Genomic DNA, 72,089 nt, shown 5'->3' on the forward strand with positions numbered 1-72,089 from the left:
CCAAAGGCTAAACATCAGTCCCACGCACTCCTTTCCCACAAAGCAACATTTCCTAATGCAACATGGTGGTGGGCCATCGACCAGCAGAGGCTCGGAAGTCAGGCACCTCTTTGTTGGATTCCTGCCTTCCATTTCCCAGCTTTTTGAATCTCTGAGCCACGCTTCTTCATCTGAAAAATGGTACAATGGTGATGATGATTATAGCTAGCAACCATAAAATAGGCCTTGTGCTAAGTGCTTTATTTATTTTTTTTTTTTTAAAGGATTTTCTTATTTATTTATTTATTTATTTATTTATTTTTGGCTGTGTTGGGTCTTCGGTTCGTGCGAGGGCTTTCTCCAGTTGCGGCAAGCGGGGGCCACTCTTCATCGCGGTGCGGGGACCGCTCTTCATCGCGGTGCGCGGGCCTCTCTCTATCGCGGCCCCTCCCGTCGCGGGGCACAGGCTCCAGACGCGCAGGCTCAGCAATTGTGGCTCACGGGCCCAGCTGCTCCGTGGCATGTGGGATCTTCCCAGACCAGGGCTCGAACCCGTGTCCCCTGCATTAGCAGGCAGATTCTCAACCACTGCGCCACCAGGGAAGCCCATGCTAAGTGCTTTACATGCGTTATTCATTTAATCTTCAGAAAAAAATCAGGGCAGTATTAATTATTATTAGAAGTAATAATAATACTTCCTCCTTTACAGATGAAGAATTGCAATTCTGAGAGGAGTTAGTTAACTTACCCAAGGTCTAACCGCCCTGACTGTGGTTATAAGACCTGTCTAAATAGGGTATTGGGGACTTCCCTGGTGGCGCAGTGGTTGAGAATCTGCCTGCCAATGCAGGGAACATGGGTTCAAGCCCTGGTCCGGGAAGATCCCACATGCCGCAGAGCAGCTAAGCCCGCGAGCCACAACTACTGAGCCTGCGTGCCACAGCTACTGAAACCCATGCGCCTAGAGCCCATGCTCCGCAACAAGAGAAGCCACCGCAATGAGAAGCCCGCGCACCGCAATGAAGAGTAGCCCCCGCTCACCGCAACTAGAGAAAGCCCGCGTGCAGCAACAAAGACCCAACACAGCCAAAAATTAATTAATTAATTAATTAACAAGGTATTGATTTGTATGCCCACCAGTGAACGCTACGGTCATTCTTTCTGATGCTGTTGCTTTTGATGGTGATACTGTTTTTGTTGCTTTTCTCTCTCCCCAGATGCTGGGAGTTCTGAGGTCTATCAAGCACAAATCATTAGCACAAATCACTGGCAAGTCTAAACCAAGGCCTTGGGGACATTTTTTGAGCACCAGATAACAAAATGAATATACCTTTTAGATGTTTCATGGTTAAAATATACCTGTTGAGTATGAATGAGAGATCAAGAGGCAAGGAATGGGATTCAGTACTAGTATTTCGACTTCTTACCAACAAGGGTCCCTCAACGCCTCTGCTTTTTAAGAGTTCAGAATGACAAAATGTAAGGTACATTGCCCTTACGTGTTTCACTTAGATTTCCCAAGTTAAAATTATGTATCATATGCCAACTTTCGACTATCCAAACTGTACTTTTGCTCCATTCTTACCTTTTAATTCACCATGTATTGTCATGAAATAACTATGATAAATGTTTAAACCTCTGTCACGCCAAGATGCCCATCAGATAAAACACAGCAAGCATTTAGCACACACCTGGAGAATTCCCTAAGTAAAATAGAATTGTTACTGCATGTCATCACTTCCTTCCTAGAGTCAACGAATATCCCCACATCTGAAAGGGTCATCTTCAAGCTACACATGTATTTATAATAGTGTGTTCACTCTCTTCCTTCCTCTGGTGCATTGTCTGTGACCTTGACCATTTCAAGACTGATAAAATAGGGCCATCAACATATGTTTATGAAGCTCTAGACATCTTGTGAGAGATTTCGTAGTTATTGAAAGCAATAAATAGTGATAAGGACAGTTCTATACTATAATATTGCCTGTCAAGAGAAAAATGTCACCCTTCCCGTAAAGGACCCAGAGGCATAATTAGGAGGTAGAAAATGGAATGATTTTGTAGGCACAGTAATGAGAAGCTGGGGTAAAACACAGCAGCAATGGAAAGTGCCTTCTCTCCAACATGCCAGACTGGCATCCATCAGTCCACATCCAAAGGGTCCAGGTAACAGTGATGATTCCATGTCCAAAATGTGGAGCACCAAAGAATGCCCTCCTGAAGAGGGGTCAGCAGGACTTCCTGCAAGGAAATCTGACTTTTCCTAATAGCATCAATATGAAAACTAAAATAATGAATCCTCCAGTGCACCTACTAAGAACATTAAAAGAATTTAAGCTTCATAGTTCCTGAATACTCATACCCATAAACAAAAATCCATATACTCCACAGAGCTATAAATAAGTCTCGCCTGAAGGTCTCCTTCCCATTCACATGTTTCTTCATAAAATCTGGTAAAATCTCCTCCCCTTTATCCTAAACTTTATCCTTCTCATTCCTGTCTGTCAGGAACAGGACGTAAAGAAAGACACAAAAAACTGGGCTCCAGATGCCTGCTCAGTTAACTGGTCCCTGAAAGTTGGCTTTCCTAGGACCAAAGAAAAGGTGTGCCTGTAACTCAACATTAAGTCAGCTTGGCAACTCAGGGCCCTGTCTGTAAAATGAGGGAGTTTAGTGCAACCCCAGCCATCCTTCCATCTTAAACATTTTATGATTCTGGGATGCATGGTGGTGCACGAGAAGAAGGGTCTCAGCAGCAGCCTCCCATGGCCTCTATCCTGGTCCTTCTCAGGGTGGTGTGGAGCCTGGCCCGCAAAGGCGGGGGGGCAGGGATCTGGACACCACTCCCTCCTCTCAGGGTTAGCAATGGCTCCAAAGATGGAGCAGCTTTTTCCCAAGTGACTTTCTTCACCTCACAGAAAGATTATATCTTCTTCACTTTTATTATCAGTATCACTCACCTGCCAGTACCAACACCCGTCCCCACTCCCCCACTTCTCAGATTCGTGACCTCTCCGGGCCTCAGTTTCCTCATCTATAAAAGGAGGGTAGTAATGGTATCTATCGCTATTGTAAGGATTAAATTCGTTAACGTAGGGACGCACTTAGAACAGTCCCTAGAACATAGTAAGTACCAGGTAATTGCTATCGTTTGTACTGTTATTACTGGTGGTGGTAGTAGTAGTAGTAGTAGTATTCTCTGTCACCAACCCAAAGGATTCCAACACTGTTATCTTTCCCTCACTTATATTGAGTTTAGGGTGAGTAGTTCAGACCCCCACTTTAAGAGTGTGTAGACGTAGGACAAAGCCAGTGCCCTGGGGACTTTACCAGAAGGTTTCCATTTTCTGTTGACAGGAGGCACTGTGTATTGAAAGTGTCCTTGCCACCTCTACAGTACGAATAACTACCAAACGGGACTAGGGACTCATAAGCATGTCAGTGATTTGATTCCATGGGTTTACATCATGATTCAAAGAGTCAAGGTCACAAACAAATGAGGTAAAGGAAGACGGCAGCTCCAAGCTTTTTAGCATTTTAGAGTCCTATATAGTGCCTGTGTTTGATGGAGTAATTCTTCCCTAAGAATATTTTGTATTTTGAGTAACATCCCGGTTTATGGGTTGAATCAGGGCAATAACAGCAAATGGCAGAAAAATAATGGGCTAAAATTATTCCCAAACACAAACATCTTCTCTCAGAATGAGGTCTAGAGGTATGGCGAGTAGGAACTGGACCACTACTGCCTCTTCTACCCCCAGTAGCTAGTAACACTCAAAGGCTGTGGTGGTTTTTTTTGTTGTTTTTTTTTTTTTTTTAGCTACTTTATTTATTTATTTATTTATTTATTTATTTATTTATTTGGCTGTGTTGGGTCTTCGGTTCGTGCGAGGGCTTTCTCTGGTTACGGCAAGTGGGGGCCACTCTTCATCGCGGTGCGCGGGCCTTTCACTATCGCGGCCCCTCCCGTTGCGGGGCACAGGCTCCAGACGCGCAGGCTCAGTAGTTGTGGCTCACGGGCCCAGCTGCTCCGTGGCATGTGGGATCTTCCCAGACCAGGGCTCGAACCCGTGTCCCCTGCATTAGCAGGCAGATTCTCAACCACTGCGCCACCAGGGAAGCCCAAGGCTGTGGTTTTTAAATTATATTTTAACTAAGGTTTGAAAAAAAAAAAAAAAAGATAATAGAGCCAATCATTTAAATTCTTTTTTGCCAATCCAATATTTGAAATCTTTATAAGCTCTAAAATAATATGTTCCCATCACTGAAGGTTTTATTCTACGGGATCCTATAATTTCAACACATATCATGAACTAATTTATCCTTGTTCGTCTTAAATCTAGAGGGACATCCTGGCACTAGCCAAAGTAGATGTGGTCAGAATCACTGACATAGACTGATTTACTTAACTTAATTGTACACATTCTTCATGGGGTGGGGGAAGATGTGTTCAGAAATGAGTGACTAAAAAATATAATTTTCTCAAAAAGTGAATATAATTTGGTGTGGATGGTGTAGAGTGATCAGAAGACTAAGTCTTTCTGGTAGAATTGCCTCTGGAGATCCAGAGGCAATTCTCTTCTCAACCCGTCATCCCCATTGGAAGGGTCCAGACAACTGCCTGTGGGTGGTGAGGGAGGATCGGGTCCTACCACTGCCTCAAATCGGCACCCACAAAACCCAGAAGACTGTACAATCGGGTCTTCACTCGAGTCCAGGTGATGTAATGCATCTCATACGGTGATGTTAGCCACGCTGTACAACATTCAAAGTGTGGTGAGGAGTTGAGGTTGGCATCCCTAGACTAGGTAACTCCTTCCTGGGTACTGACTATGGGAGCAGGTCTCAATCCCTTTTTTGGGAGCCCCAGATGGCCACCCCATCAGTGGTTGATGAGTAACTCCCTCTTGCCAATCTTCCATACATCCTCTCCCTCTCTCCTGTAGTTCTCCTCTCTCTGGAGGTTCCAATCCTCTGGTCTCCTGGCATCTGAGTGGGTTTTCAGTTATTCTCATTATCTACTCCACATGGTTCTACCGTGAGATGGGGAAGATTCAGATGTCTATGGGTGGAGGCAGTCCCTGACTTCCCCTCTTGCAGTCCCCTCTTCCCCTCTTGGGGGAAGAGTCCCTGACAATGATCTGGTCTCTGGGTGAGACCTCAGGTTAATCTCCTGCTAGTATAATTTTCCTACCTTATTCAGTTAAAAAAGCATAGCTCTCCTTCCTAGATTTCAGTTGTATTTCCTAAAGCTGCCTTCCACTACCATACTACCCTAGATAAAGTAGGTGCCCCAACCATCTCCATCACATTAAGTCAATTTATTTTATTCTTGGCACTCAATATTAGGTAAAAACTTATTTGAACTCTCTTACATACGAATTGCCTCTCTCCCCATCTTCCCCCTGCCCCCAACCCCACTAGAATGTAAGCTCCATGGGAACAAGGGCATCGCCTCTCTCAGGATATTTACTACTTTATACTCAATTCCTATCAAGGTGCGTGGCACAAGGTAGTAAGTTTAGGGTCTGCATTTCCAGTTGTTGGTTAGTTTTATCACATGGGCACTTCAATTACAACTTGGAAAAAACTGAATTCAGGAAAGATGTTCCCAGAAAACCTCCTCTTCCTCCTTTCTACCATTTGCCCCAGCTGGAGAGTGCAGTCATCCTGAAATTAACCTTCTTCTCCTTTCCCCAACGTCCACATTCCTTTCTTCTTGCACCATTTTCCTCCTTCTTACCCTCCACCCATCTCACCTGCTCCACTCCCTTGCCACATCTACTTGGCTCCCAACTTGGGCCAATTCTTCAGCCTCAATCATCCCTCCTTCCCATGTGTAAGTGTTACCACTGCTGTGAAGCTCTTTCCTTCCCACCACAGTTATTGGCTGCCATCTCTGAGCATCACATCACTGTGTCCCTTGATTCACTCAGTGCTTTTTAGGTCCTTTTAGGGTCTCACACTTTCTCAAGAATCTGATCAAAGTCATGGGTCCAAGAAAATCCATATACACTCAAAACTTGACATAAAATGTCAGGACCCTGTATTTTAAACGTTTTACTGCAATATACATCGTGATTATTTTGTTATAAGTATTTATTTACAGGGGACACACCTGTCTCCCTCACTAGAATGTAAGCAGTTCTAGGGCAAGTTTGTATGTTTTATTTTTATCCTTTAATCTCTTTGTGTGTAGCACTGTGCTTCGTATGTACTAGATACTGAAAAATGTTAATGAGCAGACTATCTAGGGTGATATTTAGGTTATTTTATTTAGATATTTAGATATTTAGGTTAATACAATGTCTTCTAAATATCAGTCACATGAGTAGCACCTTCACAGTGCTTGTCATATCAGCTACAACTTGTCCTATTGTTTACTTACTTACCATTTAGGGTAGATTGTTTGCAAAATTATTGCCAAAGATCCCTTCCACCTCTGAACACAAGTGCCACTAACCTCCCCCAAAAGATGCAAAGTCTATTTCTCTTCCCCTGAATCCAGACTTGTCCTTGCTTTGACCAATAAAATGGGGCAGGAGGGATGCTTTGTGACTTCCAGATCTAGGCCTTAAAAGACTCTTCAGCTTTTTTTTTTTTTTTTTTCACTGTCCTGGGATCCATGCACAATATAAAAAAGCCCAGGGCAGACTACAGAATGATGAGAGACCACACAGAAAGAGAGGGGCTCAGCCAGCTGCAGCCATTCTGGTCATTCCAGCTGGGCTGCCAGAAACATGAGTGGAGCCATCTTGGACCTTCCAGTCCCAGCCGAGCTCTCAAGCCACAAGAAAGATCCCAGCAGACATCATGTGGAAAAGAATTGCACAGCTGAGCCCAGCCAATCTATAGAATCCTAATAAGTCATTGTTTCTTTAAGCCACTATGTTTTGGGATAGTTTGTTAACACAGCAATAGATAACCGATATCTGCTTTTCTTTAAATCATCTCTTTTTGTTTTACCTCTTTTGTTAAAATAAAATTTTTGTTACTTCTATAAATAGAAAATTAGTGTCACTTTTCATAAGACTAAACATGATGAAAGAAAAACAAAGCAATATTATTCACTTCTATCCAGATACTGCTGCCTACAGAAGCCTCTATATTAGTTCCAAAATAAGACCTCCAAATGTCAGAGAGGTATTAAAGATACACCAGAAGTAAACTGGAACTCTCTCCTTGGTGTAAGCTAGACTGAGAGAAGATATAGTGAAAGTAACATGGTCATTCAGAAATGTGATATTATGTAGTGCTCTATCACCAAAACTCATTGTCATGCTGCTATAGATAATAAGTAATAATGCAGGGAGTAAACGTCTACAGCAAACATTGTGAGGAAGTTACTCGAATGGCTGACATTTGGAAGATGCTGTATTAACCTAACACCTAAACATTGAGATAAGCCACAGACAGTCCATATTTTTAGCACCTTCTATACAACAGCACAATGCTAAACAGAGAGGGATTTGAATAAAAGATAAAACTTAAAGCAATCATGTCCTAGAAATGCTTATATTCTACTAGAGAAGACAGGTATGTAAATAAATAGTTATAACACACTAACCATGGTAAACGTAACTGGATTCAATTTAAAATCGAAAGCCCAAGGACTCAAACTCCAAATCCCTGACATTTTGTGTAAGAGCTTGAGGGTAGATGGCTATTTCCAGGCCCATAACTTTCACCAGCTTCTCAAAGGAGTCCAGTGGGACACATTCCATAATTTAGGACACACTGGATTAGATAGTGGTTCGATTGTTGCTACCTCAAGACTTTTCCAGATTGCCTGGACACTGATTTTTAGTCGGTAATTCTAAAATCCAAACTCTTACCTTCTCTTTCCTCCTCGTGGTTTTATACCTTTCTCACATAGATGTACAAAAGCGCTCTAAAATTCTCTGATCACCAGACTTCCCTCAAGATCTCTACTACAATGTAAGCTCTTTGAAGCTAGAGACATGTCATATAACTTCCTGCCTTCCATTATCAATAAATATCTGTTAAATGAAGAACACACCTCCTAGAGCTCCTGCAGGGAGTTTCTCCTGCTGTCTAGGACTGATTTTGAAACGTGTTTTCTATTGCTCAGACGCTGAATACTGAATGGGTATTTAATCTGAAATGTGTGCCAAATAAAATATTGGGGTGGAAAAAAAGCACCAAGTTCTTCCTGCAATGTGTTCTATGTGTGTATTCATCAATGTCTGCTGGGACGGGCATTTTCTGTCTGTGCCTGCTTAGGTCAATGTTGAATATTTTAAATGGTTTGGGGACCGAGTTTATTGACATACTGCATAAAGCAGCATTGCAATGTCCTTCACACACGGGGCCTCAGGGCCTCTCCCAGGCATGAAAGTGCTGCTGTTAATACTTATGCTTTCCTCACTGTTTCTTCTTTTATCCTATTCCTCCGACATAGCGATTTTGTTTCTCTCTGGAACTTAAATTCAGTGAAAAATAGAGACCTCTAAAATATTAGTACTTTCATCAGAATTTTAAGAAAAATTTTCTTTAGCCGTGTTGTGAAGCGAGGGAGTTGAAGTCTTCTCTGTTCAAAGTTCTTAAAGGTTTGACCTTTAAATTTCTTCTAAAATAGTTTTTGCATGAAAACCCAAGAAAGGGAGGATTGTGGTTTGTACCTTGGCATGGAATTTTATACGAGCGGGACGGAAACACAGAGGTGGTGTTGAAGCCGTCTGCAGGATTTGCTGGCACTGATTGGTGCAGGAGTGGCCCAGTGTCCAAACAAGCACATAATTCATATGACTAATTCTAGCTTTTGCCTAATCCTCCCCCCCACCCCCATAAAATGACCAACATATATGGAAATCTTAGCAAAGCCATCATTTCATTCCCTCGAAATGATAGATTCTCCTCATACCCGTGCCTGAGCTTTTCCACAAAAGAAGGGGACCTTCGGGGCAAGAGGTTGCAAAGGGCAACAAATCAAAGTGAGCACCCCTGCAAAACCTTCTTTGAGGGGAGAGAACTAAACATCTTTCATTCCAAGACATTTTCTGCGGGTGTGCTTCTGAGCCATAGGAGCGTTGGTGTATGGCTCTGAAAATATTCTATTTATGTATATAATTATATAGGCATATGCATATATACACATATACACAAAACCTCTAAACTTTACCATTTTTTCTAAATACTTTTTAACCTAAACTTTAATTTTTAAGGACTAAGTATTGTTTAAATACACTCCTTAGTTACATGTGTCTTATTCCAGTACCTGAAACTCCCTTTTCATTCCTCTATAGCTCTGAACCTTTTTAATTACACCTCATTATAATTAGGAGTTTGAACAGACTAGCCATGACCTGACACAATCACTTACAGAGATTAACAAATGTGTGTATTAATATGTGTACTAGAAAACACCTGCCGCTTGTAATGTACAGTTCACCTGATAGAAAATAGCAGATTTTGAGGAGAATGCATCATAAATAGAGTAAGTGCCAGAGGCAAGCTGAAGCCCTACCTCCGGGGACCCGCAAAATGATTGCCAACGACAGCCCTTGGAAGAGCAGAAGAGTTGTTTTCAAGCTCAACCCTCACACCTTTTCTCTTAGAGCTTCTTCCAGAAGGGAACAAAACAGACGTGTGTGCGTGTGTGTGTTTTTCTGAGTTGAGGTAGAAAGTTCTAGAAGTAGATGTTAGGTGCCTGAGATGCCAGCAAAGCAGCTGAATAAAGCAGGGTCCATAAGGAGAGGGTCAAACCAGAGGTCCTGGAATGTTTCCCTCCAACTTCAAAAGTCTACTCTTCTCTGATTAGGGGCAATTGAATGAGCATAAAAACCTGCTTCTCCCCAGATCTAAAGAGCAAAAGGAAAAAGTGGAGTGTTTACTGAAAGGTGGAGGGAGGGTGAACAGGCAGGGAGGTGCCGTCCAAGCCCAGTCCCTCAGAAGCTGTGGACAGAGGGGGAGGCTCCGGGGTGCTTTGAGCCTCCGCTCAGTGGATGGGACAGCGAGGCCATCCATCCCCTGAGCACACCTGGAGCCCCCCTCCACCTGGTGAAGACACCCCATGCGCCTGGATGGATTGTGTGAACTCACACAATCACCCCTGGCGGGGGCGGGGGGGGCGGTCCAGTGCAGACAAGTGCAGGAGAAAGACATGGAATCTGAGTCTTTGGGAGTAAAACCTCCATTCCCTGTCTCCTCCATCCACGCTGATAATGGTGTGGAAGAACCCAGAAACAGTCAAAATGTCTGGGTCGGTTCTCTGCCCTACCGTTTACTTGCATACGACCTTATGTCAGTGACTAAACTGGTCCCAGCCCAAGTCTTTTTTTTTTTTATTCTTTTCCATTATGGTTTATTACAGGATATTGAATATAGTTTCCTGTGCTATACAGTAGGACCTTGTTGTGTATGCATTCTATATATAATAGTTTGCATCTGCTAACCACAAACTCCCAATTCAACCCTCCCCCACCCTCACTTCCCCTTGGCAACCACGTCTGCTCTCTATGTCTGTAAGTCTGTTTCTGTTTCATAGATACGTTCATTTGTGTCATATTTTAGATTCCACATATAAGTGATATCATATGGTATTTGTCTTTTCTCTTTCCTCAGAAAGAAGATGCGGTACGTATATACAATGGAATATGTCAACACTTCGTTTAGTATATAATCTCTAGGTCCATCCATGTTGCTGCAAGTGCCATTATTTCATTCTTTTTTACGGCCGAGTAAAATTCCATTGTATATATGTACCACATATTCTCTATCTATTCATTTGTTGATGGGCACTTGGGTTGCTTCCACGTCTTGGCTATTGTAAATAGTGCTGCTACGAACATAGGGGTGCACGTATCTTTTCAAATTATAGTTTTGTCTGGATATATGCCCAGGAGTGGGATTGCTGGATGCTATGTGAGCCCACGTCTTTTAAAACTGCAAAATGGACGTAAGTGTAGTGTTTACCAAAACAAAGTGGTGAGGATGAGCCCAGGCCAGGGAACAGCTCCTGTACTTGTGTGCCTGAGAGGGAGGGGCAAAGAGGTGGCCTTTCATGGATCGCACTAGTGCACAGGGGACAGAGAACAGCCAATGGCACCTCAGTCTGCCAAATATCTCATCTGTCGGCCAGAGTCCAGCTGAGCCACACCGAGTGGACATCTGGGCCTCCAGCCGCACAGGGCCCTCTGCCCCACAGCCCTGCCTCCCTCCTGCAGCTATGACTGACCGCTCCCTGTCTCCGCCGCTTGTGCACCAGAGCCCAGCCCCTCTCACCTCCTCCAAGATAGTGCTCCCAACTGCCCGCTGCCTCTTGCATCACTGAGCCGTTATCCTCTACTGGATCATTTCCAGCACACAAACGTGCTGCCATAATTTCTCCCACTTAAAAAACTTTAAAAACTTTCCTGGTCCGACATCCTCCTCCAGCTACCACCCTCTTTCTCTTCCTTTTAAGAGTAAAACTCCTCCAAAGAGGAGCCTAGAGCCTGCCTCCTGTCCAGCTCCTCCCATGCCTTCTGGAATCCATTCCAAACAGCTCTGAGCCTCATTACTTCATCAAAATAGTTGCTGTCGAAGTCACCAATGACTTCCAAGTTGCTATCCCCAAGGTCAGCTCCCAGCCCTCCTCTCACCCACTCTGTCAGCCATACCTGACACGCTGGATCCTCCCTCTTTCTGAACACTCTTGATTCACTCAGTTTCTGGGACCTCATTCTGCTCAGAATGCTAGAATGGTATTCCAACCCACTTGGAATAAAAGCCAGAAGCCTTCGAATGGCTTTAAAGGCTGTTTTTGAGTCCTGGGAATGCTCTTCTTCTAGATAACCACAGAACTTCTTCCCTCAATTCCATCAGTTCAAACGTTAGCTTATCAGCCTGGGGGTCTCTCCCTGACATCCTAGGTAAAATAACTGCCTCCTTAACCCCCTCATTCCCTTACCAGAAGATTAATATTACAATTGCCCTTGTAAGATATAGTGTATAAATTATACAATTACAGGTTTACCTATTTTATATAAACTGGTTTTGCCCACCGCCCTATCCCCAGCACCTACAACACTGTCTGCCCATAGTAGGGATCTGGGTGTTTATAAGATGATTGTGTGAAGGAATTCTAAGCCCTGGAAACTAGACAGAGGCTGTGCACATAGTCAGCCTTCAGTATTTAGTGAGAGAGGGAAAGTTGTCAGAATAGAAGTGGACAGAACTAGGGACGTTCTGTGCACCCTACTTATATTGGGCTGGATGGAGCTCTCCCTGTGCAAGGGTGAGGCAGGACAAAAGCAACCTGATGCCTTTGAAAAGATTCTACCGTACCAGGGAAAATGTTGATGTCCTGTTTGGTGTCCTAAATAGAGGTGTATGAAAACATGATCTCCATGAAATCAGAGGATGGACATTCAAGAATGAATAGGCTATGATGAAAGGAGAAAAGAGAATGAAGCCACTGGAATAAGAAAAAAAACATGCAAGGAAATTCAAAATGCCGTATCAGAATGAAAGTCTTCCTTTGAAGCAATAATAATTCTAATTGGTCCTGCAGAAAACCACCTGTAGCGTGGATGGATAGCTTGAGTAGGTCTTCTGAAATGCAACACAAAGGTGGGGAAAAAAATGCATAAACAAGAATAAAAGACATTTTCCAATATATTAACAATGTTAGGATCTTCAATGATTTTTTTCTCACTTCTATATACTTTTTCCTATTTCTAAATTTTCCATAACTTATGTGTAGAATTATAATAATATGGAAAAAAGGGAAAGGGAAAAAATTAAATACATATATCTTAAATTATTTGTTCACAGTCTTTGGGTTTTTTGAGAGAGCAGGAAATTATTCCCTAGCTGACTGTGCCCATGCAGCCTAGTAATGCAATTCTTTCCCCCTGGCACTCAACTACCTAATTCAGAAGAGACCATGAAATTCATTCTAGTAGTAATTACTGTAGGATTTGGCTTTTTTAATATGACTAATCTCAGGAACATTCCAATACTTTGGGTAAGATTAGGAGCACTGAGAAATCATGAAACTGGGAACACTTTATTTCATAATCCTCTGTCTGTCACGGTGATGGGTACACAACCATTTTGTTTAAATGCCTGTTAGGATGGAGAGTGCCAATTCCACTAAAACGTACACATTCTGAGTAAGGGGTGAAAAAATGTTCTTGGGCTGCTGGGCCTAAGTGAATGTTAGAGCTTTGATGGAAACTCTGCCTTGCTATCCTACAGCCCTAATGTGGTGGTCTTGTCTGCTTCGGGCATGCTTCCAAGACTGCAGTTAGGCCTTTAAAACATCCATTGGTTCTGCCACTATGTAGTGGCAGTATTTCTTTCCCTCCTTCCCCAAACTTGCAAGCTCATTTCTTCTTAAATGCACCATGAGATGATGCATGAACACATTTTATTTCCTCAATGGAAATGTAGATGCTGTACAGCTGTTAGACTTGAAATCACCAGGTGGTACTTGGAAGCAGGAACTAAGATGCTGTTGCCAGGGTAACCACACATTCTTCCCGCGATGGGAGGAGCTGCCATGTTTTCTATGCTCTTAGGAATATATGTTATAAAAGGATTGGCTTAGTGCATATGAATATTTACTATTTTAAAAGAACACGCATTTCTTCATAAACCAGCAGAATATTTTTTCATATGCCTGAAAAAGAGATTTTATCTTTTCAGGGCATTAGGTCTCATCTTTCTTTGCCAATAGAATTGTAAGGATCCAGTAATAACTCGTATTTTATGTTACCCATAAGGTACTTGTGCATCTCTTTTTATACATTAGATGGATTCATTTTAAATATGCAATTAGAGCTTAGTATTCATACCACTGTGAATTCTATAAGAAAATATATTTACAGAACGTATTCAATTCATCAGTTATGAAAATCATTATTCCCTTTCACAGTAGAATCTCGGAGATGTAGAGGCTAATCTTCTGAGCTCCTCAAAGTTGCACTGGAGTTGACAGACCTGTAGGGCAGTTTGGGACCACCCTGGCAAGGAAGAAGCAGTCCCACAACACACAGAACAAACCAAAAAGAAGCCAATAACACAAATTTCCCTCCTTCCTTCCTTCCTCCCTCCCTCCCTTCCTTCCCTCCTTTGAGTTCTATGTACTGAGCTCCTACTTTATACTAAGACTGTGGCAGGTGCTGTGAGACTTTCTCTAGGGATTAAACCCAGCAATGGAGGTACAGGTAGTATCTTAGGCTCATCTTCAACTGTACTAGATTTTGTCAAATTGTTTTCTAAAGTGGTAGTGCCAGTGAAATTCTCCCACGAGCAATGCATAAGATTTCTCTTTGTTCTACGTCCTCACAAACACTTGGTCTCTGGTGGATGTAAAATCCTACCTTCTGACAGTTTTCATATTGCATTGCCCTGATCACTATGCTCTCATGATTACTGGCTGTGTGAGATTTCTTTTCCGTGCACTGCCTGGTCGTATCATTTCCCGATTTTTCTATTGGGTTGTCTTCTTATCGATCTATAGAGATTATTTATATATTCTGGGCATGAATTTTTTTATATGTTTAAATCTCTTTCGTACTTGCACACTTGTCTTTCACTTGTTTGTGTCTTTTCATCACAGAAGTATCTAATTTTAACATAGTCAAGTTTATTTATCCGTATTTTTCTTTGTATATTGTTTAAGAAATCCCTACCTATCCCAAGTTCATAAAATATTTTCTTTTACATGTTTAAAAATATGATTTTCATATTTAAGCCTTTAATCTATAATTGATTTTCTTGTATAGTATGCTATAGGAATCTAATGTTACTTTTTTTCCCGTTATAATAAAATTCATTACTAAGCCATCAAACTTTTCCCCAGAATGACCTCTCATATATATCAAGTTTTCATATATGTGTAGATCAGATTCTAAACTTTCCATTCTGTGTCATCAGCATATATATCTAAGCCTTTGCTATTACTATTCTGCCTTGATTATTACAGCTTCATGATAAGTTTTCATATCTATTAAAGTAAAATTCTGCACTTCTTTGAAAGTAAAATTCTATTCTTCTTCAAAATTATCTGAACTATTTTTTGGCTCTTTGCTCTCGTATGTAAAATTTAGAATAATTTGTTGACCTGCTACTGTCATCATGAGTACTTTATGCTATGGATTGCACAGCTGATTTTTACATACAAAGGTTAAATAGATATATACACTCTGGTAAGTGGGAGCTCCACTACTAAGTAAGTTATATGCACAAATTTGAATAGTGCCATATCTCCAAATCATATCAAAAAATGATTGCTGTGTGACTTTGGTTGATTATGAATATTGACAGACATTGGGTCTTTCATCGGTAAGAGCCTTGGCCATCTCACTCCGCTTTGTATAATGCTGCCATCAGCAATCAGTGGCCAATAATTCTTTCTCCTCCTGATGTGTCAGTAGCTGGTAGCAGTTTCTACAGTTCGTGATGACACAGGAGGAGGTCCCAGCACTGGCTCACTGGCCGGTGTGCGAGGTGAGATTGGAAAATGTCCCACCTCATCTACACTGCTCCCCGGCACCTCCAAGCTGCTTGCCCCTCAGAGTCCTCAACATTAATCACACTTCTGGGATAGGATTTAAATTAGTCTGTACATCTTTGGAAACTTCAGGCTTGTCACTGGCTCCATAGCAAATGTAGGAATCTTGCAGAGCTAGGAGACTGTTATGTGTATCTTCACATTCCTATCACATGTTTAATGCCTAGTGGCACTCAGAAATACCTTTATTAAATTGCAATAACCTAGAGCCACAATAGCTATCTCTGTCTTCATCAAATGCTGGCCATCAACTCTGAGCACATTTTATGCATCAAGCCTAGTGCTGGATACTTTGTACATACTGTTTCAGATGATCCTTACAGCAATCTTGCGAAGTAGGTAATATTATCCCAAATTTGCAGGTGAGGAGGCTGCAGATCAGAGAAGTTATTGCCTAAGGAAAGTGTAATAACTAGCAGTGAAGATTCAAACTCAGATCTTTTCAGATTCCAAAGTCCTCGCTCCTTCCTACACCACTTCAGACCACGTCAAAACCTTCAAGTTTAAAACAATAAACATAATGTGACTATTTACGTTTAGGGATACTTATTTACAAATTGCCATTTGCCCATATGATAAACAATTCAATCATTTACTTAAAATGCATTAAATGCCTATAATTTGCTAGGCACTGGCAGTCCTTAAAAGCAGCTGAGAATTGACCTGAGTGTCAACACACCCTGAAAATAGTTAGAAAAAGTGAAAATGTCAAATTAGCTGGGGCATATAATATGCAAAACAAAACAGAAATTCAAGGTTCTCTGACTGACTACTTGGAAAGGCTACAGATATACTAACTACTATAAATTTTGCTCAGAGTTGTTTATTGTCCTTTTGTCTAGTCTGAGTTGAAAACCCCAAGAATTTTAAATCATTCCAAAAGATTCTCTAAATAAATTGGGACAAATTCACAGGCCAGATACCAAGGTAGATATTTCCCACCACATGAACTATGCTAGACATAATTAAGCAAGCAAAAGATGTTTTTAAATTGTAGTTCTGGTTAATGGAAAATATGGGGACAAATCTCTTTTTTTAATCAATAAAAGGTAAAGAGCCTGGTTCTCTTCCTATATCCTTTGGGTAGCATAGTACAGTTTGTAAAAATGGAGAAAATCATAATAGCCATCTTGAAAGCTCAGGTTGATTAAATGTGATAATGCATTGAAAAGTACTTTTGAAACTCTACTGTGTTGAGTGCATGTTACTTATTATTAGATAGAAGTTTGATAATAGAAACAATTGTTTCTAGAGTTATGTTTATACTACAAGTGAGCAAAAAAGCAGAGTTCTGACTCATTTCAGAATGGAAAAAAACATAGGGCAAGAGATGGGAATGGAAATGAAATGTTTCTAAATGAAAAAGGGATAAGAATAGAACCAATAGAAGTTATTTCAAGTTTCCCTAAGAATGAGAGTAAATATATTTGGAACAATAAAACTTTGAAGTGCCTTTTTACAGGTGGCACTCTCTTTGACAGGATAGTAAAGATATTACCTGATTCCAAAGTTCAGAACCACTGAAACTGTAATAGAAGAATCTGTGGAGGTAATGTCAAAGAGTCAAGACTTTCTGCTATGTTTGGTTGAAGTCCAAACGTTAATGTGATTTTAATCTATTGCATGTCCAATGAGGAATTTAACTGAGGATAATACTGAAAAGAAATACTGGCTGAGAAACAAGAGAGGCCAAAACCCACAAATCTTGTGAGGCCACTCCTGACATGATTTTATGTCAATAGACTGACTGGTTTTTAGCCAGGGACTTTTCCAAGTACTCAGTCTTTCAGCTTGTAAATCATTGGAAATAGAATAAAATGCATCATCTTAAACTGTAAGTGCATGTAGATTAAAAAAAGACCAATGACATTGCAGAAATATGATTTCTGGCTAAAAGGGTCTAATATTCTGGTGCCTTTCTCCTCATGTTTAGATGTGTATAAGGTCCGGCAGGACCTTAACCCTAAATTAAGTGCCTTAATAAAACCTCTGATAGAAAACAGTCTTGGACTGTCAGCAAGATGCTTGTGGATTATCTTAAGTAGTAATTAGCAACTGCCCAATGGATTCAATGACAAAAACCACTCAACCATCTCTTTCCCAACTCCAACTGTTTAAGTAGACTAAGACTGAACAAAATGAACAGCACTTCTGAGCTGAAGCATAGGAGGTAATACTCAAACACCTGCTTTCAAGGCTACCACATTCAGTGTGCAGTTTGGGTACCACACCAAATCCTGGGTGGAGGAGGGGCGGGGGCTGAAATCCAGCCTGTATTACACTTTTCAAGCCCTGCACCCTGGGACGGGACTGCGTCAGCCAGGAAGAAGAGGAGCCTTCTTCAAATCAAAAGCCCGTGAGTCTGAAGGGCTGCAAGGCTCGTTGTCACAAAACTGTCATAAAGACTAGTGGACCCTACCTGGCTGACTCAGTAGTGAGTCCCTAAATGACTTAGGGAAAACCGTGACTTTTCCATTTCCTCCAGAGTAAGCCTTTCACATTATCAAACTACAACTGCTTGACAATCCACACACTGACTACAGCCCATCTCCCACTGAAGGGTACCACCGAGGGTCTTTATCTCCAATTGGAAATAATATAAACAAATCAGTATGCAGCAAGGCCCCTGCCTGGGGCTTTAAGCAATGGCATTCATACTCTGTTATACTTTCCTCACCGTCTTGTTCTCCAACTTTAGCCCCAGTCGGATAGAAGCACCTAGAAGATGTTTCACAAGAGGGGTAAATCCCAAGGATCATTTTTCTTTTAACTTGAACTAGTGATGTATTGCTTAAACTGCCGTTTGATATTAGCATCTCTGACATGGCAAAGACAAAATTCAAGATCTTTTATTTGTTTAAACTAACACTAGCGTAATGCTTAATAGGCACTAGGCATGGTTCTAAGTGCTTTCTTTACGAGTACAAACTCATTAAATCCTCACCAGTGATTATTCACACTTTACATTTGTGAAAACTGAAGTCCACAGCTAGTAAAAAGCAGAACTAGAAATCAAGGTAGGCCATCTGGACCCAGAGTCCATGCTCCCTAGATTGCCTTGCTGTAGTTGCCACTGTATTTGCAACAAAACAGTCACCTCTGAAGAATGTATTTTGCAATCCTTCCATGCTGTGAATAATGCCCTAGGTTAAAGTCTTTGGCAAATAAATGCTGTGGTCCTTGAAGCCAGATATAACACCTAAATTTTTAAAAAATATTTAAAATATCTTATCAAAAGAGTGTATTAGGATGCAATGTTCTCAACTAAAGTAAGCAAAGACCAGCCAAGAAGATTTGCTTCATATTCAACAGAAAACGTAATTTCTGCAGAATATCTGAAATATTTTAAAGCAAGATGAAATGCTTGCCCTCAGATCCCCTCTTTCCAGGACCAAGGGATGCAAAAATCCCATATTCTTAATAATCATCTGACTTGTCACAGAAGGCATTCAGCACCTTTTCTCTTCAATTCTTTGTAAGTTTAGATTACAAAGTTTATGAAGAGAAAAATTTCAAATTGTGTTAAAAAAACATAAGGGGTTGGGGGCAGGGGTGTCTCTAACCAGGACTTCTCATGAAATTTCAGAATCATAAGCAGCTTGAAGAAGGAAACTAGAATACTACTTCTCAGATACATGTTCTCTTAACTTTTCTAAATGAAATTTCCAGGACAAAGGAACTTAGTAATCATAAACCAGTACTCAAAATGAACTTTGGGCTTCCCTGGTGGTCCAGTGGTTAAGACTCTGTGCTTTCACTGCAGGGGATGTGGGTTCCATCCCTGGTCAGGGAACTAAGATCCTGCATGCCGCACGGCACAGCCAAAAAAAAAAAAGAACTTCTAATTGTGATCAAAGATATACGTATGCATGAATACATGCATGTATGTGTAAATAGATATGTTTTATCCAGTTATAATCAGCTAACTTGAAGCATAATGCAAATTAAAGCCAATTTAGAATCAACTTTACAAAGTAACTAGAAATTACTAGTTAGTTAACTAACTTCTGGTTTTCCAAAATTGAGAAAGTGGATTTTAGCCTGATGGGTTAAAAACATAAGTGCTAGGTACTTGCTGAGAGCACATCTGGAATCACTTTATCTGGAACTGTTGTATAATGAGGTGCTAACATAGCAAACTATGGCTCGCCCCCCACCGAAACAAGTGTGTGTGTCCTGGACTTAACCCCTTTTCAGTAGCAAGTTCAAATTCCAGAACAGCTTGTCCAGGGATCATGTTGGCAGGAATGTGCTTGTCTTGGAAACCTGTGGACCAAAATATGCTCATCCTCAAGAAAAGCAGGTCCTGCAGATAACAGGGGCTGGTCAGTCAGTGTTCTCAGGTGTCTCAGAACTGCTGGTTCTCACAGATTCTTACCCTCTTCCCAATACCAAGCCCATGTTCTCTTCAGCACGACTTGTAAAACAAAAGGCAATAAGCAAGAAGTGATAAAGAGTCCTACCAAAATGTCAACCAGACCAAGATATTTGGGGAGAGGCAATTTTGGGAGGAGAAGGGCAATTTTTCACAATGGCAATGATGAAGCCTGTGAATGTACCATAGATCTAGATCCACGTACCATAGGTTGTCAATTCACAAGTGTTCTGGTAGAAAGAGATTTATCTAATGGCTGAATGGTACGATTTATTAATTCCCATGACATGACACTCTGAAGTGCATGAGGACGCGGAAGACCTGGGTTCTGCCACCCGTCTTGCTGCTATCCTGCAGTTCAACCAGCAGTAAGTCATCTTCCTGCCTGGCCTCAGCTGTTTCCCTCCATAAAATAAGACTACGCAGATAATCTCTAAAATCCCTCCCAATTCAGAAGCTATCCTAGATTCAAAGTTTTTTAATGAACCTCAAATACATTTGTGCATGTGTGTGTGTGGAAATATATGTGTATAGAAATGTGTGTGTGCATGTATGTATACGTATGTGTGTACACACACACACACACACACATACACACACACACACATACACACACACACACGGGGAGAGAGAGAGAAGGAATCCAAACAACCTATTGAGAATTCAAGTAGGCATGAAAATCCAGAGGATCCTCTATACAGCCCAGGAACAATTATTTGGTTGTCATCTCCTCCTCGTGCAGGCCATATGGGTGTTCACCCAGACAAGCATTGAGTTCTCACCATTTATACCTTTCAGCCCCTCTGAGAGCCTCTCAGCCTCTCATTTCCTTCTCTCTTCTTAACCACCCTGACTCTAAAAGATGTATAGTATAGGGCAGAAATTTGCAAAACTGTGAAACGATGCCATGCTTCTCCCTAAATTTTTTTATTCTGAGAAATATAGCTATTTTCACTTTAAAACATGCTATTTATGTTAGCATTTTATGGGTTCATTTTTTTTAATGAATTAAAATGTTTTAATTTCTAAGATGGTAAGTATCAATAGAATAACCCACCTGAACAAAACTCTTCGTGGTCCTCAATAATTTTTGAAAGTGTGTGTGTTTGGGCAGGCGGGAGCAGTTCTAAGACCAGAAAGTTTGAGAAGTCCTAGTGTAGTGGTTAAGATCACAAACTCCAGAGCCAGACTGTCTGAGGTCAAGTCCCACTTCTACCACTTAGGATTTGTGTGACATTGGGAACAGTTGCTCAACATCTCTGTGCCTCAATTTCCTCATCTGTCAAATGGGGGTAATAATAATAGTGCTTACTTCATTACCTTGTCATGAAGCTTAAATGAGTTGATACACGCTGTATGTTATCCATCATTCTCTTTCGTGTCTTTCCCTTCCTCTTCTCCACTCCCCTGTTCATTCTCTTTTATTCTCATTCTCATTCTCTCTCTCTCTCTCTCTCTCTCTCTCTCTCTCTCTCTCTCTCTCTCTCTCCCCTTCTCGCTCTCACTCTCTCGCTCTCCAGCTCTCGCTCTCCCCCCACCACCATTTTTACTTGTTTGGTTTTGCTTGGTTTGGCTTGATTTGCTCTGCTCTAACTACTGCTGCTTCTGCCCTAGGCCAGCAAGTAGCTGTGACTGGCACTGCTTCTCCAAGAGTTAAAGGCTTAGCTGCCGAGGCCCTCTCCAAGAACCACAACTACCACTTTCCTACCCCTCTGCTGTGGCAGCCAGTTGTACTTTGAATTTGCCCTTCACAGACGCTCCATCAGCAAAAGACGACTGGAAAATCAAAGTAAGCAACGCTAAGTTTTTAAAAACACGCTACATCAGATGAACTAGAATGTAAAGTAGAAACTTTAGCCTCAGGAATAATCAATGAAACAGAAGGAAGCAGAGAGAAAATGCAGGCAATTACATTCATTCCTCAAAGGAAAAGATGGTATTTATGCAAACTCTTGCCAAATTTGAACTATTTTCTTTCACAGCCTTCCATCTCCTTTCTTAAATCTTTCTTCCACTTCCCAGAACGCGCCCCCCACCCAACTCCCAGAACCTTCAAGCCATCAACTGGCCCCAATATTCTGAAGAACTGATCAGATTCCGATCAGAGGCCGGTCATGAACACGTTCTGAGGGCCCTTTAACCTTGGGGTGGGGGTCAGGGTTGAGTTTTATTAAGTATACAATCACAGTCTCTTGTTTCTGTATTAATTTTCTAATCTATAAAGTATTTGCACGTAAATATTCCTTTAATTCTTGACAATCAGCATGTGATTATTCCTATTTTATAGTTCTGAAAACTGAGGCTCAGAGAAGTAAGGCCACAAAACTTTGAACTCACAGAACCGAAACTGGATTACAAATGAAATTGGAGAACTGTGAAAGACTTGGGGAGGGGGAGAGAGACTCGGCCAGGAGGGGCGGGGCCTGATGGAGAAAGGTGGAGCTAGGCTATTTTTGTCAGGGGGTTACCACTTAAGCAAATCTGCTCTACTGTGGAATTAACCTCTATTAATTCCCCAGGGTTTTTCACAGCGTCTTTATTGCCTCCACAACTCAAGCTATCCATTCTCTAAAAATTCCAAGATCGATTGATTGATTTAATTGACTAATTTTTTGTACAATGGCTACCTTGGCGATACTGTTCTAAGGAGGAGTTTAAGGAAAGTACACCCGTATGTTTTATATTTGGGCTGCTTCAGAATAGAGTGTTTGTAAATTGAGAACTGTCCGGATGGCATGTGTGATGTCATTAAATATATATTTGGTCAGTCCAAAACTATCTGGCATTTGTCCTTTACCAACATTACTGAGTATTTTAGTTTCTCAGTCATGCGAGCTTAAAATGCACAGCCGAATCTAATGAATGTCAAACTTGTGCAGTGACTCAAGTCGATTAAAATATTTTTAAACAGAAAAAAATTAAGAGTCACAAAGGATCAATTGGGGTGAATAGTCATGTTAGGGCAATACAAAGAGGAATCCTTTTGAACCATCCGTTCTTCTGAATATGTTTAAATGTGCATTAAACACAACTGTTAAGAAAAAAATGTTTATCTATGTGAAATAACACACATCTGAAAGAGGAATGTGTTGTTCTTTGTATGTGAAAGAACTGCTATGCAATCTGAAATATTTTTTAGTAATAGTGATATATTTAAGTTAATAAAACTATGCCCTTTTACCTATTTTTTGTAACTATCATCTCTGTCCAATAGTACTTTCTGCAATAATGAAAATCTCTGCCCAGTAGAGGAGCCACTCGTCACATGTGGCTGTTGAGCCCCTGAAATGTACCTAATGCTACTGAGTAACTAAATTTTTAATTTAATTTTATTTTAATCAATTTAAATTTAAATAGCCTCTTGTGGCTAGTGGCTGTCTTAGAGAGTTATCAAGTTCCCCTCAGCAGTAAAAAAAAAAATCCTACGATTCTATCATTCTTAAGACCCCAAATTGTGAGGTCAGGATTAAGACTGTGGTTATTTATTAATTGGGTGCAGAAATAAAGTAAACTAACCTGACACAAAAATTTTCAGAGGTTGTTTTTGCTCTTATTTAATAAACATCAAAAAACTATTATGTGCAAAATAACAAGTTGGACAATGGGATATATACCCACACTCAAAATATATATCTCTGACCGGGCAGTTTATATCTAGTGGTAAAGAAAGAAAGAAAGAAAGAAAAGAAAGAAAGAAAGAAAGAAAGAAAGAAAGAAAGAAAGAAAGAGAGAAAGAAAGAAAGAAAGAAAAGAAAGAAAGAAAGAAAGAAAGAAAGAAAGAAAGAAAGAAAGAAAGGAAGGAAGGAAGGAAGAGAGAGAGAAAGAAAACAAGGAAATGTAAGAAAGGAGGAAAGTGGGAGGAGTTTGGACAGAGACTATGTCCCCGATGGGTACACTGGTCTCACAGTTTCTGTTAAATCCCAACTCAGTACATCCTAACAAGACAAGGCTGACCAGTAAACTCATCCTTTTAACTAGTATTGCTTGCTAAGCTCCTATTTTAGGACAAACAACTGTGCTGAGCTCTGGTGACACACTGTTGAGAAAGACAGAATGCCCTTCTGGAAACTTAAGAATCTCCTGGGAGGTAGAGTCAGGTGAGCAAGCAATGAGCATACAATGTACCACTGCAGGCATAGCTTCTAGGTGCCACAGGAGCACACAGAAGAGGTTTCTAACCCAGTCTTGGAGGCTCAGGGAAGGTTTCAAGAGCAGAAAAGAAGGTTCCAGGAAGAAAAAAAAGAAAAAACCTGGAGTATCTTCCCTATTGAATCCACCTAATATTTATATTTCTTTGTGGAAATTTCCTTTTCATTTGGCATTATGTCATCGACCATTTCAAGGGTGTTCACTTCTTGAGTACATTTCAATCGATATATATTTTTCAAACTGATGATTGAACCGCTTCATCATTTTCCTGGAGGGCTCACCATGTCCTAGGCACATTTCTCCTAAGGAAAATAAGTTCCCAGGTCAAATATTTCAATAATCTTCCATGTAAGAAAAATGTAATACTGCCCTGGAACGCATGGTTTCTTAAGAGTTTCTTTTTTAAATTATGTGTGATTTTCTATCCAAACTAAATTTAGACATTACTCTGAAATAAACTTCAGGAAGGCTAAATAAGTAGAAGGAAAAAAATCCCCAACAAAATGTAAATTTAATATTTCAATGCAATTATGCTTGTTAGTTAGTAGGGAATTTCTATAGCATTGTGACCACAACGTGGGATTTACCTCGGACAATTTGGGTTCAAATTACAGTTCTTTCCCTTACAAGCTGGAGGGGACTTGTTATCTAACTCGACTGTGCCTCAATTTCCGTATCTCTAAGGAATGAAGTTAAGCTGGATAATGGGACAATAATAGCTCCTACTTCACACAGTGGATGAATTAAATAATCGCATATTTGTAAACAACTGAAAATAGTGCCCGCCCCAAGTACTACAAGGATATTAGCTATTCTTATTAATTACAATAATTCTAATTGCAGAAACCTACGAGAAAACAATACACACAGTTCTGGAGGGAAAGTTAAAACCGGTGTGGAAAAAAAGGGACATCCGGCAAGTCCCCAGTCTGTACTTTTGCCTCGAGGTGGGAGTGAGAGAAAAAAGCCCCCAGAAGAGGCTGTGAGGAAACCTGAAAAGAGCAAACCCATAACGCTTTCTTCCCAGGCAAAGCAGTCGGTAAACAAAGATCTTAACTTCCTAATTCGGGCTAGTTTTTTTTTTTGTTTTTTTGTTTTTTTTTTTTTAATTTGCTTCCAAGACTTTGATGGAGCGACTTGAGGAAAAGGAAACGGTCACAATTACTAGAAAGAACTTAAAAAAACACTGGAGATGAAGCAGTGGAGTACTTCTGGAACAAATGTTTCCTTATAAGACCAGCGACAGGGGCGGGGTGTCTGTGTAATGTCTACTCAACGCAGCAGAAGGATCAGAGGAAATCTTCGCCGATTTCGATTTCCAAAATTCTTAACGGGGAACCATCTGGAACCTGCTGCACAACAAATCCCACGTTCACCGAAGCCTCGAGGATTTCCTCGTGGGTCCGGGACTTTCATCTGACAAATACCAGAGTCTCTGGGACTCCCCGGGCACAAGGGATGGGTCAAGGCCTCTCACCCTTTCGTCCCTCCCTCCGGTGCACGCTTTCACAGCCACAGTTCCCCACGGCAAGAGCCACGTACACAGGCACCGACAGCTGCCAACAGGGCGTGATCGCTTCCCAGACTGCAATCTCCCCAGCAGGGCATTCCCACGCGGCCAGGCGAGTCTGTGAAAACTCCGCAGGGCCTCCAGGCCCCCTGCGGCTTTCCTCAAAGGACCCCGAGAAGAGCCCTGATGTTTAGAGCAGTCTAGGTTTTCCAGGTCGCAGGCGCAGGCTGGGCGCGCCCGGTGCGAGCTTGGCTGGCATGCACTTGGCAGCCTCCCAGCTGTTGGAGCTGGACCAGGGGGACATTGGGGGGCCGAGATAAAGCCCCGCGCCTCCGCACCACTGGTCTCCTCTCTCCTGGACTCCCCGGCCTCTCCCATCACTTCCCTCTTCTCCTCCCCCCGCCTTCCCCTTCCCGGTCCTCCTCTTCTCCCCTCCGCTACCCCGCCCGGGGTCCGGGAGGCGGCGCCTGCTGAGTCACCGTCACGTGGCCCCGGGTGCGCAGGGGCGGGCTGCGCCTCGGCGGCACTGGCGCTCGGAGCCCTAGTGGAAAATTTTCGGAGACCTACTGGGGCTGCGCACCCGAGGCCCCGCCTCTCTCCCCTCTGCCCCACCCCCACCCCCACCCCCTTCCCGGTCCCCGGCCTTCCGGCCGCAGCCCAGCTCCCCGCCTCCCCCCCCCGCGGAGGTTCCTTTCTCCCCGGGAGCGGCTCTGCGCACGTCCCGCCCGCCGCCGCCCCCTAGGCTGGCGCCGCCTGCGCCGCTGGCCCTCCGGCCGGCAGCCCGCACTTCCTTAGCGACCCTCCTTAGAGCTCCGAGCCGCCGTGCGGTCTTGCCCCCGACCTTGTGTGTACCCGGCTGGCATCCTGAGAGGCGAGGAGCGGCGTCCTGGCGCCTTCGCCTTCGCCTCTGGGGCGCCGCAGCCCCCTCGGCCCCGCCACCTCCGATCCGCGTGACACGGGTCCTCCCCATACCTCTTGCGGGGGGGGGGGTGTGGAAGACAAAGGAAGGAGATGGTTCCAGTGGGCGTCTTGCCTTCTACTCATTTAACGCCCTGCATTGCCTCGTCGTTCGAACACAGCGTGTACTCGGCCCTATTGTAAATACTTTACTTACCCCCGCTTACCACCAGGAAAATAAACAAGTTGTTTTCCCTACCCCATAACATTCCCCACTTCGTTTTTCCAGCCTCGAATAAAATGTGTTCCTGAGACAGCAACTTTGGGGAGTTTGTTGGCCTCATCCACCCAGGGGTGACAGATGGTTACACAATGACGATATTTCACTCAAAAGGGGTGTGTTATGTGCGTGGTTCACTTCAAGAAAGCAAACAACATTTAACAGTTTCCTCGACTGGTGGGGTCTTGGGCTGTCCTTTCGGATGGGTGTCACTGAATGGGGAGGGGGGTTGAGAAGTGGCGTCGGCACCAGGTGTCCCACGATGAGGTTAGTTGGAGGTGGACGCAGGCGTCTTAATCGGACACCAGGTGCCAAAGATTTCGTCCAAAACAGTGGGAGTTTTACCTGAATAAAGATCCCGGAACCAAGCCCAGATATTAAAATGCTTTCCAGCTAAGAACCAGAATTGCAGGTATGTTAATTTTAATAAATCCTTATTTCAGTATCTTAGCTCTGGGCAAAGAAAGATCTGGAAACTGACTGAAGGCCAGGAATATAAGTCCATGGTGGCCTAAGAATGTTTTGAGTAGAACACATCATTCAGTCGCTGTCATTTTTCTCTGGACAAGAAAACAGACTGTTAACAATTAAGCGCACAAATAAAAGTATTTTTAAATCGCTCTATTTTGGAAAATTATGAGTCTGAAATTTTAAAGTCGCTTACTGCTAATTAGCAGGTTTCAGTTTACCCAGTGAAAGAACCATGGTCAATTTAAAAAATCCATCATCTTTCTGACACTGTTTTCATTCATATTCATTAGTATATACCACACCTACCAAAATGGACCATTCCAGGGTCACAGGAAAAGGCCATTGGGTAAAAGTCTAGTTTATAAAGGCATTGCCTTGATCTCTCTTGGATCACTTGCTTTGGGATCAGCCAGCTACCGTGTCATGAGGACACTCAGTCAGGCTTGTGGAGAAACCTTCTTGGAGAAAAATCAACTGGCCAGTACCAACTTGCCAGCATGTGAGTAAGTGACCTTAGAAACGGATCTTCCAACCCTAGTCGGGCCATCAGATAACTACAGAAATAGTTATCATATGGCTACAACCTCATAAAAGACTCCAAGCTAAAACACACAATTGAATTGCTCTCGAATTTCTGATTCATACAAACTTTGAGAGTTTCAGCCACTGAGTTTTGGAATAATTTTTACACAGCAACTGCTACCTAGTAGAGTATCCTTCAATACCAGAAAAACACGCCGAAGTCACCCGGGTACTCAGAGTTAATAACTATTGCTTGGGGCTTAGGAGCTGTCTTAACAAAGATAAAATATAGCCCTTCATTTGTTGAGCCCCTAGTAAACATAATCTCAAGAATAAAATATAAAATATGATAAGAAAAAAAAAGAGTAGAGAAAGGAATTAAGTGAGGAACCTGGGAGAGATTAATGCTAAGAAAATATGGAAGTCATTGGAATAAAGGGAGGCATCTGATCTGAAGGGAAATAGGCGGGGTGGGTGGGAGTTCACTATTCCTCCATAATGCCAGTGTCCATACTTGAATTTTCAATAACACTGTCTGCACAAGAATGTCAAAATGTGTACATTGCAAAAAGTCATATTAATTAGGTAAAATGAAGCCATTAGAAAGCAATTCTTGAAATTAGTTCTCATGCTTGTGGGTTACAGAAGACTGGCCTCAAGGAAAAATCTGTCCTTTTCCACCATCAAGTCATTGCAACAGACATTTATTATGTGCTAGGCACTGACGGATAAAGTTAAATGTGCTAATTAAATCAACACTATTGAACTCCTTCAATGTATGAGGCACTGTTCTAGGCACTGATGATTCAACGATGAGCAAACCAAAAAGGAGTTTCAGAGGGAAAATGCAGGAAGGGGGAAGAAATCATAGGCAAATAAACAAATAATGAAATAATCTGTTCTCATACCATGAAAAAATACAAAAACTAAAATACGACAATGAGGAAATGGAGATTGCATGCAAGGGGCAACTTTTGCTAGGATGGTCAAGGAAGACTTTTTTTTATAAGCTAGAATAATTTCTTTTTAAAAAATTTTTAAAATAAATTCATTTATTTATTTTTGGCTGCGTTGGGTCTTGGTTGCTGCGTGTGGGCTTTCTCTAGTTGCGGCGAGTGGGGGCTACTCCTCGTTGAGGTGCGCGGGCTTCTCATTCTGGTGGCTTCTCTTGTTGTGGAGCACGGGCTCTAGGCACGCGGGCTTCAGTAGTTGCGGCTCGCAGGCTTCAGTAGTTGTGGCTTGCGGGCTCTAGAGCGCAGGCTCAGTAGTTGTGGCACATGGGCTTAGTTGCTCCACGGCATGTGGGATCTTCCCGAACCAGGGCTCGAACCCATGTCCCCGGCGTTGGCAGGCTGATTCTTAACCACTGTGCCACCAGGGAAGTCCAGAAGACTTTTTTTTTTTCAGGAGTGATATTTAAACAGACCTAAGTGATGCTACCCAAACATAGAGGCAAGGAGATTTCCAGGTGGAAGAAACAGCAAGTACAGTGCCCTGAAAAGGGAATAACTTAGAGTATTTCAGGGACAGAAAGAAAATCATTGTGGCTGATACATAATGAAAAGGAACGGTATAAATCAACTATACTCCAATAAAAATTAATTTTAAAAGGAGATAGAATGATGCAACAAAAAAAAAAAAAAAGGAAAGAAAGAAAAGGAAAAGAGTGGCAGGAGACGAGGCTGAGGAGGTAGGCAAGGGCACAACCAGGTAAGGCCATGGTGAGTGAGGAATATGGACTTTATTCTGGTTGCAGTTAGAAGCCACTGAGGGCTTTAACAATTTATCCTTTTAAGCAAGGGATTTTATTTACGTTCTGAGAAGATCTTACTTTCTGCCAGGTGGAGAACAGACAATGAGCACCAAGAACGGAAGCCCAGAGATGAGTTAGGCTGTGGCGTTTGCAGTGATCCAGGAGAGAGGTGATGGTCGCTTGGACTAGGACCAGAGTAGTGGAGATGGCAAGATTCTGAATGTATTTGGAGGCAGAACCCTCAAGACTAGCTGATGGATTGGGTATTTGAGGAAAAGGAGGGCTCCCTTATGAATGGTAGTGTTATACTTCTAAATTATAAAGAATTAGGAACGGTTTTGCTAGGGAAGTCAAGAGTTCTGCTTCGACCAGTAAGGAATGAGATAGATGCCGTTTAGACATATTAGATAATATGCTTTCTACTGTTTACTCCTACATTTATTCATTCAACAAAAATGTATTACCAGGTACTGTTCTAGGTACTGGAGCTAACAGTGATCAAAGCAGATTAAACCTCTGCCTTCATGGAACTTATATTCTAGTGAGGGAGACAAACAGTAAACAGATAAATAAATATAATTCAGGTAGTGGTAGGTACTTAAATAGGTACTTCAATGTATTTAATTCATCCAAATACTCAAAAAGTGCCTTCTTTTTACAAGTGACTAGGTCAGGTGTGATTAGCCAGATTCTACCCTAAAAGGTAGTAACAGAAAATCTGGTACATAGACAACACAGAAGTGCCACAAAAAGATATTTATAAAGCACTACGTGCAAAGTATTGAATAGAATGAGATCAGTTTCAAATGGGAGCATCAAATAAAGAAAAATTAATGAAAGGTCTGGCATTTAAGGTGGGCCTCAAAGGAAAGATAAGAGTTTAGATACATGGTGATAGCAGGGAAGAGGAGGCATGAAGAATATTCCAAGCAGTGGGTAAAGTTTGAATGGGAAATGGGAAATGGTTTGAGAACAGTGGCAAAACCACAGGGTATAAGAAGGGGAATGTATTAGTTATCTATGGCCGAGTGATAAACTACAGCAAAACTTAGTGGCGTAAAACAACAAACATTTATTATCACTTATTTCTGTGGGTCAGGAATCCAGGCTGGGCTCAGCTGGGTCCTCTCACTAACGTATTAGCTGGGACTGCAGTCATCTCAAGGCTCAACTGGGCACGATCAGTTTCAATGCTTACTCTTGTGACCATTGGCAGGCCTCCCTGGGCTGTTGTCAGAGACGTTAGTTCCTTGTCCTGTGGGCATCTCTGTAGGACAGTTCACAAGATGGCAGCTGGTTTCCCTCAAAGCAAATGAGGGAGAGAGCAAGAGAGAACAAGACGGAAGCCAGAGACTTTTTGTAACCTAATCTCAGAAGTAATGTACCTTCACTTTTGCTGAATAGAAGCACATCACTAGGTCCAACCCATATTCAAGGAAAGGGGATTACGGCTGAGTATGACTATCAGGTGAGGTTCATTGAGCTTCATCTCAGAAGTTGCCTACCACAAGGAATAGTGGGGGATTAGGATGGAAATATAGGCTAGTGCCACATCAAAGGAAGCCACGAAAGCCAACCTGAGAATGAAACTACTCGGCTGGACATGAAGGGTAGAGAGAAGCAAATATAATGTGTGAGCCCACTTCAGGCAAACTGAAATGCTGGATAAACAGAATTTTGAGGACCATCCTGAAGATGATCTTGTTCAACAACAGGTTGGGAAACAACTCACTAGAGCCCCCAGAAACAGACCCACTCTATTTTATCAGGTGATAATGGTCAAATAATTCTACAGAAGATAGCTATCTACCCTCCCTAAAAACTCCTACCGACCTATCTTGACAATGCAGTGCATTCCTGAAAATCCAGAGTTGACAACTAATATATGTGATTATTTTCCTGTCTTAGGATAGGTTTACTCTTAGTAGCTTTCAAAATTCTTTGATCCCAGCCCACAGTAAGAAATAGATTTCACTTCATAACTCAGAATATATACATATTTGTACATAATCAAAATTAGTTTTATAGAATAGTACTAGCATTACTATATATGGCATACTGATATTTTAATTCTATTTTGTTCTATTGAATTAAAGAAATTTAAAAAAGCTTGTAGTAATCCACTGAATTCATCACTGTCCTTTCCTGGGTCCCATTCTGCAGTCTGAAAGACACTGTTCTGCTAAAACATTTGCTTAGGAATAGAGCAAAATCATAGCACTTCTGACCAACAAGAATTTGGCGGTATAGTTTCCTAGAAATTGGGTCAGGGTACTGTGTCCCATGCCTTCTAGCCCAGGGCATAAGGGCAAAAACTCAAGCACATCAGGCCTCACTTGGAAGCCACTTGAGTAACTAGATATGCCTCAAGTGGCCTTTGAAAACATGAATCAAATTTGCAAACAAAAAATCAATGTTTCAATACCTCCCCCTCTTTTTTGTCATTTACTGTTCAGGTTCTTGTCATAGAGAAGTCAGAACAAGATTACAGCCCTCCCCCCAACACACACGCACACACCCCCTCAATTTTACAGGTTTCCTTAAGCATGCACTTCAATACAAACCACCAAAAAATCCAAGGGACAAGAGAACTAGTCTGAGAGTAGGACTTGCCAACCATAACCACCTCTGACTATGCAGGGGACTAACCTGGATGAAGAACTGATTTAAGATCTTTTGATTTTCATCAGTTGAAACCTGATAGAAAGGAACTTCCAGCGAGTCCTCTCTAACCCACTGCTAAGATTGCTTTCCAGACAAGAGTTGATCGGTGTTACTAGGGAATGTGCGTGGAAGAAAGAAGTTTTTTCAGCCCCAAATGTGTATCAAGTGCCAAACTTGCCCTGGGGAGCTCACAGTCTCCCTGGTAAGACTACAAACTTGAACAATTTTGAGTACAAGACAGCATAGGTTTTAAAAAGTCCTCGCCACATGGGTTAGAAAACAGTCCCTGCAATAAGAGGGGTGAGGAGGGAGGCTTTCCCAAGGCTCAGTGACTAAGCCTTGAGTGATAGTGAGAAGCTGGGCACTAAAGCAAGAAAGAGTATTGTTTAGGTGAGACTGGTCTGACCAGTCGAAGGGGTGGGGGAAGAAAGGAGTGTAAAGGGGAAATCGGGTCCTCCCACGTCAGTCATGAACACTGGTGCAGGCCGAGGGCACCCTCAGCCTCACGTGCCACGGAAATAGACAGTTGTACAGATTTCCTCAGGAAAACATTGAAAGCAAAAATTGTGATCACACCCAACCCTGCCCAATCTCTCCCACGTCCCCAAAAGGAAGAGAGCAGGAAGTCAGATCGTTTGTTTATTCATTCATTCAACCAACAATTCTCTCCTAAGAGGCCTTTGTTTCCAGCCTTTCCGGCAGCACCGAGTATTCCACAGCGAAGGGGCCCCCTAGTTGCCTGGCTCAGCAAGACCACATCAACACTGGAAGGGGAGGACCAGCATTCCAACCGAGGCAGCGCCTCTGTAAATACAAGGAGAGAGAGAGGCGAGGAGAGCTCTCCAATTGGGGTGGGGTGGTGGGATGACTGCAATGTGTCTGCGAAGGGAAAGTGGGACTCCTACACTTCATCGGAAGAGCGAAGCCCCCAACCAGGGACCCCTTTCAAGGAGTCTGGCTTACTGGGCAGGACGTAGCTTTACCCTTAATAGGGTTCTCCGTGTCCGTATAAAAAGGATCTCCCGAAATGGAGCTGCCAACCGACCTCATCAGGCTAGTTTTGAAGAGTGAAAGCAGGTCTAGGAGGAGAAGAAAGAACGAGAACAGAAACCTACCATGGAGACAACGTTGCTGCGTTGGCCCAACTTTGCTAGAGAAAACCCCCATGTAAATCACAAAAAAAAACCGGCAGGAAAGGATTGGGTGGGCGGGATGTGTCCCCAAAAAGCCTCTAGGAGAAAGCAAAGCCTGCTGGAAACTCGGACAAAAGTATATTTGAAGGAGAAGGTTCCTGAAAGACAACCGCATGTCTTGGGCACCAGTCAGGGCTGAAAGGGACAGACCGGGAGAAGCACGGGGGGCGTCTTTCCAGGCTGACCAGGAGACGGCAGAGCGGGGCTGGCCCGGGGCGGGGGTGGGGGGGGGGCGGGAAACGCCAGCGGGCGGGGCTAGGCGGCCCGAGTCAGCCGCGGGGGACGGACGCGGGTGGGGCGGGGCGGGGCCTTGCGGGCCCGGGCGGGCGCGGGGCGGAGCCCAGGTGGTGTTGATACACAAAGAGCAGCCACCCGGCGGCTGGGGCCCCGCCCACTGACGCGTCCTCCAAGGCGGCAGCTATAACCCGCCGCTCGCGCCGCTGGCTCCAGAGCCGCGCGACGCTGCCGTGCTGGAGCGCTTTTCTTGCAGAGCCGCCAGCAGCCCGACCACGCGTTCCCGCACACTGGCTCCTTTCCCTTAAGACGGCTGACGCCGGACGATTGGGGCGGCAACTTGCCATTTCCTTGTTTAGTTAAAATTTTTTTCCTGCCTCTAGTTGGATTTTCTGTTTTGTTTCTCTTTTTTTTACGATTTTTGTTTGACTGAGAAAAACTCACAGAAGGCGTTTGCGTGTTGTTTCCGGGATACAGGAGTCGAGACTACCGAGGTAACGCGCGCGGGGGCGTCTGCAGAGGGCGCGGGGCCCGGGCGGGAGTGGGGGAGGGGCGTCCGGGAGGGGCCGCGGCGGGAAGGCAGCTGCCGCGGTCGTTTACTCCTGGGGAGGGCTTTTTTGGTGTGCGAGCCAGCCTTCGATCCCGGTCCGCACCGGGGTCGCGGTCCTCCTCCGGGCGAGGGAGGGGCACGGGGGCCGCGTGCCCGCCCGGAGCGGAGCCGCATCCTCCCGTTAGGGGGAGGGGAGCCAGCCGGGCCCCGAGGCTCCGTTGCGACAAGTCTTGTGACTGAATTGAATTAATAAAAATAATTACCTAAACGGGTCTTGGAATTTGGGGGCGACGGGAGTGGGTTCGGGCTTTTAGTGTAGCGGAGGCCAGGATTGGGGAAGACAAGCGGGAACGTTTGACAGTCGGCTATCGATATTGCATCAGTTTCCTTTTCGGGCAGAGGAGGGGCCGGCCGGGCGAAGCGCTCGCGAGCCAAATGCCTGTGGGCTGGTGTGTTCGAGGGCACGGGCGTGCGCGTGTAAACAAACCCTCGACGCCTCTGCGCGCCCTCTGCTCCCTTTCTCGGGAGAGGACTCATGTTCGCCCTTTCCGCCCCCTTCGAGTCTGTCTGCTGCAGAGGCATTTCGCCATCTGGGGGCTCCAGGTGTGAAAGGACGACTTACGCGGCATTGCTAATGTAAATGCTAGAAAGGGGGAGTTGTGCGCCTGGGCTACATGCAGTGCACGCCTAGCCAATGCCTGGGTGGGATGTTTGCCCTGCGTGCCTGTGCACGACCTAGGAGGCTGCGGGAAAAGCAAAACAGAGCCCCCGCACCCCTCCCGTGAAACTTGAGAGAATGGAGAGGGCCAAACACTAAATTCCGTTGGAGAGGGTCATCGGGGTCCGGGGGGCGTGGGCCTCCGCAGGCGCAGCGCTGCAGGGGGACCATCTTTGTTCTCCGCGGCTCCGCGGTCTGTACTTTTCCGCCCCTCGGCGCGCGCCCCCGCCCTTCGCGCTCGGCTGGTACTTTTCCACTCGCCTGGCCGGGGATGAATCAGCCTCGCAGCGCCGCCCGGCGGCATCACGTGACCAGGGCGGGCTCTGCAGTCCTGACGCGCCGCCTCTACCTTCACAGGCAGCCGCGCGGGCCCGTGCATCTCCAAGGACAAAAGGAGCCCAGCATTACTCGCTGCGCCTGATTCCTTCTGCAACCCAGCATGAAGAAAGCCGAAATGGGAAGGTTCAATATTTCCCCAGATGAGGACAGCAGCAGCTACAGTTCCAACAGTGACTTCAACTACTCCTACCCCACCAAACAAGCTGCTCTGAAAAGGTGGGAGAAGTTGTGTGCTTTTTTAAAAACGGCTTGTGTGCATCGGAGGTTCTTTACCTGGAACTCTTCTTCTGTTGCTTTAAATTACTGTAGCGTTTGGAGAGAGCGTGTAATCTCTGGAAGATTATCCGGTTGCAATGACATGGTGTCGTGTGAATGTCGACTACTACTTAATATGCATTTAAGTAAAGATGTGTGACAGCTAAACGCGGGGAGCGTTTTGTGTTGAAGCATTCCTTTGTATATTTCAATCCAATTTAGGATTTTTTTTTTTTTTGGTTTTCTTTTTCTGCAGCCATTATGCAGATGTAGATCCTGAAAACCAGAACTTTTTACTTGAATCGAATTTGGGGAAGAAGAAGTATGAAACAGACTTTGTAAGTTAAAAATAATAATTTATGTTTCTGTGGCTTTATGGAGTAAAAGAATAGTTTTACTTTTAGATTTCAAATCTAACTTGCCCAAAGCTGGTTTTCTCCATTTAATTATTGTTATATGTTTGGTTATCGTTTTCCCTCTGTGTAGCATCCAGGTACTACTTCCTTTGGAATGTCAGTATTTAATCTGAGCAATGCGATTGTGGGCAGTGGAATCCTTGGGCTTTCTTATGCCATGGCTAATACTGGAATTGCTCTTTTTATGTAAGTATGTGTAAGTAGTGAGTCTGCCATGCAGGGCAGTAAATATGATGATACAACATATATTTTGGCTCCAGAGACTGAATTTACAGTTGAAGTAGTTGACTTAAAAATCATTTGCTTAAAATTTAACATATGAGAAATCTGAAAATCTCTTTATTCTGCTTTGTAACTGCATGATATCAAAAAAGCCAATTAGGTAGGAAAAATTAAGACAACTCTTAAAACCGATAATTAAACCAAAAAGTCTTTACGTCAAAGGGGATAGTTACAGTTGAATAGGGATTGAATATTTAAAAAGAACTGTTGATAAATCCAGGGTAGAATTTTTACTCTGGCAAACTCTGAAGCAAGAAATATTAAAAAGCATGGTAGCCTTCAAGTCAGTTTGGTAAATTGACAGTCTCCCCAAGGACCTGTGGCTCCTTTAGTACATAAGGAAAACAACTTTTTTTTTGCTTTTTTTTTTTTTAATATATAGGGTGTGGTGGTATTTGTCTAACCTAGAACATGTTTGTTTTAAGAAAAGTGAGTCATAATTTTCTGGACACTGAAAAGCAACCCATATGTGATTTTTTAATTTATTTTTTGTTTTCTTTTTAATATTTATCTCTTCCAGGTCTATGTGATTGCCACAGCAAAAGATGAATATTTTAATAAGTACCTGCTTTGAATTGCCTTTTTTTCCCCCAGTTGTCCAGTTAGAATTAGTTACTCCTGTGCTTTCCAGCGTAAATACCTAGAATAGAATTTTGGAGCTGTAGAAGACTTTAGAACAGCGGTTTTTAACCATTTTGGGGGTCACTGACCTTTGGAGAATGTAAAAGTATGGACCTTATTCCCAGGAAAAAAAAGCATAAAAGAAAAACACATGGGAAGTTTAGTATGCGTTTTCAGTGATGTTTGTATCATAGCAACTAAGATTGGGCTTCTGTGGGCTCCTGGCTAAGGCACTTTCAGTGGAAGATAGTGTGATTTACTATCAGGCGAAGAAACCACATATACACGTAGCATGGAATTGTCTCTTTGCTACAGATATGTTTTAGTTAACTGACTGTTGCCTTCTACTCAAGTTATTTTTTTCTAGCAGAATAGAATGTTCATGAAAAGAAAAGCAGACCTTCGCAAAGCTCTGCTTTGTGGTGAAATTCCACACTGAAGTTAAGCATGGCTTTGAGCTTTGGAAGCTAGGATTCACTCAGCTTGCTTCATTAGCATGAGGCTTTTTGAGATCTAAGACCAAGAGCCAGGAATTTTCATAGAAAGGACCCTAGAGTTTCAAAGTTTTTTTTTAGTGGGGTACTTGAATGGCATCATTGTTACATACTTGCAACACTTCCTAACTCTTAATATAAAAACTGGAGGCAGTTTTTAAATGCTCCAGTGTGGTTATGGTGCAGAATTTACATGAGATAATATGGCTCCTTTGTTTCGTAAGAGAAAGCAAAATTCTGATATGTTACCCTTGCACTTCTGAAATTATTTATACTCTAATAGGGTCTGTATGTTTGATGATTAACCATTTAATAAATGGTTAAATAATATCAAGAGTGCTAAAGTGAGTTTTTAAATCCATCAGTATTTTACAACGTATATTTGGAGGTACAGACGTAAATGGTTCAAAAGCCACATGGCTGCCATCATCTGGTTAAACAACTCTTGTAGCTTACCCTATAAAGTAGACTCAACTTGAGGTTGAAAGTGACCTCAAGGGTTATGAAGTCTGTTCATTCCTCATTGTCCTTTCTGTGTAAAAGAAAGGACTGAATTTGTCAGCACACTTTGAACATTGTCTTTGATTAAGCCATGCTTTGTCCAGTTAGAGATGAGGCTGATTGTGTCATTTCCACAGCAGATTAGACCCCATGAAACTTTGGGCATTAGAATGGCAGCTTAATGCCACCACCTATGTTTAACTAACAGACATCAGTTTCTTTGCCAGACCTTATATGGTACTGTATTCAGTTTGCCAGTAAAGAATTTGGAAAATGTGACTGTCTTCTTGTTTGCAGAGTTTTCTATGAGTTTCCCTGATTTTGATCTGTTGTTGTTGTTGTTCCTTTTAACAAAAAGAAATCTGTATTCTTCTTGGCTTGCCTGGGGGGAAGAAAGTAAAGCTGGAATGAGAGAGGACGTGTGCCCTAAAGGAAAACGTAGTGACTTAGTAGAGAACCTTTAGTTCCTCTCTATTCTATTTTTTTTTTTTCTCCTGTTCCATCCAACCGAAAGGACTGAGGGAGGAGACAGCCCAGTCGGACTGATAGCCCGCTTGTTCTAGCACAGGCATTGTTTAACTCACAATGCTGGGCCTGTCTTCCATACCATGGTGTGCAGTGTAGTATATGGTCCCAGTACTTCTCTGATTTGTGCCCATTTGTAAAGCTGTGCCTGACACTTAACATGTCAGTATCTTTCCCTCCACTTCCTTTATAGTCCCATTACCTTTGCTTATCTATGTGGTCCAAGTGGTCTCAAGACCTTTCCTGAATCTGTCTCATTTGGATTTCACAAGTAACTGGCAGGTGTTAAAACCATTTTATAGATAAAAGGAACTATACAATGCAGAGAAGTGGCAAGTACACAGCTAATTATCATGGTGCCAGAATCAAAATATAGGTCTTGTAACTCTACCACTGAAAAGTTAGGTTTTCCAGCGTCTCCCAGCACCTTTGGTTCAGTGGGTTAATAACCCTGTTCTTAACCAGTACTGTAGAGTTATTACCTGAGACATGATGCAGTCATGTTTAGTGCCAGGTAAGAGAACTTGTTGACACTCTAGCCAGGAGAGAGTGAACACCTGTCCTTGGGGGCATTCTGTCTCGTACACAAAATATTAGGACAAGTTCCATGTTTAATGTTTAAATAAAGCCAAAAAGAATTGTTTTTAAATATAGACGTGCTTATTTATAACCCTGTGCCTTTTCCTTCTCTCATCAGAATCCTGTTGACATTTGTGTCAATATTTTCCCTGTATTCTGTTCATCTTCTTTTGAAGACTGCCAATGAAGGAGGTATGGTAGCATTCTTGATACTTCTAAAACAGTTATGCCTGTCATGATTTTCTTCCTCTTATAAAATACTTTCTTCATGCTTCTGTGTTCCTTAAATTACAGGGTCTTTATTATATGAACAACTGGGACATAAGGCATTTGGAATGGTTGGAAAGCTTGCAGCCTCTGGATCCATTACAATGCAGAACATTGGAGGTAAGAATTTTTAAAGGACGATTTGGGTAGACTTTTTTGCTCTTTATGTAGCAGAGAGTGGTGACACGTTACTTTTGGTGTCACGTGCCACATTTTGCACTTGTAATGGTATAATTTTGTTTTCCTCCAGCTATGTCAAGCTACCTCTTCATAGTGAAATATGAGTTACCTTTGGTGATCCAGGCATTAATGAACATTGAAGATACCACTGGGTAGGTGCTAAGTAAGGTTACTCCTAAGAAACAATTACAGTCTAAAATGGTTAGATACATTTTTATCAAAGTTGGATACGAAATGATTATCAGTAAATTATTTTTTGTAAATGCTCCTGTTGAAACTGACCAAGAAGTCCCGCCAGAAACTGATTTGAACCTTTGAGAATGAAAGGCCAAAGATAGTAGTTATAGGACAAGTTACAGTAGCCCTATAACTCTGAATAACAAATTTGTAACCTGCGTGTGAAAACAGGTTTTCTGGAACTACGTACCTTTTCTCTTTATATTTACTGTCCCAAGAAATTATAGTTGAATGACTCATACCCCAACCTAAGTTAGGACTAACATTTTGAATTACATTAAAAATCAATTCCTGTCTTATTTTTGTGAGTTTGAAATTTCATGTATTTAAAATGCAGAATACCAGAAAATGTATGGCCATGCTGTACAGACCTTGTCCTTCTAGCAAAGTTATTCATCCAAGTGGACTAACAGGTTTTTATCTAAAGTACACATGAGGAGGGATAATGTACTTCACAGCTTACGTGCAGCTCATTATCTCAAAATAGAGAGGTGTGGTTATCTCTGTGGCATTTGAAATTAAGTTTAGTAAGCTGATCTTTAAATATTAGTTTTCTGTTGGGGGGGGGTCTTTATTGCTGAAGTGAGCAGAGTAGAATTGACAGGGCAATTAGAATTTGAAAATAAGTGATTTAAAACGGTGTAGTTGATGACCTAAAAAGGAAAAGGCATTGCTCGAACTCTTAGGAGAGATGCATAACATTTTCTCTGAGTTCAGAAGGAATCTTTTTACTATTGGAGTCAAGGTGGGTCAAGGTGTCACAACATACTCTCGGCAACCTGGAATAAGTTCTTGTTTTAGGGGACTGGGTTTTGTTGTTTTGTTTTTGCCTATGTATTTTATCGAAGTGTGAGAAATTCCTTGTTGACATGTTTATTAGTAAGTACATTTGCTAACAAATGTCTGAAAGAAACTTGTTTTAAAATTTCCTTGTTTCTAGCACCAAAAAAAGTGAGCTAAAGCTATGACGAAGTTGGCATACAGTTTTCTAAAAATGCTTCAAGATAAGATGACTGGCTTAACAATGCCGCTTTGTTCCCTACATTAGTATCAAGCCTTTAAGAAGCATTTTATGTTACGAATCAGCTGGCAGCCTTCCCAGAGCAAACAGTGGGACAAAAGTTACACTGTTTGAGATCCCATCTCTAACCTGAGTGAATATTCATTGAGGGCTCAAAGTTAGAAATCTATTCTGTCTAAGTGGGCTTTTTGAAGAAGCGATGCTCTTTCCAAACCTGTCTTTTTTTAAAATATAAAACAAGTCTTGTGAAAAGAAATGTATGTTATTCTGAGTATGTTTGTGGCTGGTTGTGACCTTGTTTTTCTTTTCTTTAATTCAGATTGTGGTATCTGAACGGTGACTATTTGGTTCTCTTGGTCTCACTGGTGCTCATTCTTCCCTTGTCACTGCTGAGGAATTTAGGTGAGCAAACCCATCTCTAAAGAGAATTGAAATGAGCCTCACCAGCTAATTGACTTCCTCTTAATAGAAATTAATGAGAGCTAAAGAGCCCTGAAAACATACATTTGTGAATTTCAGCATTCAGAACTTGTAGGTCTTCGAAAAATTCTAGCAGGATGGTTACCAAAGGGCCCAAATATTCTGTTGACATTTACAACATCTTGTGCTTTATAAAAATAAAAAAGGATAGTTGTTATTGATTTAGTTATTAACAAGTATTTTTAAGTTATTCTACATCTTATTATATAAGAATCAGAAATTTGATGTGTCCACACTGAAGTCTTGCAAGCAGAATTGAGTTTATATTTGCCCTAAACCTGTTTTAGTAAACGAATACCAATTTTTTTTTCTCCTTATAGGATATTTGGGGTACACCAGTGGCCTTTCCTTGTTGTGTATGATGTTCTTTCTGATTGTGGTAGGTATCATTTTTCTTTACAGCTAGAGATTGTTTTTCTAAGCCCTGTCACATTATTCAGTCTAACAAATGCAAAATAATGTATTTTCAGGTGATTTGCAAGAAGTTTCAGATTTCTTGTCCTGCAGAAGTTGCTTTTCTAATTAATGAAACAGTAAACAGCACCTTAGCACAGCCAACAGCTTTTGCACCTGATGTGACTTTTAATATGACTGAAGATGATTCTTGCCAACCACATTATTTTATCTTCAACTCACAGGTAACTATAATCTTTGTGTTCTCAGAGGAAGATTTTAGGGAAGAAAACAGGGAAAATACCCACTGGAAATTTTAAAACACTCCCAAGGTAAAGGAAGATCAGGTAATAGCTGCCCTTTAGGAAACATGATTAGCTCATTCTTGAGGACTGAGAAGAAAGTGTTGGTTTGTAGCTTAAAATAGATCGAGAGATGAAATGATCATCTGATGTTCATAACTGATACATTCAGAAATGGAGGCTACCCATCACACTTAGTGAACAAATTAGAAGAGTGGGAGCTAATTATGCCAGACAATATCATTTTAGGCTTCGATTCTAAGATTAATGAATATAAATACAAGCTGCAGAACTGTGATAACATGAGTTTGTTATATCAGGATACTAAGAAAGTTTCTACATTTTTTGCAGACTGTATATGCTGTGCCAATTCTGACCTTTTCATTTGTCTGTCATCCTGCTATTCTTCCCATTTATGAAGAGCTTAAAGGGTGAGTGCTTTTTACCTACTTTTATATAAATTTATTGGAAAAACTAGAAAAATATTAGATTACTGCTATAACTGCTGCTAAAATATGTATCTGTATTTTCCTTTGAATTTGTATAGCCGCAGTCGTAGAAGAATGATGAACGTGTCCAAGATTTCATTTTTTGCTATGTTTCTCATGTACCTGCTTGCTGCCCTCTTTGGATACCTGACGTTTTATGGTAAATAATGTCTAGTTTACAAAAAGGATAGGTAATGACATGAAATTGATACTTTTGAATGTATACTTCTGTCACTTTAAAAACTCGGTCTGTTTTGGTATATTTCATATTTGTGATGAACGATTGAATTTAGAGCTTAGAATTTCCTGTAGCGTATATTGATTGAGTCAGTAATTTCTAGAATCCAGATTCCCAAATCTACCATTAGCCATTCGATGGCATTTTTTACGTGATGTGCTTGCATTTAGGTTCAGCCTGACTCTCTTCTCCCACCCCCTTCAGATTAATACAGCACACACACACACACACACTGTGAACCAAACCATGGGATTTAGCTATTTAGCTCCTGTTGTTTTTAATGGGGGTCATGTGGCTAAATCTCTCCTTGGTATTTAGAAACTTTTTTTCAATGTTACTTTAATTGCATTAACCCTAATTCCAAATTAATCTTATTAACCTCTTAGTTTATAGTCGTTTTGTGAGTAGCTAATAACTTTGGTGCAGATTTTGCCGTTAAGTTAGATTTTCTAACTAATCTCCAGAGAGGACAGCACACTTGAAGCTTTTTTATTTTCTTGGTCTTTCTCTATAGAACACGTTGAGTCAGAATTGCTTCATACCTACTCTTCCATCATGGGAACTGATGTTCTGCTTCTCGTCGTCCGTTTGGCTGTGTTGATGGCTGTCACCCTGACAGTACCTGTAGTTATTTTCCCAGTAAGTAATCTTTCAGTAGGAATGAATTGTTAAACATGAAGATTTGTGTGATTTCTATGTTTTGGGAGAAGGGAAACACTGCTACAGCAGTATCGAGTTGATGCGGGTTTTTGAAGTTTTTTTTGTTTTTAATGTTTCGTACATCTTTAAAACATATCCTGGGACATTTTTCCCGTAATTGAAGACACAATGATCTTTCTAGTGTTCAGATATTTAGAAAACAGCAATTGAGGAGGGGTACAATTTTAGTATTTAAAAAATAGCTGCTAGTTGAGATATATATCCTGTTGTTTGGGGTTTGTTTTTTTCATTAATTAAATCTGCAGTTTTTATTTATCCACTTATTTTTGCAGATCCGGAGTTCCGTAACTCACTTGCTGTGTGCAACCAAAGATTTCAGTTGGTGGCGTCATAGTATCATTACAATGTCTATCTTGGCATTTACCAATTTACTTGTCATCTTTGTACCAACTATTAGGGATATATTTGGTTTCATTGGTAAGTTTTAGGAAGTATCAAAGTTGCTTAAAATATCAGGGATTGTAATGTTTAAAAAATGAATAACAAGTGATTCTTAAGAAATGGTAAATGCTCTTTTACAGGTGCATCTGCAGCTGCTATGTTAATTTTTATTCTTCCATCGGCCTTTTATATCAAGTTAGTGAAGAAAGAACCTATGAAGTCTGTACAAAAGATTGGGGTGAGTGAGAGATTATGACTGGAGAAATAATAATAATCTAATGCCAGAAGTTCCTCAACTGATTTTAATTTTAGTCTCCTAAATGTCATTTATTGTAGTTTCATTTTAAGTTTCTAGTAAACAAATACATCTGTAACTGTGTACTTCACGGATGGAAGATTGGGAGAGGAGGGGAGGTGAGAGATGGTTTGCCATCTAATACGTATGCTTAAGTTAATTGCAAGAAAGTTATTAGATATTTTAGAAATAGGAATAGAGATAAAGAGCGTAAAGATACGGACTCACCTTTCAACGTTGTTTAACCAGTATTTGTTGGACTGCCTACTGTGTGACCAGCACTTAAATGGGCCTGGAGTGTATAAAAGAGAAATAATGGGGTATTTAGTCTAATGAGACTAACCATTTTCAAAGCAAAGCTTGGGGGTTCGGGAGGGGGCTACTATTACACTTTACAGTATAATAACGACTGATTTTACAAAGAGTATGGTATGTTAACCACAAATGATCCTGGTGGGGATATTTAGGAAAAAGACTGCATTTCAGTCCTTATTCGCCACTACTATTGTAGTCTGACTAAAATACTAGAATTGCTTATGAACCAACAACTATCATCTTATTTCACTTAAAATATATAGTGCAGTAACTGAAGTGGGTAGGATTAGGAGTAGACCTACTCATGTCTCTTAGAAAAACCTCCAGCTTCGACTCAGGCTGCATTTTTAAGATGACTTGGATATGATTTTGTAAGTTAAATTTTTTTCCTTCTAAAAAATGTAAAAACCCCAGTCCAGTTCTATTATATGAAATAATTTATTTAGCAAAGAAAATTGTTTACCCTTTCATTTGATACAAAGGAATGAAAAGGGGAAGTTTGGGAAGGTTTCAAAGATACAGTTACTTAGTACTCTATAGATAACCCCTTGATCACTCACTTAGGACAGTTTAACTCTCTTTAGCAAGGTAAAACTGTAGCTCTGTGAAGTATTATGGACATGCTTTTAGTAATTATAAGCCCGTTTTTAAAAGTAGAAAGAGGAATATTTAGCATATGTTTTGTTGCTTGCTGATCAGTTTTCTCTGTGTGCTTGTTGCAGGCTCTGTTCTTCCTGTTAAGTGGCGTAGTGGTGATGACTGGAAGCATGACCTTGATTGTGTTGGATTGGGTCCACAATGCCCCCGGAGGTGGCCATTAACCAGCACCACTAAAACTCGATAGTCCATTTGATGCCAGTGTTGAGTCAACTCTCAACTGCTATGAAATTTCACCTAATGTTTTCAGTTTCACTTCCTTTTGAAGTGCAGATTCCTCGCTGGTTCTTCTGAGTGCAGAATAAGTGAACTCTTTGTTTGTTTTGTTTTGTTTTTCAAGAAACTATTCTGTATGATAGAAATGGATATTAACAAAACCACGAGTCTCGGGTTAAGGGAAGTGACAATTTTATTCCATTCCAGAGAATGGACGAACTCTTAACTTTAATCAAGCCACATGTTTGGCTGTGTCATTGTTTAACTTGGATATTTTATGATTTTACTTGAATGTGCCTAATGGAACCATTCGATGTGAGAAACAATTCTTCTTAATTTACAGCAAAGTATTGAAATAACCATTGGGAAAAATACTATTATTTTTTTGTACCAAAAATATTTAAAGACCTCAGAAACACTATTTTACTCTTTAAAAATTGCTTTTTTTGAACTTTATCCAAAAGCAGTTGTCAATGAATTCTGTTAAAAAAAATTCATTGTTATTTAAAAACAAATACTAGTACTATGAAATGATTTGCCTTTTTGTAGGCATACTAAGCCAAATACTTTTTTTACCCAAAATAATTTTTAGAGAAAATGATGTAATGAGAAATTGTACCATGAATAGGAGCACAGTTTTTTTTTCCATTCAGACTTCACCATGAAAGGATAATTGGTTGATTGTGGCTACACCAAATTAGATGAACTCTCATCATCACCTTTCTTCTCTGTCCCCAAATAATTTGGTTCATTTAGACTCTGAAATATTTATGGCTTCAATCTATTAGCATGGAAGATAATGCAGATATTTCTGTGGGAAATAAAATAACTAATTTTGAGGTACCAAATAGTGCAATTGGGTAAAACAGGGTTTATTCAGTTGCATCTGCCTCCAGGGTTGTATTAACAGCTCCGGGTTTTTTTTGGGCCAGCCCTTTTTTTGGCATTGCTTCCAGCAGTGGAAAATGGGCATTTGATGGCTGTAGGCCAAAACTATTCTACCCAGAGAGTACAACTTTTCAAAATGCTCATCTGCTCCTGGAAGTGTGAATTACTTGACAATGTATGGTTTAGTTGTGTTCATGTTTTGTCTACAGTAGAGGTCTAATCCATAGGTTACACCAATATTTGGTATAATATACGTTCTCTTCATATAGGCCACTGGGTTTCTCATGCAGTAAGCTTTTTAAAAAACTCATGTGCACTGGATTGTCATCTCATTCTTGTACAACATAGAATTACTTGTTTACATCCAACAAATGGTTAGCTAGGGAAAACAGTGCAACCTGAGTGTAACTATTGGTCCGACTGCATGATCACCTTTCCTATTTTAATCCCAGTTAGAAGTGAAAAGATTATTTGGCTTTAAGAGCACATTTATTGTACGTCATGGTGTATGGTGAATATATTATTAAATAATGTGGTACTTTGCTCATCAGGCATAATGTCTAAAATCTAATATACATAATTCCATTAGTGGTTGAGGGAAGCAAATAATGGAATCATTAATTGGTCACCTGGCTATAAGGTTGTTCTCTTGAACTAAACATTTCTAGTTTTAGGCAAGGGCCAGAAATGTGGCAGACATGATTTTTGTTATGCATTCTTGTATTATATGTGACTAAATTACAGACAAGATGTGTCTGTAATCAAAGACCCTTGTGGAACTGGAAGACGTCTTGTAGTGCTACATTGGGTGAAACCAATGGTCCGTTTTTGTTTGTTTCTGCGAAAATTAAAGTGGGGACCATCTCGAAAGGCAGTGAGAAGAGATTCTACAGCGCTGCTTTCATTCAGTTGGGCTTTTGGCACTCCATTCGACTCCAGAACCTCACCTCTAGCTCAGACCAAGAATTGGCACTTCTGGTTGGATTCCTGGAAAGAATTGCTCGTTGTGTATCTTAAGACTTGGCCAGGGAATACCAAGTAAAGAGTTGTTCTCTACAGTTTACATCCTTTCTTATGGGAGAAAATACCAAGGCAACCAGGAAGAAATGAAAAAAAAAAAATTCTTCTTACAGCAAATCGATGTGGGAGGCTCCTCCAATCTCCTGGCTGTTTGAGGTTCAAAATCAACTGCCAAGGGTAAATTCCATTGCATGATTTTCTTGGAGCTATCTTGTCTACCTGGAGGTTCCTAAACAGTGAATTCCCAGTAATGAGCAGTCTTCAGTATTAAAACCACTGTCGTGTCACCTCATTTTGCATTACTGTCTTCCGTGGATGTTTCAGTTATAACTGTAATGTTATTTATAGAACAGCATTAATCCATTAAAGCTAACCTATTTTTCAATATTTATGATAATCTTATGTACATACATTGTCTGTCCATATGTATTTGTAAATAGGTTGTATATAATATCAGGTTTGGGTCTTGGGTTCAAATGTATATATTCCTATAAGTTTCTTAACTGCATTTTGATGAATTCACATTATGTATCTATAAGAATTGTCCCAAAAGTACCTGTACAGAGATTTCAATAAACAAATTGACAAATTGTGTAAACACTAAAAATTTAAAATACTGTTTAAATTGTATTTGCAATAAACAGACTGGCTGAACATCACTTTTTTTTCATGAAAACTTGGTGCAAGTTCAGATCTCTTGTTTAAACTTTAAATAAGGTCTAAATTTTCAAAATGCAGTAGTTATCAAAATGATCTAGTGTAATAAAATCAAATATGATCTAGTGTGATGGAAGACCTTTGAGAACCTGAGTGTGTGAAGCTTTCTGTATATGATGTAAATATCCCCCCTGTACTGTTAGAGGCCAACAATTCCAGTAGGACTTGTTGGCAAAGAGTGCTACACCGTTTCAATGAAACATCCTATGTTTGTTTTAACTGAACTAAAATAAATACATGCTTAATCCTGAGTAGCAGTGTTTTATTTAAAGCAATGATAAGTCGTGTCTGGTGTATTTTGTAAGCACAGCAACCTAGCACTTAGTAGGGTTTCATATAATGTTAGTGATTATAATGAAGAAAGAGTGGTCAGAAAAAAGTTGAATTTGCTTTTAAGTTCCTAATGATGATTACCAAGTGTGAGGAGGAATGAAAAAAATGCTTAGCATCTGGAAGACCCAGGCTTGTGCCTGCTCTAAGTAGTGCATCAGAATCACATCTGGGGAGCTTTTTTAAAATGCAGCTTTCTGGGGACTTCCCTGGCTGTCCAGTTGTTAAGACTCCATGCTTCCACTGCAGGGAACACGGGTTTGATCCCTGCTTGTGGAAATAAGATCCCGCATGCTGCTGGGCTCAGCCAAAAAAAAAAAAAAAACAGTTTTCTGGAGCACGTGTCTATGTAGTCTGATTCCATAGGTTTGGAGAGCATCTTTTCTCCCAGAAAGCTACTCAAGTGATTTCTGATGCACAATTAAAGAAAGGGGTGATGAAACAGGCCTGGGAAGAAGTCAGGTGAGTTCAGCCTTTGTGGAGTAGTCCCAGGAAAGGAGAGGAAGTGCTATGGCTGGAGAGGAATCAGACCAGGTGAGGGTTACCTGAGAGATGGACACTTGTGAGGAAGGTTACTAAGATACACAGGGTAGCTCAGGTATGGCCTGCTGGTAGTCTTAAAAACTTAGGGCTTAAAAAGTGAAATATCCAAAGCTGAAACAGAGGAAGGTGTACCTCAAAACAGGTGTGCTGGGGAGTGGTTCCAAAGGCAAGGGAACCTTCATGCAAGAAATTTATATCCACTTACCAACAATGTTCAAAAGGGAAAAAATTATTTGTGACTAGAAAGTACAGCAGTTTGCAACAAATCTCAAGAACAAAAGACTAGCAGAGTTTTTAGTTATTCATCTGAGAAGCTTTAATTGAACACCTGTGTGCAACTAACGTGCCCATGGGAAAGAGGCTGGGGTAATGTGTAAGACTCAGGTTTCAACAGAAGCCATACAGTTCTCAGTTAAGCCATTTTTTAAAAAAATACTGAAGTGAACCCAGGATGCCAAGTTATTGATCTGAAATTTACATATTTGGTGGATGGGTCCCTTGGGATAAAAATTCAGTTCTACAACCAGAGAACTAGATATTTCCAGTAAGCCTGAGGAATAGCCAAGGAACATCTCGGAAGAACCAGGGCTGATTCTCAACTTGGAAGTGCTCTTACCTAGAGAATTGGCTTAGTTAAGTTTCTGGTAACAAAGTAAAGAAGATCCACTTAAATTAGCTTAAGCAAAAATGGTGGCTGAGGGAGAGAGCTTCTTAGAAGGAGATTGGGGTACCTCAGAAAATTAGAAGTTAGATAAACAGGCTAGATTTATTCTAGAGACCTCAATGACAGGTGTGGAGACTTCACCATGGGGCTCTACAGTTAGATTCCGAGCACTTTCTTCAGCCAGCCTCTCGAGATGAACATTGGCTAATGATGGGTCCTGCTCTCTAGTCAGGTGGGCAGCTGATACAGCACACCACGCTGTGGGACCCACCCCTATGGTTGGGAAAATAGTTCTCACAGGAAGAGTCCTGCATCCTGGGAAACACCTCAGTTCCAGGCAAACTGGGATGGTTGGTCTAATAAAACAGTCCAGAGATATTGATAAACTGTTTCTTTGGATTTCCTTTTTCCAATATAATTGTTGAATGAATAAATATGCCCTTCACAGCATAGTTTTGGTGAGGCTCAAAATTTCAGCAAAAATTTACTAAATGCTTGCAAAATAAATACAACTAGTACCATGAAATTAAACAGTCAGACTTAAAAGGTAAAGTTCAGTCGTCTTTAACAAGAGGCCTCCGACCGGAAGGCTTTCTTGTCTAGCCTATCATCTACCTCCAGGTACCAGAAGCCATCTTTAACCTCTACCACATATAAGTGAGTCAGTGGCTGTGACATCCTTTTCCAAATCCCAGCCAAATTTGGTTGTCCCCCATGCAGTGTGAGGAAAACATTAACACAGCAAGCCTGATTGCTTACTACTTAGGTCTTCAAGGGAATCATGAGTGACCATTGGCCAGCTCCTGGGAATGCTGCCCTCAGAATGTTCTTTATGTGAGTGACTGACGATTTTGTTTTATACACTTGAAGCAACGTATCATCCTCTACTGGCTTTTCAGGTTGCTTTACAAACACCAAGATTGCTGATGTGCACCTGATTTCATCGTTGGGGTTCTGAGTCTTGGTTGCCAAGCCTGGTTGCAGAGCAGAATATGCCTATGTGACCAAGAGCACCGCCCCCCTCCGCCTCCTGCCCCTGGCCTATAAAAGCCATGGACCTTGAGGCACACTGGGTCTTCCCTGGGCAAAAACATTCCACACACGTCCCTGTAGTTCAGTGCTGGAAAAAGAGCATTCTTGTGTGGCCTCGGACAAGGAAGGTCTTGGAAGCCCGTGACAAACCTCTCTGGACCCCCCTGTTGCATATCTTTTTCCTGTTGCTTTTGTTCTGTATTCTTTGCTGTAATAAACCTTAGCAGTGACCATTACCTGCTATGGAGCCCTTCTGGTGAATCACCAAATGAAACACTTATGGTGTCTTTTTTCTCTACATCATCAGTTCTCAAACCTCATCAGCATCTCTTGCCTTCTCCAGGAAGAACCTATTCACAATGAAAGCCCCAAAGCAAGTTTTACTAAATATTACCTGGGGTGTGGGGTGTTGGAGGGTTAGATAGTAAAGGGACTTTTTACACTGCACATGCCACCGTGTGCAACTTCAGAAAATCCCATTTGACATATTTTCCCCCCAAGTCGGCCTGGCTGTGCTGTGAACTAGAGATTTTCTCTGTCTGCCCTTCCTCCCACACCAATACTCAGCCTGTCCTCTATTCTCATGAGTAGTTCAACTCTGTCCTCAAATCTGCCAGTGCATGTCAGATGAACAAAAGTTTGGAGTCATCAGGACCCACCCTCCTGAGATGGCAGTTTACTGGTCATATCTTTTTATTTCCAGTCTGCTTTTGAAGATCTCACTTCTGCTCCCTCCCTTCCTAAATGACTTACCTTAGTATTCTTTCTAACCACGTACAGTATTTTCCCTGAAAGGAGTTCTGGTAAATTTAACTCTTTCATCTGATTGTTTTAAAAAATACGTGACGTAGAGCCCAACCTGTAAAGTAGATAAGAGCAAAGCTGTGCTGGTTGAAACAGTCAGAGGTGAGGTCTAGAGCCTAAGTGCTCAGCCTCCCAACCTCTTTGCACCTGCCTCATCCCTCCATAATGATCCACAAGATGCAGCCTTGACCTAGGGCTTTATGCAACGGGGTTCGAAAAACGTGGCTCAATTCTTTCAGGAGAATGAGACCCCAAGATAACAAGAATCCTGCCAGCCTGAAGCTCAGCTGCTGAGTCCCCTCTTTCTCTCCTTATTGCCAGGATGGTGGCCTTGGCTTCCTGTCTACAACTCAATCGTCTTTATCTCAGTGCAATCCAAGAGCCTCAAGATGGACTCGAAGTTCACATAGAGTTCAAGTCTCCTTGACTGTGAATGTGTTGCTGAGGAGATCCTCAAGTCCTTCCAGGTATATCTAAGGTGGAGCAGGTGAAGAAATCAAAGTGGAAAAGAGACACGATGTCAAATAATCCATTTCCTGTCCCCTACTCAAGAATGATGCCATTGCCAAGAATTGCCTTCAGGTTGCCGAAATTGTAGTCTTTCTAAATAGGTAGGGTAAGAAACCTTAAAAAAAAATGTTGACCTTTGGTTACATCTAGTTCTGGAGGTCTTTAATTTTAAAAGGACAAGATATCATAAACCAATCTTCTGAACCATCTGTTACTCAAAGATTTGGGGAATTATTCCTGGGTCCTAAGTGTATAACTTTAAGCTTCCAAAGTTATATACATGCTTACTGAAAATGTGGTAAAATCACACATCGACATAGTTTTTAAGAGTGAGGTATCTGGTCTAAATAAGCAATTAAAAAATCAAATATATTGAAGATGCCTACTTTAAGGATACAATTCTAGCAAGCAGCAGTTTATTTTTCTTGAGGGGAAAGGCACACCTTAAGTTTTGGTAAATGATGCATTTTCTTCCAGTGTCTCCAATCTACTGTAACCTATCATGGAATCATGTTGTGTTCCAAGCCAAAACCAAGCTATATTTCTTTTTAATTTCCTTTCATTTTCTTTGTATTTTGCCTTTAAAGTGACTCAAAGTCTCAAGAGATGTGGAACTCATGGTTCACAACACTTCTGCTCCAGATAGAGGGATTGTATTTTTAAACTGATCCCTAAATAGAAAGATCCAAAGAAGGAAATATGTGAAATATGAAAATCTCTTCTCAAAATGCATGAGAGCCTCATAAATTTGAAAATGTTCTTCTCTCATAAACTGTTCCAAAAAGAAATATTTAGTACTTACCACCTGCATTGGAGGCAATGAAGCAAGCAAGAGAACGCTCTTTCTTGCTTGTGGGCGAGAAGCTAGTGAAACAAGACTCTTTCTTCACACACACACACACACACACTACACACAAGCAATAATACTTACAAGGCCAGCACAGATTTCACTGCGGTACTTATTGAAGAAGAGTTAATAATCAACGATGCCAGGAATTGCTCCACACTGGTTGTCACTATGTCACAGTTCATGGAAAGCTCTCCTGGTCTAGGCGGAAAAGCATGACCTTGTAGCTGTGCAAAGCTGGGTTCAAGTTCTGATTTGCCATTACTAGCTGTGTGATCTCCAACAAGTTCCTTTACCTGCCCATGCCTCAGTTGGCTTACCTTGTTATAAAATTTAGCATAACTCCCATCAGGTAGTGCTTAGCACATGCCAGGTACTGCGCTGAGTGTAATCGCTAGAGGCGGTCCTGAGGGAGATGAGCCGAAAGCCTCATCCGCAGTATCAACCTTCAAGTCCAGGACTTCCGAGCAATGTACAGTGGTCTCTTCATTGGGGCTGATGCCCTGTTATGTCTACATTAGGTCTGGATGTGATTCTTCTTGCTCCAAGTCCTATGAACCAAAAAGATAAGTTATCAGCCCTCAATATACTATGCACTGAGGATCAGAGGCAGGATAAATGCACTAAATACTCCTGGAAGTCCAGGTCTGTAGCAATTCTAAAATACTGGTGGGCCAACCTGAGGAGGGCTTCCTACCCTGGGATAGGATAAGTTTATTTAATTAGGCTCCAATTCTGCCCCGACAAGGGACTCTTCAATCCACTTGTCTTCATCTTCCTTGAATGAACCCTCCTTAAGATTCTTCCTTTTATGATATCCTATTTAGCCTTATCAGAAGTGGGTATTAGTGAATAGCTCTTCCTTAGATGTGAGGCAGTTTTTCCAGCCCATTTTCTACTCAGAGAAGGTTAAGCCCAAGGGTTATTTTAAATCCTGAGCAGTCAATTTCTCTTTTCTGGGCTAGTGGTCCCTTTAGCAGTTGAACTCTCTCAAAAAATTTAGTCCTATTCTCGTCTGATTCCAGTCAATTTCATATGCCAATAGCCATACCCACAGTTCTTTGTGAGATATACTTCCTTTTTAAATTCGAGCTTATTTGGGGATAAAATTAATATATCATACAATTCACCCATTTAAAGTATAAGATTCAATGGTTTTTAGTATCTTCACAGAGTTATTCAATCTTTGCCAGTAATTACAAAACATTTTCATCATCTCAGAAAGAAACCCCACACCCATTAGTAGTCACTCCCGATTTCCCCCACCTTCTCCCACCCCAGCTCACCCTACTCCCAGCAAGAGGCAAAAATATACTTTCTTTCTCTATGGATTTGCCTATTCTGGACATTGTGTATAAATTGGATCATATAATACATGGTCCTTTGTGCCTGGCTTCTTTTACTTAGCATAATATTTCCAAGGTTCATCCACATTGTAGCACGTATCTGCACTTAATTTCCTTTTATTGATGAATAGTATTTCACTGTATGGATATACAGTATTTTATTTATCCATCAAGCAATAGACATTTGAATTGTTTCCACATTCTGGCTATTATGTATAATGCTGCCGTAAACATTTATGTACAAGTTTTTGAAAGGACGTAAGTTTTCATTTCTCTTTACTCATACATCTTGAATTTTCTACATGTCTTTGCTTTATTGTCTCTCTATCTCTCTCAATTGCAATTACCTTGGGCTTATCTTTGTTGGGAAAGACACACCTTAATTCATTCACCCTATCTTGTCCAATTGAAAAGATATAACAGGTGTCACCTTAACCCATACAGATTTTAACAATATACTCTATGGTTGTATCTTGATTTGATCCTTGCTCCAGGCCTATTTTAATCAGACTCTGTTATCAGAGCATTGCTCAGTGCTACTTTTTACTGTTTGTGGATCAGAAATGGTTGCGTTTTGCAACCCTATAAATTCCCAAATTTGTAGACACTCTCTATTCCCTTTCCTGCTCGCAAACTGGCCAATTGTTTTCTGAGCTCATCTATTTCTTATAATACCTTGCCAAACATAGTCATTAACAACCAACACAGGCTATAAGCATTCTATTTTCCAACCTCTTCTTCTAAGGCTACAAATTATTAGGGACTTGATGTGCCTTCCAAATTACCTCAGATGACAATTTTATCAAATGTTTTGCCAGTGCATAATGTGGATATACATCCATTCATCCTCCAATAATAGTTTTCTGCCACCTGCTACCAGCCCCTAAGCCAGTACCTCATTTTATGGGAATTTAATTAAAACAGAACTCTCTATGACATCCAGGCTAGACTAGGTGACGCTCTGGTAAAACAAAAAACCAAACCAAACCCCCAGAATCTCAGCAGCTTAAGCTTACAAAAATTTAGTTCTTGCTTATGCTACGTGCTCGGGGCAATTCACCAAGGCAATGAGAAAGTAAAAATAGCTTGGACAGTAAAAATCTGTCCTACCATTCATCAGATTGGAATAAAAGACACAGATAAAGCCAGCTGCAAAGTTAACAGGAAACGATATTTCCCCCAAGGACACACAGCAGCTGTAAAGTGTCATAACAACCCCCTTCTTTAAGTGACTACCACTTTCTTCCTCACTGAGAAACTGTTCTCTAAAATCGGAGACTATCAGAAATGTTAGTAATTTGATTTAAACTGTTGTTTGAAAAGATATCAGTAAGAGAGGAACAACCTACTCTTGCCTGGGGGGGTCTAAGTTACTCTGATGCAGAGAAGACATCTGGATTTACAGCCCAGATGCAGAGTCTCAGATAAGGGGTTTCTGCACACAGTGTCCCACATCTATCTTAGTTTCCTTTTTCCCAAGGAAACAAGACCCTGGCTCTACTTTGCAGTCTGAGTGTGATGTTGGCCACTTTACACTGCCTTACCTTGCTTGGAGCCTATCAAAACACTGATTTATTTAAATTTAACTCAGACTCTACCCTGGCCCAGAATTCTCTGTATCCTAGTTCCATGGTTCACTTTGGTTGGTGAGATGCACCACAGTTTCTCTGATTTGTGATCTCCTTCATAGCAATGGGCCGATAAATTTGATTTTGCCTAACAAAGGGTTTGTTTTTAGTGGTTTGGGGTTGATTGGGCTAAGACAAGGGATTCAACTCATTGTAAACTTTTGACAATGGAAGATCTGTATTTTGTATAATGAAATAAATATAGGTTCTTGTCAGGCTCTGCCTTGACCCTAAACTATCTTAGTTTTCTGAAGATGAGTTACTCCTTTCCTGGAAAAATGAAGCCAGTTGGTCTATATAACACAAGCCCTCACTCACAAAAGCAATTAGGTTTAGAAATAACAATAGCTAAAGTCCTAAAACTTCAGGGCAATTTGAGTACCCGGCCATCTCTTAAAATTCCGCTGGAGCATAGCCAGGCTGCCACTGAGCCCATTTCTATCTCTGTCCCTCTAAGACACTAATTCCCTAGATAGAGGGAAGCCCTGCACTGTGTCCTGGGTAGTTGACATCTCTCAGTAATATGTGTAGAATAAAAGAGAAGGGGAGAGTTGTAAATATGCAATCTTTTCTCCACTCCCAATCCATCAATGTGGTTATCCCTAAAGAATAAGGAAGTGGGTATTGGGAATTGCACCAAGAAGCCTCAGAGTTAGAAATCAGGGACGTACACAGAGAAAGGGGTAGGACACTAGCCATTGTCCCAACAAGAAACAAATGTGGACAGGATTAAAAGAATTAATAAGGGAAGATGAAGAATCTGGGACAAGCAATAGCAGGGAACCTTTATCACCACTTGTCTGAAAAGGCAACAGGAGGGAAATGTAGAGCCTATTAAGAGCCAACAAACTGCAAGTCCATCATCAGTCACTTCTCATTCCTTCCTCCCCTACAACCCCAGCCCTGGGCAACTACTAACATAGCTTCTGTCTCTACGAATTTGCCTACTCTAGACATTTTATATAAATGGAATCCTACAATACATGGTCTTTTGTGACTGGTTTCTTTCACTTGGCATAATGTTTTCAAAGTCCATCCATCTTGTAGTTTACCTTGGTGCTTCATTCCTTTTGATGACTGAATAGTATTCCATTGTATGGATTATACTACATTTTGTTCATCCATTCACCAGCTGATGGACATTTGGGTTGTTCCCACTTTTTGGCTATTGTGAATAATGCTGCTGTAAACATTTGTATACAAGTTTTTCTGTGGCCCTATGTTTTCAGTCCTTTGTAGTATATACCTAGGAGTGAAATTGTCAGGTTATATATAATTCTATTTTTTACCTTTTGAGGAACTGCTAAACTGTTTTCCGAAGTGGCTATACCATTTTGCATTTCCACTAGCACAGTTCTAATTTCTCCATGGCCTCAAAAATGCTTTTTTTGTCCGTGTTTTTGATTATTGCCATTCTTCTAATATCCCTTTGATAATGTACTTGGGTATTTTTACCAGATTATTGAGTCAGCCTCTGGGATATGATAGGAATAGAGGTCTTGGTGGGGTAAATGCATCAGAGAGGGGTTAGAGTCAGGGTCTTTACACAGAGAATTGTGTAGTTGGCTTAGGAAGGTGATGAAGTTGATGACTTCTATACTTTGGTCTTCCAATTTGGGATATATGCAGGGGATATATGTGTTGGGAGCAGAGCCTAATGGTGTCTCCCATTTTGATAGTCTCAGTCAGTTGTTTTTCTGCTTTGTGTTCTTTGGATCACTGGAAGTTCTTCTTCCAGACACTACCCAGGTGCTGAAGAAATTGTGATGCTGAGAAGTTCAGAGAAATCATGGCGGACAAACAGATAATTGATGTGGAAGTGGATGTATTGTGGGAGAAGTGGTATCCTGTTTGCAAACACCAGGTTATCAGGCTTGGTTCTTAGGCTAGCCCAGCTGTCTGTAGAATGTCTGGCAACAGATTGATCTACTCTGCTAGGCCCAGGTTAACATGCTCCCTCAGTCTGTGGGTGGCAGGGGGTTACTGGAGAGATTTGAAATTTTTTCCCCCAAAATTGGCATGCAAAAGGAATAATGGAGAGATTGAGTCTATGGAGAGAAAAACTATGCCTTGACAAGCAAAGTAGAACGAGTGAGAATAAAAGTAAATAGGGTTGCTATGTAGAAGAGTAGTGCATCACTTTGGTGAACCACAGATGTTAGAATGGTTTGGGACAGGCACTGGTGAAAAATGAGGTCTAATGTAGTGAGTCCCAAGGTGTCTGAAGTGGGTGCAATAGTCCCTACAGGGTCTACAATGACTAGACGTCATGGGTACCTAGTCATTGGGTCATATCAAGAGTGGGGCCATCAGAAGTGGCTTCCGAAGTTTCCAAATACGTCAGAAAGGCTTATTGGGGGGCAGTTCTGGGTTCAGATGTCTCTAATCAGGAAAGACAGGTAGCTGTCCCTGGAAATGAGGATCTTCTTGCCCTTCACTTCCACCATAGCCCTAAGGCTGTTTGGACCCAGGAAGGAATCATTTCATTTGACTTTAAAGAGATTGCAAAGGATTGACTCTGTCTCTATCTCTCTTTTAGTTTATTTTTGTTTTATTCTGGAGCCTATGTTCTTAGAAGAGCTAGCAGTGAATTAGCTCACTGAATATTACAGGTAATTTCTGATAATAACTGATGTTATAACTTAATAATCAGTTATTAAGCCTGGTTGGCAGGCTAAGGAGATTTGTGCTGTTATTTCTAATCTGTTTTATGGATTAGAATTTGTTTTTCTCAATAAGTATAATTAAATGTATGATCCAAATAAGCTCTGGATCTAATCCCATGATTTTTTCTGTGTAGAAATTGTTCTATAATTAAGAATGATCCTTAGCCCCACATATCAGTTGCCACACTTATAAGATTAAAAACATTGCATAACTTAAAGCCTGTAATATTATTTCAATCTAACTTCTTCCTGTAGCATATTGATGGCACTGTTCATTTTAATCCTTAGAGAGGATCAAATGGAAATACAATCAAAAACTCAAATTTGTTTTCAGAGTGGACTTTGTCATTGCTTGCTAGTTTCTCAATTTCTGGAAGAATTCATTGCTTAAATGAATTGGGCATGGAAAATAAGACTCATATACACTGGTAGAGAACAGAGGTAGAATTTGGAAGGAGCTTTGCTAGAACTTCATTAGTCATTCTCTTTAATCCTTCATGTCAAATGCATAATGCTGTTTTGGCATTACTCTTAAGAATTATTCAATCTCTCCAGGAAGCTTTAAATGTTCTGAAAACAAACATTGCCTCAGAATTTTCAACTAGTGAGTGTGAATAGAGAATGCAAACATTTCCATAATCCTCCAAGAGGGTCTGAGCCAATTTGCTGTTAATGTTCCCTGCTTCTCCCGGAAAACTCCTATTTCTAAGGTGAAGATGTTTTCAGAAAAAGTTGACTTTATGTAAATAACCTTCAGGTTCTTTATGAAAATGCTATAACACTTCTATGGTGAAATTATTTATAGACGCGATAACAAAGAAAATTACAACAGTTCCATTAGAACCTAGTCGGCTCTTCTTTTCCTTTTTTAAAAACAGCTTTATTGAAATATAATTCACATACTATTAAATTCACACGATAAAATTTACCCTCTTAAAGGGTACAACTCTGAGTTTTAAGTATTTTCACAGAGTTAAATATACTAACTACAAATTTGCATATTTTTATATAAAAATATAAATACATTCTACTGTATGGATATAACATATTTTGTTTATCTTTTCATCAGGGGATGGACATTTAGGCTGGGGTCAATACGGGGCTATTATGAATAATGCTGCTGTCAATGTTCATGTACAAGTCTTTGGACATATGTTTTCAATCCCAATCATGTTTTAAATACGCATTTGTATTGGTTATTGACGTGCTTTTTTCTACTGTGTGCTTTCTTCTGAGACAAAGATACTATATACTCATTTACACTGTCTCTTTCTTTAAGCCTAAGTGAGGAAGAGAGAAGCTGAGGGAGGTAAAAGGGAGGGTCACCCAGGGCCCCAAAACACTCTTTTCGTGATACAAAATGAAGGGGTAAATTCACCACGGCTATCTTCCAATTGCATGTTTCTTTTTTTTATGTGAAAAAAATGTAAGTAGGCAAACTAAGACTACACACACACACATATGCATAAACCTATGAATGTGTGTTTGTGTGTGTGTGTAAAGGCTTCATCCAAAAGATAAATAAAAAGTAATTAAGAAAGATTAGTTTCAAATGGAAATATCAATGTTGTTGTGGTTTTTTTATAAATTTATTTATTTATTTTTATTTGTTTATTTTTGGCTGCACTGGGTCTCCGTTGCCGTGCACGGGCTTTCTCTAGTTGCGGCGAGCAGGGGCTGCTCTTCGTTGTGGTGTGCGGGCTTCTCATTGTGGTGTCTTCTCTTATTGCAGAGCACGGACTCTAGGCATGCGGGCTTCAGTAGTTGGGGCACACAGGCTCAGTAGTTGTGGCTCACGGGCTCTAGAGCGCAGGCTCAGTAGTTGTGGCGCACAGGCTTAGTTGCTCCACGGCATGTGGGATCTTCCCAGACCAGGGCTCGAACCTGTGTCCCCTGAATTGGCAGGCGGATTCTTAACCACTGCGCCACCAGGGAAGCCCCTCAATGTTGTTTTTAAGAGTATCTCTTTGGAATATCTGATCTCCAGTTCTTTTTGGGAAATCCAATTTTGCACAACTAGGTCTTGAATGACTTTATTTACCCTTGTTCTAAGAAGCCATATGCTCACTCAGGCCCAGTTTGTGATTATAAGGTAAACTCAAGGGAAATAAGTTTTTTCCCCTGCTTGCCTATTTTCTAAATTTAATTGAAAAATCATTCTTTCTTTTATAAAATCCATTACAAATCCTCATTTTGTTGATATCATCTGATAGTCAGTTAAGCAATGGTCTGTGCGTAATTCCAATTGCAAAGTGAACTGGCTGTGTTATGCTGACATGGCCATCTCAACACCAAGCAGAATGAGAGAGAGTGAAAGCTCTCACCTCCTTCTGGGACTTCTCAGTATAATGATAACAAGCATTGGCTCTTATTGGTGCCAGGCACCATCATCATATCATTTCATATGCACTTTGTTTAGTTCTCACAAAATACTCCAATGGTACCTTATTATCTCCATTTCACAGGTGAGTAAACTGAGAGGTTGCAAAAGTCCCCAGGGTCACATAGGTAGTTACTTCTGGAGCTCAGATTCAAACCCAGGTCTTTCTGACTCCAGAGTCTACTTTTTTATCTACTCCTTTATAGTGCCTTTATATGTTATGAACCTGGATGAGGGCAAATAAACCTATAAAAACATTTACCAAATGACCTCACCTGTTTAGAACTCAGCTATTAGACAAACTCCTTTGAATAGAACAGAACTAAGTGTTGGGAAAGAAACTAAAAGGACCAATATGTTGTCAAAATAGAGTTTATAAACCCCACACACTAAAATATATATACATTGCTTATAGGATAATTCCTCAGGTTCTCTCTCAGAGCCTTTTTTTATTGTTCTAAAATATACATAATGAAATACATGAAATTTACCATCTTAACCATTTAAGTGTACAGTTTACTGTTATTAAGTACCTTCATATTTTTGTGCAACCATTACCACCATCCATCTCCAGACCTATTTTCATCTTAAAGACTGAAACTCTATACCTGTTAAACAATAAATCCCCACTCCCTCCACCCCCCAGCCTCTGGCAACCACCACTCTACTTTCTGTTTCTATGATTTGACAACTCTATGTGCCTCATATAAGTGGAGTCATACAGTATTTGTCTTTTTGTGACTGGCTTATTTAACTTAGCATAATGTCTTTAATGTTTATCAATGTTGTGACATATTGGGGAATTTCCTTCCTTTTTAAGACTGAATAATATTCCATTGTATGTATTATCACATTCTGTTTTTCCATTCATCTGTCAATGGACAGACACCTGTCTTGCTTCCATGTTGTAGCTATTGTGAATAATGCTGTTATGAACATGGGTGTAGAAATATCTCTCCAAGATCTTGCTTTCAATTTTGTGTATATACTCAGAAATGGGGTTTGCTGGATCATACTGAAATTCTATTTTTAATTTTTTGAGGAGCTGCCACACTATTTTCCACAGCAGCTGTACCATTTTGCGTTCTCACCAACAGTGCACAAAATTTCCAATTTTTCATATCCTTGCCAACACTTGTTATTTTCTGTTTTTTTTAATAGTAGCCATCCTAATGAGTGTGAGGTCTTATCTCATTGTGATTTTGATTTGCAGTTCCCTAGTGATTAGTGATGTTGAGCGTCTTTTCATATGCTTGTTGACCATTTGTGTATCTTCTCTGGAGAAATGTCTATTCAAGTCCTTTGACCATTTTTGAATTGGGTTGTTCTTTCTTTTGTGGTTACCATGGGAATTACTTTCAACATCTTAAAGTTATAACACTCTAATTTGGATATATACCAGTTTAATAACATACAAATACTCTGCCCCTCTTTTTCAGTTGTTATCATAAAATTACATCCTAATATATTGTATGTTCAAAAACATAAACTAGTCTCTTAAATTATATAGAAAACAAAATGTGGAGTTATAAACCAAAGCTGCAAATAATATCAAAACTAGCTTTTAGAAAAATAATTCTTTAAAAAAAATTTATGTCTCTTAAATCATGTAGAAATCAAAAAGTGGAGTTACAAACCACTTTTACAGTAATAATAGATTTTATAATTGCCCATGTATTTATCTTTATTGAGCTCTTTATTTATTCATATGGCTTTCAGTTACTGTTTATTGTCCTTTCATTTCAACTTGCAAACTAACTTTTTCATTTCTTGCAGGACAGGTCTAATAATAACAAGCTCCCTCTGATTTTGCTTATCTGGGAATGATTTAATTTCCCCCTCACTTTTGACAAACTTTTGCTGGATATAAGATTCTTGGTTAACAGTTTTGTTTTGTTTTTTTTTTCTTTTAGCACTTTGAATACATCAGCCCACTGCCTTCTGGCTTCCAAAGTTTCTGATGAGAAACTTGGTGATTATTTTATTGAATCCCTTGTATGTGACAAATCACTTCTCTCTAGCTGCTTTCTAGATTCCCTTTGTCTTTTGATAGTTTGATTATAATGTGTCTTGGTGTGAGTCTCTTTGAGTTTATTCTACTTGGAGCCATTGAGCTTCTTCTATGTTTATACTCATGTCTTCATTAAATATGGGAAGTTTTTGGCTATTATTTCTTCACATATTCTCTCTGCCTCTCTCCTCCTCCTCCTCTTCCTCCTCCTTCTGGGACCCCCCCCCCAATATGTATGTTGGTCTGCTTGGCAGTGTCTTACAAGTTCTTTAGGCTCTCTCTGTTGACTTTTCTTCAATCTTTTTTCTTTCTGTTCCTCAGACTTGAAAATTTCCATTTTCCTATCTTCAAGTTCAGTGATTCTTTCTTCTGTCTGCTCAAATCTACCTTTGAATCCTTCTGGTGAATTTTAAATTTCTGTTATTGTACTTTCCAGCTTCAGATTGTTTTTTAGGATTTCTATCCCTTTATTAATATTTTCATTTTTTCATACCTGTTTTCTTGACTTTCTCCACATTTCTGGACTTTAGTTCTTTGAGCATCTTGAAAACAGTTGTTTTTTCTTTTTTTTGAATTTTATTTTATTTATTTTTTTATACAGCAGGTTCTTATTAGTTATCCATTTTATACATATTAGTGTATATATGTCAGTCCCAAACTCCCAATTCATCACAGCACCACCCCCCACCCCCCACCATTTTCCCCCCTTGGTGTCCATACGTTTGTTTTCTACATCTGTATCTCAATTTCTGCCCTGCAAACCAGTTCATCTGTACCACTTTTTTTGGTTCCACATATATGTGTTAATATATGACATTTGTTTTTCTCTTTCTGACTTACTTCACTCTGTATGACAGTCTCTAGATTCATCCACATCTCTACAAATGACCCAGTTTCGTTCCTTTTTATGGCTGAGTAATATTCCATTGTATATATGTACCACAACTTCTTTATCCATTCGTCTGTCAATGGGCATTTAGGTGGCTTCCATGACCTGGTTATTGTAAATAGTGCTGCAATGAACATTGGGGTGCATGTGTCTTTTTGAATTATGGTTTTCTCTGGGTATATGCCCAGTAGTGGGATTGCTGGGTCATATGGTAATTCTATTTTTAGTTTTTTTTTTTTTTAAAACATCTTTATTGAAGTATAATTGCCTTACAATGGTGTGTTAGCTTCTGCTTTATAACAAAGTGAATCAGTTATACATATACAGTATGTTCCCATTTCTCTTCCCTCTTGCATCTCCCTCCCTCCCAGCCTCCCCATCCCACCTCTCTAGGTGGTCACAAAGCACCGAGCTGATCTCCCTGTGCTATGCGGCTGCTTCCCACTAGTTATCTATTTTACATTTGGTAGTGTATATATGTCCATGACACTCTCTTACCCTGTCACATCTCACCCCACCCCCTCCCCATATCCTCAAGTCCATTCTCTAGTAGGTCTGTGTCTTTATTCCCGTCTTGCCACTAGGTTCTTCATGGCCTTTTTTTTTTTTTTTTGTCCCCTTACATTCCGTATATATGTGTTAGCATACTGTATTTGTTTTTCTCTTTCTGACTTACTTCACTCTGTATGACAGACTCTAACTCCATCCACCTCATTACAAATACCTCCATTTCATTTCTTTTTATGGCTGAGTAATATTCCATTGTATATATGTGCCACATCTTCTTTATCCATTCATCTGTCGATGGACATTTAGGTTGTTTCCATGACCTGGTTATTGTAAATAGTGCTGCAATGAACATTGGGGTGCATGTGTCTTTTTGCATTACGGTTTTCTCTGGGTATATGCCCAGTGGTGGGATTGCTGGGTCGTATGGTAGTTCTATTTTTAGTTTTTAAGGAACCTCCTTACTGTTCTCCATAGTGGCTGTATCAATTTACGTTCCCACCAACAGTGCAAGAGAGTTCCCTTTTCTCCAAACCCTCTCCAGCATTTGTTGTTTGTAGATTTTCTGATGATGCCCATTCTAACTGGTGTGAGGTGATACCTCATTGTAGTTTTGATTTGCATTTCTCTAATAATTAGTGATGCTGAGCAGTTTTTCATGTGCTTCTTGGCCATCTGTATGTCTTCTTTGGAGAAATATCTCTTTAGGTCTTCTGCTCATTTTTGGATTGGGTTGTTTGTTTTTTTAATATTGAGCTGAATGAACTGTTTATATATTTTGGAGATTAATCCTTTCTCCGTTGCTTCATTTGCAAATATTTTCTCCCATTCTGGGGGTTGTCTTTTCATCTTGTTTGTAGTTTCCTTTGCTTTGCAAAAGCTTTTAAGTTTCAGTAGGTCCCATTTGTTTATTTTTGTTCTTATTTCCATTACTCTAGGAGGTGGATCAAAAAAGATCTTGCCGTGATTTATATCAAAGAGTGTTCTTCCTATGTTTTCCTCTAAGAGTTTTATAGGGTCTGGTCTTACATTTAGGTCTCTAATCCATTTTGAGTTTATTTTTCTGTTTGGCGTTAGGGAGTGTTCTAATTTCATTCTTTTACATGTAGCTGTCCAGTGTTCCCAGCACCACTTATTGAAGAGACTGTCTTTTCTCCATTGTATATCCTTGCTTCCTTTGTCATAGATTAGTTGACCATAGGTGCGTGGGTTTATTTCTGGACTTTCTATCCTGTTGCATTGATCTATATGTCTGTTTTTGTGCCAGTACCATATTGTCTTAATTACTATAGCTTTGTAGTATAGTCTGAAGTCAGGGAGTCTGATTCCTCCAGCTCTGTTTTATTCCCTCAAGACTGCTTTGGCTATTCGGGGTCTTTTATGTCTCCATAAAAAATTTTAAGATTTTTTTGTTCTAGTTCCGTGAAAAATGTCATTGGTAATTTGATAGGGATTGCATTGAATCTGTAAATTGCTTTGGGTAGTATAGTCATTTTCACAATATTGATTCTTCCAATCCGAGAACATGGTATATCTCTCCATCTGTTTGTATCATCTGTAATTTCTTTCATCAGTGTCTTATAGTTTTCTGCATACATGTCTTTTGTCTCCCTAGGTAGGTTTATTCCTAGGTATTTTATTCTTTTTGTTGCAGTGGTAAATGGGAGTGTTTCCTTAATTTGTCTTTCAGATTTTTCATCATTAGTGTATAAGAATGCAAGAGATTTCTGTGCATTAATTATTTTGTATCCTGCTACTTTACCAAATTCATTGATTAGCTCTAGTAGATTTCTGGTAGCATATTTAGGATTCTCTATGTATAGTATCATGTCATCTGGAAACAGTGACAGTTTTACTTCTTCTTTTCCAATTTGTATTCCTTTTATTTCTTTTTCTTCTCTGATTGCTGTGGCTAGGACTTCCATAACTATGTTGAATAGTAGTGGTGAGAGTGGACATCCTTGTCTTGTTCCTGATCTTAGAGGAAACACTTTCAGTTTTTCACCTTTGAGAATGATGCTTGCTGTGGGTTTGTCATATATGGCCTTTATTATGTTGAGGTAGGTTCCCTCTATGCCCACTTTCTGGAGAGTTTTTTTTATCATAAATGGGTGTTGCATTTTGTCAAAAGCTTTTTCTGCATCTATTGAGATGATCATATGGTTTTTCTTCTTCAATTTGTTAATATGGTGTATCACATTGATTGATTTGCGTATATTGAAGAATCCTTGCATCCCTGGGATAAATCCCACTTGATCATGGTGTATGATCCTTTAAATGTGTTGCTGGATTCCGTTTGCTAGTATTTTGTTGAGGATTATTGCATCTATATTCATCAGTGATATTGGTCTGTAATTTTCTTTTTTTGTAGTATCTTTGTCTGGTTTTGGTATCAGGGTGATGGTGGCTTCATAGAATGAGTTTGGGAGTGTTCCTTCCTCTGCAATATTTTGGAAGAGCTTGAGAAGGATGGGTTTTAGCTCTTCTCTAAATGTTTGACAGAATTCACCTGTGAAGCCATCTGATCCTGGACTTTTGTTTGTTGGAAGATTTTTAATCACAGTTTCAATTTCATTACTTGTGATTGGTCTGTTCATATTTTCTATTTCTTCCTGGTTCAGTCATGGAAGTTTATACCTTTCTAAGATTTGTCCATTTCTTCCTGGTTGTCCATTTTATTGGTATAGAGTTGCTTGTAGTAGTCTCCTAGGGTGCTTTGTATTTCTGCAGTGTCTGTTGTAACTTCTCCTTTTTCATTTCTAATTCTATTGATTTGAGTCCTCTCCCTCTTTTTCTTGATGTGTCTGGCTAATGGTTTATCAATTTTGTTTATCTTCTCAAAGAACCAGCTTTTAGTTTTATTGATCTTTGCTATTGTTTTCTTTGTTTCTATTTCATTTATTTCTGCTCTGATCTTTATGATTTTTTTCCTTCTAATAACTTTGGGTTTTGTTTGTTCTTCTTTCTCTAGTTCCTTTAGGTGTAAGGTTAGATTGTTTATTTGAGATGTTTCTTGTTTCTTGAGGTAAGCTTGTATTGCTATAAACTTCCCTCTTAGAACTGCTTTTGCTGCATCCCATAGCTTTTGGATCGTCAGGTTTTCATTGTCATTTGTCTTTAGGTATTTTTTGATTTCCTCTTTGATTTCTTCAGTGATCTCTTAGTTTTTTAGTAACATACTGTTTTGCCTCCATGTGCTTGTGTTTTTTATGGTTTTTTCCCTGTAATTCATTTCTAATCTCATAGTGTGGTCAGAAAAGATGCTTGATATGATTTCAATTTTCTTATATTTACTGAGGCTTGGTTTGTGACCCAAGATGTGATCTATCCTGGAGAATGTTCCGTGTACACTTGAGAAGAAAGTGTTAACCTGCTGTTCTTGGATGGAATGTCCTATAAATATCCATTAAATCTATCTGGTCTATTGTGCCATTGAAAGCTTGTGTTTCATTACTAATTTTCTGTTTGGATGATCTGTCCATTGGTGTAAGTGAGGTGTTAAAGTCCCCCACTATTATTGCATTACTGTCAATTTCCTCTTTTATAGCTGTTAGCAGTTGCCTTATGTATTGAGGTGCTCCCATGTTGGGTGCATATATATTTATAATTGTTATGTCTTCTTCTTGGATTGATCCCTTGACCATTATGTAGTGTCCTTCCTTGTCTCTTGTAACATTCTTTATTGTAAAGTCTAGTTTATCTGATATGAGTATTGCTACTCCAGCTTTCTTTTGATTTCCATTTGCATGGAATATCTTTTTCCATCCCCTCACTTTCAGTCTGTATGTGTCCCTAGGTCTGAAGTGGGTCTCTTGTAGACAGCATATAGATGGGTCTTGTTTTTGTATCCATTCAGCGAGCCTGTGCCTTTTGGTTGGAGCATTTAATCCATTCACGTTTAAGGTAATTATCGATATGTATGTTCCTATGATCATTTTCTTAATTGTTTTGGGTTTGTTTTTGTAGGTCCTTTTCTTCTCTTGTGTTTCCCACTTAGAGAAGTTCCTTTAGCATTTGTTGTAGACCTGGTTTGGTGGTGCTGAATTCTCTTAGCTTTTGCTTGTCTGTAAAGCTTTTGATTTCTCCATTGAATCTGAATGAGATCCTTGCCGGGTAGAGTAATCTTGGTTGTAGGTTCTTCCCTTTCATCACTTTAAATATGTCATGCCACTCCCTTCTGGCTTGTAGAGTTTCTGCTGAGAAATCAGCTGTTAACCTTATGGGAGTTCCCTTGTATGTTATTTGTCATTTTTCCCTTGCTGCTTTCAATAATTTTTCTTTGTCTTTAATTTTTGTCAGTTTGATTACTATGTGTCTCGGCATGTTTCTCTTTGGGTTTATCCTGCCTGAGACTCTCTGCACTTCCTGGACTTGGGTCACTATTTCCTTTCCCATGTTAGGGAATTTTTCGACTATAATCTCTTCAAATATTTTCTCGGGTCCTTTCTCTCTCTCTTCTTCTTCTGGGAGCCCTATAATGCAAATGTTGTTGTGTTTAATGTTGTCCCAGAGGTCTCTTAGGCTGTCTTCATTTCTTTTCATTCTTTTTCTTTATTTTGTTCCACAGCAATGAATTCCACCATTTTGTCTTACAGGTCACTTATCCATTCTGCCTCAGTTATTCTGCTATTGATTCCTTCTAGTGTATTTTTCATTTCAGTTATTGTATTGTTCATCTCTGTTTGTCTGTTCTTTAATTCTTCTAGGTGTTTGTTCTTTAATTCTTCTAGGTCTTTGTTAAACATTTCTTGCATCTTGTCGATCTTTGCCTCCATTCTTTTTCCGAGGTCCTGAATCATCTTCACTATCATTAGTCTGAATTCTTTTTCTGGAAGGTTGCCTATCTCCACTTCATTTAGTTGTTTTTCTGGGTTTTATCTTGCTCCTTCATCTGGTACATAGCCCTCTGCCTTTTCATCTTGTCTATCTTTCTGCAGGATTGTACTTCTTCTTGCTTCTGCTGTCTGCCCTCTGGTGGATGAAGCTATCTCAAAGACAGTTGTTTTAAAGACTTTGTCTAATAGGTCTGCCATAAGGCCTTTCTCAGGGACAGTTTCTCTTTGATTATTTTTTTCTTTTGAATGGGCCTTACTTTCCTGTTTCTTTGTATGCTTTGTGATTTTTTTGTGGTTGTTGTTGAAAACTGTACATTTGAATCTAATAATATAGTAACTCTGGAAATCAGATTCTTCCCCTTCCTTAGGGTTTGATGGATTTTGGTTTTGTTTTTCTTTATTGATTCATTGTTGTGGGATGTCTCTGTTCCAAGGATTGGCCTGAGGAGTAAACTTAAGATCTTCTCAGGTCTCTTCTGAGTCTATGCCTTTCCCTGGGCATGTGCAATAACTTTCCAATGTCCCCCACTTTTGCAGTTACTTTTGAATATCTTAGTCTTTAATGTCTGGCTACCAGAAGGGAAGAAAAAAGGATCAGAAAAAAAGACACTGGCACTTAAATCCCTTGGAAGTAACTTCAGCAATAGGGGGAGGAACTTACAACAATAGGGAGAGATGCAACAACAATGTCCACCCACCTCTTTGTACCTCTGTGCTCAGAAGCAGTAATCAGTAATCATAGTACAGATGTCCAGTATTTGTAAGACAGGATCTGTACTGCTCACTCTGGCTTCTACAAGCTGCATACAACCTTCTCCTGGAATGTGTGCATGGCTGCCTGCCAAGGGTCTTGGGGGGTGGGTACTGGGTAGCTGCTACTGTGCTATGAGGTGAATTAACCAAAATTAACTGCAATTTAACATCCACACCTTCCTCTGGAAGTTTCAAGCCTTCAACAAATTCCAAAGTTCCAAAATGGTTACATCAGACAGATTCTGCCAGTCTAATTTTTTCTAGGTGGGAAGACATTTCTGGTGCTTCCTACTCCACTACCTTCCCAGGATCCTCCTCCTAGAGACTTTTTATTGTTATTTTACCAATAAGTCTGACAAGATTGGGTATCTAGTTTCCAAGACCTTAGTAGATCGGAAGCAGAAATTCAGAAAGAGGACAGCAAGCAGCCACAGGCAGGCCCACTGCCTCACATGTCATCAAAGTGGTGCCCAGAGCATTGTTGTTCCTGTCTCAGCCACCCCTGTGCCCCCAGTGGCTAATGCTCTGCTGACCACAGACTACTGCCTGGCCCACCCACTCTAGGGCTTTTTTCAGTCTCTAGCTGGTTGGAAATACCCACTTTTCCTGACCAGTTGTTTCAGAGAAAGATTGCTACAGCAGACATGTGATATGTTTTTCCTTTTTTTTTATTATCATCTTCTCTAAGTGCTCAGAAAGCACCAACTCTTTTCAGCAGTGAGACCTTGCTGTTGAGCTACTCTGTCAGAATATACCTTTATTCAAAGAGAATTTTTTCCTCAAAGGCTCAATTGCATCTTCCTGAAGTTTAGTTTTTCTTCCTTCTTTTCTTCCTCCCTCCCTCCCTCCCTTCCTTCCTTCCTTCCTTTCTTTTTTGGAGGTTCTCTCTTTTACCATTAAAACTTTTTACACCTGCTGACCCCCATTCATGAGCTGAACACTAATTTGTTCCCACTGAGTTCTTGGACCAATGCAAGTCAGGAGATACGGTTGGGCAGCTGTTCTGCATATCCCGTGGGAGTTAAATTTCTGGAACTTTCTACCATTGTTAAAAACTTAGTCTGCCCAGATCATGAAGAGTACCTCTAGGGAGCATTGCTTTCTAATTCCACATGCCAGCTTATCAGAGGTTTTGCCCTGGCTTAGCAAAAATCCTCATACATCATCATTAGCTTCTTACCAAATTAGTGAGCATACACAAACACATGTATGTGTGCACATGCATACACACTCAAATTAACTTTAATATTTAATCCTGGCAATGGTGCAGTAAAACTATTCCTTTCAAATATTGATAATGACATTATAAGTTGGAACACGTTTGGAAATCAATATAGCAAAATGTATCAAGAACCAAGAAAATGTTCATTGACATAGTAATTCCATTAAATTGTGTATGGTCTCAAGAGATCATCTAAAACGTAAGAAAAGCCATGTCCTGCATTATTTATAATACTGAAAAATTATAAGAAAATTAATGGTCAATAATAGAGATATTATAGTACATTTATCTATGGAATCTTATATTGGTATTAAAATAATTAGCATAAAGTCTATGTAACAACATATGTATGATACAATAACTACCATATACTGAATGCTTTCTATGTCCCAGGCCATAAATTAGCAATGTTGAGGATATTACTTCATATCTGTCTCACAATAATTCTGTGAAGTGGGTATTATCCCCCTTTGAAGTCTCTTTTGAAGATTCTTCTTTCATTTCCCTTGTCCTCTTTCAGTGATCTCTCTGAGTGACTTCCCCTTTCCAGTCAATAGGAGGAGAACTTTTTAAAGAAGCACCTACCTGACTCCAAAGAATGAGATTTTTAACCATTACCCTAAACTGACTCCTACCTAATATGGTGTCAAACAGAAAAGCAAAAGAAAATCAGATTACAAATTTATTATATCCACTACAATTTAAATTTTAAAGATGTTGCCTCTAGGAAAAAACTTGGAAGAGAATACACATAATTGACAACAGTTGCCTTAGGGTTGTGGAATTTTAGAGAGATGATATTTTTTCTTCAGAATTTCTGTAATGTAATGTAACTTTCTTATACTGTAAGCATAAACACTTTAAAGCCCCCCAAATGGAAATAATTTGGCTCTTGAGTGATGGATCATAATTTTCTTGCTCTAAAGCATTCTTTATGGTCACTGTAATGTTATTTTCAGAATTTTAAAATATGCTGAGCAATAAAAAGATTTTGTCTGCTGCATTTATGAAAGTCACCGTGATTAAGCTTTAAAGTTTTAGAGCTTAAGGACAGAAATCATCTCAACAAGTGAATCAATATAGTGCTTTGTAAGTTTCAGTTTCTATGTACATGGACTCACTTGATCTTTCTGACACCTGAAAGGTAGAACTTCAGCCTTCTGAAAGTTGTCCAGAAAGCCCTTTCTTAGAGTTTCAGTGCGGCCACAGCTCCACTGGATGTACTGACTAGTCTGCATGCTCCCGAAAAGGGCCGCTAGGGCACTTGACATACGCATCCTCCAGCCCTATGCCAGCACAGCTGGAAACACAGCTGCAGGCTGCAGCTGGCGGAGTCCCTGGCGTAATCATCACTGAAAAATGCTGAAGAGGAAGGCTCTTCTGAAGGTTCTTCCTTCCCACCACCCTCTCTTCCTGTCCTTCTGGGCTGACTTTTCCACTTAATAAGAAGAGCAATTCTACTTAGTGGCGCTAAACA

General features: G+C 40.5%; 1 protein-coding gene across 2 annotated transcripts; it reads left to right on the plus strand.

The window, feature by feature from the left end:
- Positions 1 to 33,751: 33,751 nt before the first annotated feature.
- Positions 33,752 to 47,038, plus strand: SLC38A2 (solute carrier family 38 member 2). 2 transcript variants are annotated; one of them, XM_057557192.1, is made up of 16 exons: positions 33,752 to 34,044; positions 35,176 to 35,373; positions 35,669 to 35,750; positions 35,899 to 36,014; positions 38,949 to 39,022; positions 39,125 to 39,217; positions 39,348 to 39,429; positions 40,855 to 40,937; positions 41,336 to 41,394; positions 41,486 to 41,653; positions 42,062 to 42,141; positions 42,258 to 42,358; positions 42,951 to 43,075; positions 43,429 to 43,573; positions 43,678 to 43,775; positions 44,870 to 47,038. In XM_057557192.1, exons 2-16 carry the CDS (start codon positions 35,258 to 35,260, stop codon positions 44,966 to 44,968), a joined length of 1,521 nt encoding a protein of 506 aa, XP_057413175.1. In that variant the 5' UTR covers positions 33,752 to 34,044; positions 35,176 to 35,257; the 3' UTR covers positions 44,969 to 47,038. The 2 variants fall into 2 exon arrangements, with proteins under 2 accessions (XP_057413175.1, XP_007179294.1); XM_007179232.2 differs by lacking the exons at positions 33,752 to 34,044; positions 35,899 to 36,014 and having other exon boundaries at positions 35,233 to 35,373.
- Positions 47,039 to 72,089: the final 25,051 nt, after the last annotated feature.

Source organism: Balaenoptera acutorostrata, chromosome 11 (assembly GCF_949987535.1).
Source record: "Balaenoptera acutorostrata chromosome 11, mBalAcu1.1, whole genome shotgun sequence".
Classification (NCBI taxonomy): Eukaryota; Metazoa; Chordata; class Mammalia; order Artiodactyla; family Balaenopteridae; genus Balaenoptera; species Balaenoptera acutorostrata.

Coding starts and splice junctions, on each gene's coding strand:
- SLC38A2 (XM_057557192.1), top strand. CDS start 35,258: ATGAAGAAAGCCGAAATGGGAAGGTTCAATATTTCCCCAGATGAGGAC. Junction 35,751..35,898: donor AGAAGTATGAAACAGACTTT/GTAAGTTAAAAA, acceptor CCCTCTGTGTAG/CATCCAGGTACTACTTCCTT. Junction 41,395..41,485: donor TGATGTTCTTTCTGATTGTG/GTAGGTATCATT, acceptor ATGTATTTTCAG/GTGATTTGCAAGAAGTTTCA.